Here is a 54,809-nt window from a genome sequence, read left to right as displayed (position 1 = left end):
AAGGTACAAAAAGGTCTAAATCTAAACACTACAGCATATTTTGGCAAAAGGGCAGCATTACTAAAAAAAGTATAAAGATTTATATCAATTGGGTAATAGGTTAAAACTTTAAAAAAACAACAACACTGGTACGGTCCTTGGAGATAAGGCCGGTCCTCTCTTCTATTTTAAACTATTTTTGTCTCTGTTTTCCAATTTTCCATCTCTCCATGACGTGATGATGATGTCTGTTTTGTTTTGTGGGGAGGTTACTTTCCACACACACACACACACACACACACACACACACACACACACACACACACACTCCTAGTACACAATGAGGACGAGGCAGTTAATCGGTAAGACTGTTTGTTATTCTCCAACGCAGGTTCTCCATGTTGCACAGTTTTTGTCTAAATAAGTAACTTTTTTAAATCATCACAGTGGTCCTTTCATGTTTAACACCAACATCTTTCCACCTAGGACTTTGGCAGTGTGTTGTGCTTTCTGGTAAGATCACCACTCCTTAATTACAAGAGCCAGTGGTCACAGGTCAGGTTTTTCATCTGCCCTCTGTGAACCCAAATCGCAAAGCAGGAAATGAGAATAGGGTAATTGGAAGGTATTTTCAATATTTTTACAGTTTCCTTTAAGCTTTTATTTTATTTTGGAGGTTTGTTTGTTATTTTGCATACCCTAAAACTGTTAGGTTGTGCTCCTTTTTAGGGGTTTTGTCTCCAGATCTCAGTAATTAACTTTTTGATGTTATTTTTGCCGAAAGGAACGATGAGCAAAACTACGAAAATAGGACTCCGTTATAATAAAAGGGGAAAGTCTGCTTATATGCTAAAAGAATTTTGGTGGAATTAAGTGATTGGATGATGTAGGTGACAGCACTCTCACTGGGAGATGTAATGACTCTCTGGATCTCTGGAGAATGAGGAGGAGAAGTGAAAACTCAAAGTGAGGCTTGCGGCTGTTTTCTGTTTCTCGGTCCGCGAGTGGAGGAGGGAGCTTGGAGGGGCTGGGAGAGAGAGAGAGAGAGAGAGTGGGGGAGTGTGTTCGGTGGACAGCTATTCATCCTGAGCTGAGGGAAGGTTTCCAAATCTCCCCCTGGCATTCTTCTGGGCTCAAAGAAGCCCCGGGACAGAAGTGGCCCAAAACTGGCACAGACCGCCTCAGCGTTGCCAGGGACAGCCACTCTGGTGAGGCGTTGCTGGGGCCCAGCGCTGTTTTGTCTTCCGTTCTCACCTCACTTCCTGGTATGGAAAACTAGGCTGGAGGATCATTAACCACCAGAAGGACCCCATACCACACTGTATGTCCACACACAACCCGACCTCAGGACGGGCTCACACGTCTTCCTTCAGGGTTTCTGTCTCCACTGGTATTTATTTTTTACTCTAAAGCTAACGTCCATCCAGTTACACACTGTCCCATGTCCTGTCCCATGTCCTGTCTCTGACTCTACAGCTTACAGGAGGGGGTTAAACCCATCGGGGGTGCCCTCTAGCTCACCCAGTAACAGCGTTTGGCCCCATGTAGGCTGAGTCTTGCAGCAGCCCGGGTTTGAATCCGACCTTTGGCCCTTTGCTGCGTGTCATCCCCCATCTCTCTCCCCCTTTCCTGTCTATCTGCTGTCACTTATAAAGGGAAAAAACCTTTTAGTTCATGGGTCACACAGCCCTTATTTGATCTCAAGTGGGCCAGACCAGTAAACCACTCCAGAAAGATCAGAGACTTTCATCTGCCACGGAGTTTCTTGTCAGCTGGACGTTGGCAGACGCAACGACAGCGTTCGAAGGCCATTGCAGGACAAATAATAATGATGCAGACCCTAGAGGAAGGTCATATTCTGAGAAAAAACTCAGAATTTCAAAAAGATGTAATGATTAACCCTTGTGTTGTCTTCCCATTGACCATCTTTTGTTTTTCTGGCTATGAATTTAAAATTGATATTATTTGGTTGTCTTTTCTCGACACTTTTGTTGCTCTCCTGACGTTTTTGTCACATTGATTTTATCCATTTTTTATGAGCTTTTTGAGATTTTTGAAGCTTTTTCTGACATTTTTCTCCACTTTTTTTAGCGTTCTTTGAATTTTTTTTCCAATGCTCTAAAATTGATTTAAACCAAACATAATGAGAGTAGTGTACTGATCGTTTATTTTATTGATATGAGCGTTGTAGGGAACCATCCTCGTTATTTTTTTTATTTTTGACAATTTGGTTAAAAAAAAAAACCTTTTGAAAACAGGCCAAATTTAAAAAAAAACCACCATTACACTTTTGTTGAGTTGAGTTGTGTTATTAGTCTATTTAGTTAAAGAAACTACTTTTTGACTAATGAATCTGTGTGTGACCTCCCTTTTCTTGCCAAACAACATGAAATCAAGGAGAGGGTTATCTATGACTCTAGTGTTGGTCCTCGCTCCAAAGCTAATCCCCGTCACTCTCTCCCTTCTCCCTCGCTCTATCACCCACTCCCCACACACATGCCGGCTCGACGCACACACCAGCACCCAAGTATAAACACCAGGCCACTTATGTAGCCTATGGCGAAATGAATGATGAATTAAATTGAATATATAAATATATGGACCAGAATGCACATATCATAGTAGGGGAGGGGTCTAGGTGTCCTCCCCCCATAGAGATTGTGAGACTTAATTTCCTGTATTTGGATACACTTTAATGCACCAATTTGTAATGTAAATACCTTTATTTAGCCTATGCGATGACTATTCAAGACATATAAAAATTAAAATGTTGTTAGATGTCATTGCAGATTTGTAAGTGGGCATATGGCAATCCTGGAGCGTTCTTAGTGGGTATACTGCGTGCACCTGCATATCTGCCTCTATCCTTAGACCCTCAATGTGAACCAACCACTCAGTAAATTATCCAAATGACTAAACTTGCTTCTTGGAAAACGCCACTGATGTAGACGTCCAGAGCAAATAAGTTAACAGTCAGACTTTACTGTCTTACGTCTGGAAATCGGGACAATAGTAAATATCCACTTATGTAAACAAGTGGGGCATAAAAAAACAAATGAATAACAAGCTTCCGTTCAGCCACAAGTCTGTAAAGGTTGATGATTTATCACAGGGCTTATCCTCCGTGCCATACAGCTTGGAAATGAACGTTACTTTAAGTTCAACGTTTTGGGAAATAGAGTTATTCGCTTTCTTGCCACAGAGTGAGATGAATAAATTGATACCACTCTCTTCCGTCATGATTCCCAGATATCGCCACTGTCATGTACACGCTGAGTATGACACTACAGCCCGCGGCTGGCTAACTTAGCTTAGCATAAAGACTGGAAACAGAGAAAAAGCTAGCTTTGGCTCTGCCCAAAAGAAAAATCTGCCAACCTCTGTTCCCTGCTGGTTTCCTGTCTTTGTGCTAGGCTGCTAAGTGTTAGCTGACTGCTGGTGGTACTTTAATATTTGAGTGAGTGAAGCACACCAACTTGCTTGGTCTCCTTTGTGGTGCAGGGAATTACTTCCCCCAAAGATCCACATAGATAAGAATGAAAATTCCTGTGCACATTTGGTTGACTCTGATGCTGGACCATCAAGAACAAAGAGAAAAAGCACATTAAATGACAAAAAAACAATGTGTTTGAGTGATGAGTGATCATGAAAACCATCAACTCCACAATGTTCAGACATGCATCCATGGGTGGTAGAATCACACGCATCCTGGAAAATTCAAACAACCCCATCTACAATATAATCAGAGCTACATTTGTAGACAACTTAGACGTTCTAGCGCATGACACAAATATATCACCGGCGATGTCCTACTGAACCGGAGAGGAAGTGCTTCACCAGACATTTGTACTTCTTCCGTTGTTAAAGTGATGACTGACATAGATATCATGAATGTTAGGAAGTTTTCTATTGATCAAAGCCAGATTATCTCTATGAATGATATGAATGAAGAGTCCAAGGCAATTTTACAGGAAAATAATGCAAAGGTTTTGTCATAGAAACTATAAGAAACACCTAACCACCCTGACTACTATGGAAATACCAGATCATCTTTGGGCCTTACCATGCCAATGAAAGGAATCTAGTTTCGTGCGAGTGAAGCTTTAAATGAGCGTGTTCATAAAGATTTAGATGACTCTAAAAAGGTGTATTAATGAGGTAACCACTTCAGTGCTTTATTTCATTAGTTTCCTTTTGTTTGGTATTATGAGTCTTTTTGATTTTTGGCGCCTCCTAGCAGAACTGGAATCTTCCACTGTACAGTATATAAAAGGGGGACTAGTTTGTGAGGTGCACGCATGGTAGTAAGGAGGGAAAACACATGTCACTCTGTAACCATATACAGCTCTAAAGGAGGATAACAAGGTATTTTAACGTTTATGTTTGAATGTTTGCTAATTTTATGTTGTTTATCTGTCCTGTAGCTAGTTTCACGAAGAAAAGGTGTTATATAAGGTAATGTAGGTGCTATATAAAAGCATCCAAGAAGCTGAAGAAGATGTCATAGGACCTAAAGGAATGCACCACCATAATCTGTGATTGGTGAAAAAATGAAGTGTTTCTATGACAATGAATTTCAGCACCATCTAGAAGAATCAAATGCTCTTGACTTGCTGTGGACCGTGTATTATGTCTCACATCTACAAGTGCAACCGTGGCCTATGGCAACAGATGACAGTCATTCAGAACCCTTGAAAACGTGAATCATCTGCCCTTCCTCTCTCTTGGGCAGGGTTCAGTGCAACTTTCTTAGGTAAAAATAGTCGAACAAACAGTTGTTGCTTCAATCGTAAACTATCCACCTACCAGTCCTACAGCCCCATACACAGCAGTGAAATTAGCCATGGATATCAATGCTATCATTGTTGTATAAGCCAAGCGGTAGTACTATTACAGTAGTAACTTTGGATTTGGATTTGTACAAACGAGCAGTTAAGTTAAAGGTGCCCTGCAACACAAAACTGTTTTTTCTTGCATTTTTTAAAAATATGTTCGATCCATATGTGTTTGTGTTATGTTGTGAATGTGAAAATGAACGTCTACCTTCTCTGTCAGCTCTAGTCACTGAAAAGAAATAAGAGGAGAAATCAGTCTGACGTCACGTTGCCTGAGCTCATTACTATTCACCCAGTTGCGCTGTGTAGAGGATGCTGATAGCCAGGCTCTCATTGGGTAGCTGTTAGCCAATCAGAGTCAAGCAGCTTAGCTCATTGAATATCAATGAAAACTGGCCCAAATCGAGCTGAGTCTTCCTGCAGGCTTTCTATGCCACTCTAGAATTGGTTAAAACAAGGTAACCAAGGTAACCAAGGCATTTTTCCCACAAAAAAAATGTTACAGAGTCCATGGTAGAACTTCAGACATTACCACAAAGTAATGAAATACATGTGGCAGGGCACCTTTGAGGGAAGCTGCAAATTGTCATGATAAATTCACACTGCGCATGGGTGAACACACTATATTAGCAGCATTGAAAAGCCTAGGGAGATTCATTGAAGGGTCTGGCTTGAAGGATATGGATTGAAAGAGGACCGTATGGACCTGCCACAGTTCAACAGGTGCTCAGCGGGAAACACTGTAAACAGGGCCATCGTCACATATCTAGCTTTGAAAACTTGGCTTATCCAGTCCCTGGCAGACACTGTTGAGAATGTGTCTTCCCTGATGCAATCAGTCTGGCAGGAGATAAACTTAATGTGATCAACTGATCCGTCAGACAAATCCCCAAGACCTCTTACCCATTCATCAGAGGATAGCTCCTTGTGAGGTTATCAGTTATCTGCAATCGAGGAAAAGGTTCACATGAACTGAGGGTCTTGTTTGCCCGTAACTTGATAAGTCACTGAAGGCTCTGAACCAGGTCTCTTCCATATCTCAGATGCCATGGATGTGCAAAACATATTTGAAGCAGCTCCTCTCTCATAAAGAAACAGAATAAACATAATTTAAGGGAAGTTGCTACAACACATGGCATCAAGTTGTCAATTGTAATATATAAGACGATCCTGGGCAAGACACCTCCCTATTTGTTATCTCTTCTTCATGCCGTTCATAACACCTATCATACAAGATCGAGCAATTTGATTAAATTTAGTACCCCTCCTACTTCTACTACCTTTGGACGTAATGCCTTCCGCTTTGCAGCAGTACATGACTGGAATACACTACAAAATACCCTGAAACTTACATCTCTTATCCCAATCTCCACCTTTAAGCAAAACCTCCAAAATTACGTTGCTGACTCTTGTTCCTGCTGACAATCATGAATCATATTTATACACACATATTTAAGCTCTTATTCTTTATCTTTTTTCGTTGACTGTCTTTTTTAATTCGGTTGCTTGTTCTATGTGTCATGTGTTTGACTATGTAAAGTTGTACAGTATGTTCCTATTTATTTCTGTAGCCTCTTGGCCAGGTCATGTTTATAAATGAGAATTGGTTCTCAAACAGTTTACCTGGATAAATAAAGGTTAAGAAAAAAAAAATTGCTTGTTTGTGCAACTGGCACAGAGGTAAAGTCAAATTTGGCAGATGCAAGAACCAGAGGCAGCTACATTGATTCCATTACACTGTCTTTATGCTGCCTCATCACACCCTGGTTGCACCACTCATGTGGACAGTGACGTCTATGTGCTGCTTGTCTTCATCTGCAGCTCGTATTCATCAAGATGGTGAAAGTGCTAAGACCTTGGATCCAATCATGCCAAAGCTTTCCCTGCCTTCCATGCATTTAATGGTACAGATTGGGGTGGGAAGCTTGATGGAATTAGCAAAAAGAAATAAACACAGCTGCTACTACTCCATGAGGGAGACCCCATTCTTGAGAGTTCTGCAGGCTTTGGGGTCCTCTTTAGATCCAGTGTCAGCAGAACTAGTGAATTGTTTGGAGAAGTTTGTGTGCGTAGCATATGGGACATCACCAAAGAACGCCGCTACTTTGAAAGACCTCTGGTGGGAGCTGTTTCGGAAAGGAAAAGGAGGGGAAAAGCTTCCAAAAGCTTCCGGAAATCTGCCTTTCTTCCTCATGTATCCTGGACAAATTATTTGACCCACGTATGGAAGTCCTAAAGTCGTAAGTGCGGCTGCCTAAAGAGCGAGTGTGAAAAAAAACATGTATTCCTGTACTCGAAATGGACTGCAAAAACCAGGAGGAGGTCAAAAATAATGGGAGTGATGTTGATGAAAGTGAGGAAGATGAACGAGGATCATCTCAGTTTTATTAAGGAGAAATTGTCAAGAATACTGAGAGTGACTCAGTCGTGTTTCTTGTTCTGAAAGATTTAGCAGTTCACTTGTATATTTGTATTTAGTTCGGATGATGTTCTGTTATTTAAAGTTAAGTATATATGTACAGATTACAAACCAGTGTACTCATGTATTCAGTAAAAGTTCTTTGTAATCACTGTTCACCAAAAGTGGTGTTAGCGTTTATACATGAGATCCTCGTGTCTCTGGTCTTGTGAATTAGACTAAGATAGACATGAGAGAAGCCAAAGTTCTGAATGCAAACCTGAACTATCCAATGTTCAGATGTCTGTAAATGTATGCAAATCAGTGCATAAGTAATGGGATATTATTAAATTACATCCATACATTTTTCAGAAAATGTGTAATGCAAAGAAATATTGTCTCAACATAAATAATCAGCGAGTGAAGTTTCCTAAGAGTATCAAGCAGTTACATTTTTTACCCTATTCCCCTGTTCTGTGTTGCCTATGGAGGCCAGCTTTAAGCCACATGTGCTAATTAGCAGGTTTAAAAGTAAAAGAATCAGCTAAGTAAATATAATATTCAGAATTAGGCAACAAAATACACTCTTTGCCAGCATTTTCTCACATTTGACCCCTGAGTGATAGCAGTCCCAGTCTTAATGATGCATTGAGTAAAGGATGAAGTCATCTAAGTGTGAAAATGCATCATGAAAATTTGAAGACAAAAAAAAGAAAATCCTCTGGGGAGATTGTTAGAGCTGCTGCTCTCCCAGGAACAGCACTGGGCTGCTGAGGCAGCGTGAAACTCATCAGTTAGATAACACACAACACACAATAATCCACTGATGAAAAAAAGCACACAATGTTATGCAAATTTTTGCAGCCAATTACACACCACAATGTTGTTTTAAAAAATAATGTTATAGTTCTATAGTTCTGTTATATAGGGAAGCCTTCATGGTTGTAATGAGTATGCAGTCTCTTGGATGAACTTAATGCTAAACATAGTAACATTGAGGTGATTTTCAAGGTGTTTATTCCTTTCTTTGTATATTAAAAAATCTATTCGAGAACCCTCTTTCTCTCTCTCTTCGTGGTTTATCGGCTAACCTTAGTGTAAACTTTGACTTATGTAAGACTTGCATTTGTGTATTCTCTGTGTTGATCATTGACTCAAGTCCACCCCAGCTCCGTTTAGACTGACATGCGTGTGCGCCCATTCATTCATCCAGGGATCCAGGCCCATTGTTAAATTTAAACTTCTATCTCACCCCCCCCCCCCCCGGTAGTAAATTAGTAGGCTTGTGGAGGAGACGGGCAACGCACAGGCACACATTTCCACACACATGGGGGGGGGGGGGAGAAGGGGGCCGATGTGCGCAATGGAGACGAGGAGTGGTTATGAGGGGCAGGGGAGGGGAGGGGAGGGGAGGTCTATATCGTCAGCTCAGAGTGTGGAGGGAGGGCCCGCCTTGTGGCTTCCTGGCCCCCTGCACCGGACGGGTGTATTATAGATGCTCATCCAAGCAGCCGGGCGGCGGGGGCCACTGGACGGGTGCAATGTGACGAAGCTCTGGGGAGAGACTGGGACACACAGCCTTATCCGCGCGGGAGGGAGGGTTCGTTTAACCATTAACCACCATTAACCATTAGGGCAGCTGTGCAGAGCCGGTACCGTAGGCTACATAAGGCGTGCGCACCGGCGCCCACGCCTCAGCCTGAGCGCGTTACCAAGAGGCGGAGGATACATCCAGCCACGCGAAGGAGTGCTCGTGCCGTTACTGACCGTCACTCCGGTTCGACCGCACTACTCTCCGGACCGCTGCCACTGAAAGGTAACCACCGCCGAGGAGCTTCGCACATGACTACCTGCTGGACATTTTCAATTCCATAGGACAGAATAAGCGACCGGCTGTTAGAGTAAAGTTTTTTATTTATTTATTTATTTATTTTTAGTAATCTGGAATGTGTCACTTAGCCACTCAAACTGTAACCTATGTGTAGCCTATCGTGATGATACAGAATGGAAAATGATGGTGTGTTTGCATTCATTTCCACGAGTTCTATACTCGTGGTGATAGTGGCAGTGACATAAGCTCCAGCCCGGCGTTGGGACAGAGAGCCCTCTGCCCTTGTTGAAATGGCAGCAGAATAGAACAGGAGGGCTCGTCTATTCAGCCCGGACCAGGGGAGCACTAATTTACGCCTTTGCCATGTTGGGTTCGGGTGGTGTTGGTCCTGACTACTAAACAGAGGATTGTTTCAGCGGGGAAAAGCTAAACTCTCTGTGCGGATGTCGCAACACGCAGGCGGATGAGAGCCGCGCCAAGTCAGCGGCAGTAAGACCGGAAGCAAATAGATTGGCCTTCAAAATAAAAGTGTCTATTTAGTTAGTCGTACTACTTTGTAGTAACCTAGTTTTTTTTAAATTCAGTCCTTCATAGTGCAGTAACTTTCAAAGGCATACACGTGACTGAACATACACAGGCTGAAGCATTATATGCCTAATTCAATATATATATATATATATATATATATATATATATATATATATATATATATATTATATATATATAAAACTGTGCAATATTTATTTAGTACTTATCCATTTCATTACGTAACAGTATTTATTTATTTGTTATTAAAACTTAACTACTTTTTGCATAATGTGTATACAAAGCGATTTTATATATGTATATAGTTGCTCTCAGGACTGTGCACCGGTCCCCCCCCCCTCTTTTTTTTCTCTGCACTACCTATACTTTATATTTTTGTGTTCTTATATTCTGTGTCGACACTGTAAAGGGGTTGCTTCAATATCGTTGCACAGGTACCGCACTTCCGTTTAATGACAATAAAGGCTTTCTATTCTATTCTGTGTAAGGTACAGTGAAAGACATGTGCTAGATCAGGGTTGTCAAACTCATTTTAGTTCATGGGCCACATACCCCTTATACGATCTCAAGTGGGCCAGACCAGTAAACCACTCCAGAAAGAGACTCCACTCCACTCCAGAGACTTTATCTGACACAGAGTTTCTTGTCAGCTGGATGTTGGCAAGTTTCTCTGCTGCGACAGTCATTGAATGCAACGTTACAGACCTCGGAGAAAGGAGTAATAATCAGAGAAAAAGAATTCTAAGATTAAAGTGGTAAATTTACGGAAAAAGAACTCCGGGATTCTCTGAGATTTAAGCGGTACATTTGGAATTGGAAACTTCTCTGCAATTTTCACCCTTTGCAAAGTCATCCAGTGGGCCTGATTGGACCTTTTGGCAGGCCGGTTCTGGCCCACGGGCCGTATGGTTGACACCCCTGTGCTAGACCTACCATCACTCCGTAGGACTGTTAGCCTGACATGTAGCCTATAGCTTCAAACATGTGTTTCCATGGTCACTCTGGGTTGTGTGACACAACGGTGCAGAGGATGTACGCAGTACTTCTGTTAAAGGTAGAATGTTTTTAGCCTCTGAGGGGAAATTTGGGGCTGAATGTTAAACTCTCTGTTAGTCTCTCCCCACCTTTGCCATAATGTCAGGGGAGTTGTTTTTGTTTGGCTTAAATACTTTTAAGGTCTATTACAAGGTCTTATGGAGTATTTGTAGTAATCAAAGTGAAATTATGGTTTTTAAGGAGTTTTTACCACCCACTGTAATCATGATGATGATGATGATGAGGATGAAAAGGGCTCATATTTATTCTATATTACAGAGAAAAAAAGTATTCTTTCAAAGATGGAAGCTTAGATTACAGTGGACTTTACATGTTGCTGTCTTGTAAGCAATCAGACCTGAACTTCTTTTTTTTCTTCCTGTTTAATGGTTGATGTTCTTTATCAAACAGATGGGAATTACATTGGCAGGAAGCAGCCTTCATTGATAGCTTATGTTATGAATATTGCGATATCGATATTAATTTAGATATTTTTTTAAATAGATTTAAAATTCCAAAAGTTACGGTAAAATGCATCAAAATAGACTCATAACAAATCAGAAGAACAAATTTCTTACAGCACCAGGTTTATTTCAAATAAATAAGGACCATGTCTACAGAACAGGACAGGACATTTACTGGTTGGACAGTATAACATAAATAAATAAAAGAGAACAGGACATGTTTTACTGGTTGGACAGTATAAATATATATATATAAAAGAGAACAGGACACACCTTTTCTTTCTTGTCTCTGATTCGCTCCGTATGGTTGTCTCTTTCTATTTCTTCACTTGCACGGTCACTCTGTTAAAATATGTACACACGTCACATGGGACGCTCCATAGGGTAGTGGACCCGTGCAATGACGTGCACAAACATGTGCAAGTGCTACTGTAACTGGCCAATGAAACATGATCATTATAGCATTTCGAGTGGGCTCTAAATCAAACACAAGATAGCCACACAGCCAACGGACGGAAGGCAGATGACCAAAATATTGCATACTTACGATATATTGTGCTGTATTTTTGTTTGTATTGTAATCTGGTGTGCCGTCTTGGCCAGGTCTCCCTCGAAAAAGAGATTTCAATCTCAAGGGACTTCCTGGTTAAATAAAGGTTAAATAAAAAAATTTAATATTGCGATATTCAGTTAATAAATCTTGTACCCCTCAATATAATATTGCACGTTATATTGCGATAACGATATTGAGTCAAAATATCTTGCACCCCTAGCAGCAAAATTTAAAAATAAGCCTGGAATGGTTTGAAAAGTGTTTACATTTGAGTAATCAATGATTTTGTTTCTTTTCCCAGGTGACTGTCCACTCCGGTTGAAGAGGCGGGCTACTTTTTCGCCGGCAGTAATTCAATCTTCCTACTGCAGACCTTTAAATATCTCCCTTGAAAACCTCCCAGCAGCCACGTGGTGTAAGGTGAGACATAGCCAGCCCTGTACTCCCACCAGTCTGACATGATCAGTGAACTGAGAGCAGTACTAGTCTGCGCTGCAATCTGGACACTTTAGACCTCTGATTTTGATTTTTTTCTTTAGCTTACACCGAAGGACTGTTATAAGTGATTGGAAGGGATTTCTGTTGTGAGTCCCCGGGCCTTATTGCTTTCTCTTCTCTTCTGTTTTGAACCAGAATGCTTTCTTCTTTTTTTTGCCGGTCTACCTTGAGCACCTTGCAGTGAATGGAGAACATACTGGTTCTGCTCCCTAAGCACCGACAGGAACACGGGCTGTGCAAACGCCCGGCTGCATGTGCCTTGCTGCAGGTTTTTTCCCACAGAGCCGTTTTCTCCAGGTCTTTAGTAGCGACCCCCACTCCCTGTCAGCCTCTTTAATGGGATAAATCAATTGGACTGATCAGGTTCAAAACCAGATCAGAGGGCCAATTCCATTCGGACTTCCCCAAAACTGTTAGGCAACCTGACATTTTTCTTGTCACGTCCATTGTCTTCCAAAGGCTTCCGCATGGTACTTTGGTCGAAAGAACTAGACAAACTCACTGACATCAGCATGTCCTCTGGGGCCATTGAGGCGAAGAAGGAGGGCGCCCCTCCGAGCCCGGCTCTACTCAACTCTAACTGCTTCGTCCCCCCGGTGATCCTCACCAAGGCCCCTGAGGAGGGGAGCCCAGGGACCGGGGGCGAGTTCGAGCTCACAGAGGTCCCGTCTCTCACAGAGAGGGCCGGCGAGGCCGTAGAGGATGAGGAGAGGACAGAGATTGTGGTGGCGATGGACTGCCGGGCCAATGCCAAAGGTCAGCGCGAGGAGGACGCTCTTCTGGAGAATGCAAGCCAGAGCAACGAGAGCGACGACACCAGCACCAACCAGAGCCCAGAACCACCCGCACCCCTTAAGGAGACCTCCTTCTCCATTGGCCTGCAGGTGGTCTTCCCCTTCCTGCTGGCTGGGTTCGGGACAGTGGCAGCTGGAATGGTGCTAGACCAAGTCCAGGTGAGTGATCCCAACATATTATATACTCTACGTAGTAGGTTTAGGGAAAAACTGGATCCTTAAATGTCTTGTGATTGTTTTTTCTTGCGACAATTATTTAAATTCTTTTCTCCAGAATTGATATTTTGTATTTATTTATTTTTTTACCAATAATTCACCATCCTAACCCTTCCTAGCAAAACAGGGCAAAAGCAGAAAATACAAGAAATCCATGTTTTACAAATGAAATCACTGCAAGACTAAGACTTTTTTTAGAAAACAATTAGTTTTTAGAAATGTCTCTTGATATATGGTCTCTGGAAGTGTATTATTCAACTTTTGGTTTTGTTGAAGAAACAACAGAAAATCGCAATACTCGATACTACCGAAAAACCGTACTTCTAGAATCGCAATAAATGAAATTTGCAATACATATCCAATCCTGTATCGTGAAGGAATCAAATTGGGACAAAGAAGCATATCGTCCCAGCGCTAGTACATCATAGGGCATACATCTTTGAAAGATACGCTTGGTTCTGATTGTAATTAGAAACTGGTCAATCTAAATAAACGATCTGATCACAAGTAGACAGCTCTGAGGACAGGTGGGAATGCAACCAGGAAACGTTGAGATCTGATCACGCAGACCACATTCGGAGGTGGTTTAGGCAGCATGTGGCCACATTCTTATAGCAGTGTTCACATGGATGTGTCCCGGGCCGCACTGAGGACTGTCTGCTCAACTGTGTTCAAAGTATTTCTAATGTCACAGAAACTGACAGTGAATCATGTGTTTTGGATGTTATTAGTAAAAATGCGGCCTGTTCTTCCCCCAGCCTGGGAAGGGCAGCCGGCGGTATACAATAGTGGTCAAAGCAGGAGCTGTAAAATGGTTTAATTTCCTACAAACTCTTCCCAATCAAATTCCACCGTTAATTGGTTATTTGAAATCTTTTCACAAGTGGTCACTGTCATTGTGGTGCTGTTTCTAATGTTTCCATGCGTTTGGGGGTGGGTGGGGCAGTCATCACACACCATGGGGGTATTTAAATAACATTTCCCACCTCGGACCTGCGTGCCTGCCTGCCTGCCGGTTCTCAGAGCTGGCACATAGTAGTGTACACTTGGCTTCTAATATACTGTCACATATCCTTCTACTTTAAATCTGCCTTTTTAAAGAATAGAAACAGGAATAGATTGTGCTAATTGTAGTGCAGTGTGTTTAGCCATAGAGCTGCTGGATCAACTCTTCCTCCAAAAAAAGATATGACTGAATTTATAATTACTCTCTTTCCTTTTTTTTTCCTCCTGTCGACTCACTGGAGTTTCCGTCTCGCTCTGGGTACATCTAACAGTTTGCGTGCAGTGTAGAAATGCAAATGCCAAAGTCATGCTGACAGGTCATATTTTTTTTTTAAAGTCAGCTTGTGATGCAGATAAAGCTGGAGGTGTCCGGCTGCCAGGAGACCAATCCAGGCACATTGTGTACACGCATACTGATGCCAACATGGTGGACCCTAAGAACTCGGCACAGGGAGGAAGGGAAGAGGCCGGGGGAATGGGTGTGCTTTCTTTGAGCACCTGAAATGGCAGCACACTTCAGTCGAGCTGGAGTCTGAGCGAAAACAAAAATACAGTGCGGTGTCTAAGCCTCCATTACCGTGCGGTTAGGTATCCTCACTAAACCAGGAATGCAGAGGTTTGAGGTCAAAAAAGTTTTCATGCTGCCTCAACTTAGGCACCATGCTGCTGCAGTCGCTCCAGTTTCCAAAACACTCCGTGCACCATTCCTTAAGAGGTGAGGCTGGGAAAGAGGAGGCATAGTGAAGGTACATGTACAGGGCCTTATCGCTCACTTCTTGTCAGCCATGATTGTGCCTGTTGGCAAACCTTAACCCTCACGTTGTCCTCGGGTCAAATTGACCCGTTTTCCTATATCAATGTTATTTTTAATTACCCCAAATAACATGATTGATTCCACACAACGCTCTTTGGCAAGTTCAAATCTCTACTTTCATTAATTTTGGGGCGTCTTATTCAATTTTATAGCATTTAAAAAAAATTGTATTGAGTAAAAGTTGACACATTCCAGTCAGTGATTATCCATCAACATCCATTCCTTTAATTTTAGTCTAAATAATTCCTAATTTCTGCTTTTCTATCTCAAACATTAGGTAGAATTTCCTATAAATTACCATATGGTTTATTTATTGACCATAAATTCCAAAAATAAGTGTAAAACTAGTTCATAAGTTAGTGTTATGTAGTGTTGAAAACGTCAAAAAAGTGACAAACATTAAAAGAAAGTGTTGAAAAAGGGACAGAAACTTAAAAGAAAAAGTTCAAAACGTCAACAAAAGTGTTGATTTTCAATTTTGACGGGAAGACAACACAAGGGTTAAAGAAATGCTTTGCTGTGAGATGCAAGATGAGGCTTGACGGTCAGCCTAAAAAACAACTGTTCCAGTGAGTTGGGCTAAGCATCTAGCAGGTTGTCTCACTGTCTAATTCCCCCTCCACGACACCGTGAAACGCCAACTCAGCTAATCCGCCCCTGTCCTTGCAGGAAGGTAACTGTATTAACTCTCTCTCTCTTTCTCCCTCTCTCTCTGTCTCTCGGTCAGACTGTCCAAGTTCTCTAAGCTAAGAGTGAGCTTGAAAACTGTAACATGTCGGAGCCTTTATTTGTCGTGTCTGCCTGGCCTGAGTTAGGGCTGTGCGATTAAATCCTATTTTAATCGCGATTTTTGATTTTGGCTCCTATCGATCACGACCACAGAGTAATGGAGAAAAACAATTATTTAGCATGTTTCGTTTTGCAAGTCAACTTCTTTGTCTAGTGATTTTAATGAAAAAAAAAAAAAAGTATTAAGGGAAATTTCCCAGCTCAATGTGTTCACTGTTGATTAGAATAATTGTGATAATCGAGCAACCCTTGCCTAAGTGTAGAAGTTGCGGCTTTTCACTTTCTGTAGGCCTCTTTGCAGTGTGACCTCTTTAACACACACACACACACACACACACACACACACACACACACACACACACACACACACACACACACACACTCTCACACACACACACACACTCACACATAGAAAGGACTGTCCAGGCTGGTACAGAGGAGTGAGACGTCTGCATAGTTGTGCTTAGTGATTTGGCAGCAGAATGACCTAAAACCATCAGTCTCTTACAGCCAGGACTAGAAACCGGCTCACTTGGGTTACTCACTAAAGGTTGCACGTGGTTTTTAAAGTTCATGTAGTGCTAGTGTTCCTGGGAATGCCAGTGTCAAAGGCCAACTGGGTGACTTGCTATCAGTCACAGGACACCGTTTCAGATTGTCTCTTCCCCTGTGCAAACAACAAAACAATGACACAACAAAAAAAAACTTAAATGTTCAGTAAATGTCCATTATCATCTCTGTGTCGGCCTCAGTGTCTAGTGGCCTGCCCTGCATGTCAGTAGACTTACAGACAAAAATAAAGCGGTGGGACACAGCTTCAGCCTAAAAATAAAGGCACCAGAAAACAGGAAATCATAGTCGAAACAATGGTTTAACACCAGCCAAACCCCCACTGCCCACCAGAGACCATGTTGGTCCAACCACATCCACTTACCTGGTTTTCACACAGGCGCCGCCCCTAAACCAGGGTGTGGGCTTATTCCCTTAAAGGTGCAGTAGGTTAGACTTATAAAACTAACTTCCTGTTATATTTGCTGAAACTGACCCTATGTTAGAGTAGAACTGCATTAAGCAGGTAATTTAAAAATAAAACAAATGTTCAGATGCACCAGTCAGGGCCAAGGGGGGGGGGGTGTCTAACTGCGTGTCCGTCACTGCTCATGCACACACATTCATTTCCCTAGTGGGGGGAGGGGCTTAGGAGACTGTTTGGGCTTTAGCGGAAACGGGGGGGGGGGAGTCCTGGATCTTTGCAATCCTACCTATGGCACTTTTAAACTGAGGCAACATTGACACTGCTATGTTTTGGTTTAAAAAGGAATATATTTTTCTACGTTTACGCCTCACTTTCCCACTACTCTGGCGTTTCAGAAATATACAAACATGTCTGACCCCGTTTTGGTTTTGAATCTCTGGGTTTGTGTTGCAGGCCGCAAACGGAGACCTTTGGCAACACTGACAGTGATGCCAATGTTTCGCCGCCTGATTGGGTCTTATCGGTCATGACGTTGCGTTCTCTCAGGCTAAGCTATTAATGTTACTATGGCAACGGGGGGAGTATACATGCTGCCTCCTGTTCATGCCCAGTATACGAGAATGTTGATGAGATGTCAGTTTAAACGGAGATTACTTCTTCTCCTGAAGCTAAAAAACCCTGTGTTTTTGGCTTAAAAACTAAAATGTAGCAATGTAAATGTAGCTTGAATTAGAGCGCGACCGATACTATCGGCCGATATTAGGCATTTCCCGAACTATCGGTATCGGCATATATAATGGCTGTTGAAAAAAAATATTATTATTATATTCTGATAATTTAATTATTATTAATAAATTATCAGAATAATTTCTTATGACAAATAAATAATTCAGATAAATGAATATTTTCAAAATAAAATAAAAACGGACGGCAACCATGTTGTGAGCGTTGCATAGTTTGTCCACCAGAAGGCGCTCTACAGTGTTTTTTTTTGTTCAAAGGACTTTAAGTTTCCTATCTTAAATTTGTATTTTATACATTTTATTTATCAGAACTTTAATATATTTTGATGTTCCTCTGTTCTGTTGTGACAAGGAAACAATTATTATCATATTATTTTAGTGAGAACTCATAAATAACTACAAATAACTAATATCAGGGAAATATTGTATGTTTATGTTTTGTTACGCGTTTCTGGATTTAAATATATATATATATATATATATATATCGGATTTTCAAATAACCAAATATTTCTATTGTATTGACCTTAAAAATTCTTTATCGGTCGGGCTCTAGCATAAATCATCATTCTGTCTTCCAACTCTGGCTCTATTCACTGGACAAAGTTGATGCTCAAATGAATGCATCCTTAATATTCCATTCATTCACGATTTCCCTAAACAATGCCACCAAAATATGAAATATAGGACCCAGTGCATTTTTTCTCAACTTTCAACCTGTATATGTATATTGCTTGCTTTAGACCTATTCATATGGGCCAGTCTTTTCCATCAGGCAAAGATGTTATGTCTGACAATCACTGACAACGTATCAGCTCACAGCTATTAACACTTGTCAGTTTCCCAGACATGGTTGGGATACTGAGACTTGGTTAGGATGTGAATGATGCAAATTGCAAGGATTAGTAACTTAAAATGTGTTTGTGTTGCCCAGAACCGTGGCTTATTGTTCACTCTGTCCAGAATATTCACGAGTCATTGGATTGGTGGCTTACTTGTACTTGCCCTAGTCAGATATTTCATGTTTTACCCCTCAATCTACTTTCTTCTTGTCCCTAGGTACAAACAGTCCACATCTCCAGCTTCTTTAAGACTTAGCTCAAATCTTGATCATGCTTTTTGTGCACATGTGTGGGAACTTGTGTGGTGTATGCCCAATGCCTTTGGCCACAGCTATGTTCATTAAAGATATTTTTAGGGCATTTTTAGGCCTTTATTTTCACAGGACAGTCATGAAAGGGGAGCGAGAGGGGGAATGACATGCAGCAAAGGGACACATGTCGGAACCTCTAAATATGAGCGCCACCTCTACCAAATGAGCTAACCCGGCCACACATAACGTGCCATCTTGTCTTGCAGTGCCTAACCCATAACCACAGCGTTGTGACAGCGTTGAAATAAGGTGTGCCTACACCATACGTACATTCTGGGATAGGAGGAAACACTGGCCCAATCCTAAAGTCTGGACTCACAGACTCACAGACTTTGGTGCAAGTTCTAGCGAAATTCATAAGGGCTTAGGTTTGTCCCAATGTCGAATTTCAAAGGGCGTGAGGGTTTGAGTACACTACACACTTACTGAACCCGCTGCCGACTTCACCAAAGGGAATTACTCACAGTTCAAAGAGTTTTTTTTCAATGCAGAGACCATAGGGAAATTACAAAGGTAAACAACTGCCCGCCAAACAAACCACAGAACGCAACGGACCTGTTGTAAAGCTTGTAAAACAAGAGTTTGAATAAGTGTGGAATCAGCCAGCCGTCTCCTGTGCCTTGGCCGTGTGGAAAGCAACACACTTAAAATGAAAATACCCAAACTGGCAAGTGTCAGCGACATCTTTGTTATTAAACGTTGCCAAGGTGACATGTGATCTTGTGAAGTGCTGTCCCAATCCCATTTATACCTATCTGAGCCCATGTGGCCTTACATACTTTGCACTTGAGATCAATTAAGTCTGTGAGTCTTTAGGTCTTAGTCCTCAGGGCTTACTTTGGGATTGGGCCATATCACCTTTAAGATAGTAAATGCCCTAAACATACAGTATGTTTGTAAATCTTTACAATCATTCCCCTTGCTCAAAGGGAATTGTGTGGTTTCCCCGAAGCGAGGGGATTTTGAGAACGGTAATACACAGATAGCAGAATTGGACAGGCACATCTTGACATGCGCCGGATGTCAGCCTTTATCCTGGAAATGTACTTCCGTTGCGCCAGACTACTTGCCATCAGGTTCAGCTTCCCACTCAGTACAGAAAGTACAGTGATCATAAATGAAATTGTTCCATGTTACTCAACTGGGCAACCCAACTCTGTGGGGCTTGCATTCCAAAGCTCCTATAGGTCTGTACACAGAGGTACTGGGGTTGTCCAGTAGAGTTCCTGGAACCGAGGAGGTGGCCATGAGGAGGGAGGGCTTGCTTGGCTCAGAGCCAGTGTTCCAAGGAGACAACAACATATATCACCACAGGGGAGGCAAAGAGGGAGATAGGGGAGTGAAACAGACGTAGAGAGAGAGAGAGAGAGAGAGGGGGAGAAAGCTTGAAAACAAGCGGCTGTGAAATAAGAGAGGAGTGCTCACAAGGCTGCTGGGTTGGCAGAAGGCAGTGGGCCAAGCTGAAGGACTGCTGTTGGAAAGGAGCTCTGCTTGGCCTGATGACAACAAGGGGATAGACAGAGGGAGTTTAACCCACACTGGAGTTTTGGTGCCACACCTACTGATACAACTCAAACTAAGCTGTAGACAGGACGGATAAGGGGTGTCTTTTATGTTACAGTACAACATAGCAACATATTCAGTGGGACAACATAGCGAAACAGAAATGCAAGCTTGCTAGCGTGAGAAATGTAGGACAACAGTGTTTGTATGTAGCTTCAACGTCTGCTACTCCTCTATTTTCCTCTCCTCGTCTATTTTCTCCTTCTCTTTTCTTTTCTGTGTCAGCTGCAGTGCATATTGATTCAGCCTTGGGCAGACTGGACTGTAAGTGCTGGGGGCCTGTGGGACCGGTCCGAAGATAAGCACTTTTACTGGGGATAGATGGATGGCCTCAGCCTCAGCAACAGCTTTGTGTTTGGCACATAGTACACTCCAATCCTGCTATCACTGCATGAACTTTGAGGGAGGCACTTCACTACAGTGACAAGTCTAGAGACTCACAGGTCACCTCTCAAGAGCTGGCCAGCAGCCATGGAGGAGGTTATCTAGTGGCAGGTTTTATAACCACCAACTATAAATTTCATGAAAGGCTATCTACTTGGATCAGGATGTGTAGCTGAGCAGACATGTTATCTTGCCAGTGCTGAATATGATTTGGGATTCTCTCAAGCAAGCCCACCATCTGCCTAAGATGTCCTTTTAGATTAAGCTGGCATAACTCCTGGCTGGCTAGCTCCTTAGGAAAATGATGTTCCCATGTTCCTAAAGCTACATTTGGTTGACTCGGATTGGTTGAGGAAACAGCCATCAGTGTGTGTAACAGCAGACGTTTGAATTGCTAAACAAATCAAATGTGTGCAATACAGAGGTCTGGAACCAGGCTATAAACTCCACATAACGCTAAAACAATCCATGAAATTAACTCTACAGTTTGTGTTAGGAGGGTTACTGTTAAAATCCACTACAGATTACTGAATACAAGCCCTAAAATGTAATTTCTAACACATTCCTTTTGATGACTCAAATTAAGTGACATATTTTAAATACTTTGGATTACTTTTAGAACACTTTAAAAGTGTCTTGCTGAGCTCAGTTGACTGGGTCTTCTATTTCCGTGACAAAAACACATTCCTGACCGTGTCCTAGCTGTGTGTCTCATCTGCCATTGTCATGTGACAGATGCACATCCCTTTAAAAAAAAAAAAAAAGATAATAGATAGATAATGCTTGCCTCATATGAATTTTAGAGCAAATAAATAAAAAACAAACTAGAAGGGCACTTGGAGAGCGCAGACCATTGCCAAAAGCATGCCCCTGTCTGCCCCTGTGTGTATCAGCGCTGTGATTCCATCTGCTCCAAAATTGAATGGCTTCTTCCTTGGCCCATGCTACACCCTTCCACCAAGTTTTGTGAACACTGGGCCAGTAGTTTTTCTGTAATCCTGCTTTCACACAAACAAACCAACCGAAATGAAAACCTAACAAAGTAAATATATGTTTAAAGACAGTAACATTTTTATGAAAACCACCAATTTGAACTGTGATGGATTAGTTACACGTGTTTTGTATTTTAAATACTTTATCCCGTTGCTTGTATTCTGTTACTCCCCAACCCTGTTTAATTAATTACTGAGATGCCACATTTCATACATGTGTGTATATATACATATATATATATATATAATATATATATATATATATATATATATATATATACACACAGTATATATATATATATAAACATTATATATGAGTCTATGTATATGTATGAAATGTGGCATCTCCTTTTTGAGAGGGTCCTCTGTAGGACCGGACAATACAAAAGACAAGACATTGCAGCACAACGTACACATTCACTCACATACAAACTCCCCCTAAACCCCCCCGACCCCCATGCCCAGATGTTACAAAGATGGTATAAAAATGCTCTAAACATTGCAGAAGTAAATGTGATGGTACAGAGTTTTGCATTAGTTTGAACCACCCATGTGTATACAGAAATATTAATATTTGTTTAAAGTAGGATTTTTATAATTTGTGATGAACCATTGTAGTGAAAGGGAGATATGAGGCAGGCTGGTGTCCTTGTGTGAAAGCTGCAGTAGATGAGGATTGGTGGGTAAAGGTGAAAGAGGGGAATCACAAGGAAAGGGGACAATGGGAGCAGAGGACGATGATTAATCATTTCTACACAAAGTCCCAGTGACCCTGATCTTGTTAGAGGAGAGAGTTGACATGATACATAGTGTTAAATGTCTGTAGGGACACACTGTTCTTGAGTACTGATTCAGCAGTGAACCCAGACAAAGTCACAGATCCAACTAAGGACACACTCTTTACATGTACTGTAGGGGACAGTGTACTGTGTCTCTGTGATATGTCCCGTTTCAATACAGCAGTGTGTTCATTACGTTGATGTGTTACTGATATTACATGGTGGTCGTTGCAGCACTGGACGGTGTTTACGGAGGTGTCGGAGGTGTTCATCCTGGTTCCAGCACTGCTGGGGCTCAAAGGCAACCTGGAGATGACGCTGGCCTCCAGACTTTCAACAGCGGTAAGAAATGCGTGTGTTTGTGTGAGAGTGTGAGTCTGTGTGCTGGGGAGGTCGTCCCTTTAAGACAGGGACTAGTTATCCCAAAGGACCAAAGGTACAGGATGTCCTACCCAAAGTGCCATTGGTTGTATTGTAACTGAAAAAAACTCATCTCTAAAGTAGCCAATTTGTTTTGTATTTGTCTAATTGTAGCATGGAGAATTGTTTCAACTGGTTGTGGTTGTGTTTAGTGTAAAGTTATCTATCTCTCTTTGCGTGGCAACCCCTGTCAGAACCATTAAAGCTGAGTGTGTTTTTGGGGTCAGAGGTCGTATTGCCAAATGTGACTTGTGTTTCAGACAAACTGATAGCAACATTCCTGTCCCGTTCTTATTTTTTTTTTTTACATTTTCACTGGCCGCAGCCAGCTTGAGCACAAAGGTTGGTTGTGTCTTTTTTTGTTTTAACCTTTATTTATTTATCCAGGTAAGTCGATTGAGAACAAATTCCCATTTGCAACGATGACCTGTCACATTCACACAGTTCCACATTCACACCTGGAATCTGCCCAGTATAACCACAGTCTGATCTGCTGGCCACTGAGCAGCTCCATGGAGCGGTTGGAGGTTAGGGCCTTGCAGTTTCACTTTCCACACCATAAATTATGTATATATCACTGGTAATTGAGCTAAAGTAAACAACTGCTAAGTACTTTTACATAAATTGCTATGGCTACATTGATTTAAAAGCCTAATAATGTGGTGGGTCCACCAGACCCCGGAACATGGCTGTGTGATAAAATATGAACACCAAACAAGGGTTAACACAGTCATACATGTTGTTTTGGGAGTCTTTCACAATCAACCTACCCACATTCCAGTGGCGGCTGCTGGTCTTTCAAAGAGGGGAAGCTTATTTTTGGCCTACATCATAAAAACTGTCCATTTATTTATAATATTAAAATGCCTGTTACTTTTCCCTGTTCTTTTGCACTAAATCAATCTTAAGTGTTGATGTGCCCTGCTGTTTAATTTGAAGTTTCTCCCCGTAATGAAGACTTTCAAATGGCTGTGCCAAAATCTGGTCCACAATATTAGCAATGTCTGCCATATTGTGTAGTTTGCTAGCTAGCTAGTTCACCGCTACAACACTAGCCTAGCCTCCTGTATGAATTCATGAATGAACAAACAATCTAACAAAACAATATTAAACTCGAAGGAGGAAATGTGGGAATTAGGTCAAACTGAAACAAGGACTGTGGTGTATAATTGCTTGAAACGTATGATGAAAATTGGCAAATACCAAGAAATAGATTGCAGCAGTTTGTCTTACAACAACACTTGCAAAATCCACGATGGGACTGAGCTTGTGGCTTCGGCGGCTTTTTATAGTACAAAATCGCTGTCGATCAAAAGGAGATTCGACAGAACCTCCAATCATCACGCAGAAGCCCAGCGTCCAATAAAATATTAATAATGTAATATAATAATATAATAATAATAAAATGTTAACACAATAGTACATATTTGTCCATTAATGTTTTGTCATTGTAGGGAAAGCTGAGCTTCCCGTGCAGTCTCAAAGAAATCGCCACTGCCACATTCATGTTATGGTATCTGTTTTTGTGACTAGCTTACGCTATTTGATTTAACCAGATATTGAAGGTCTTAGTAGGCCTAGAAGCTTCTGTTAGCCAGAAGAAAAATAGCTAGCTTATGTCCGCTGGCTAAACATATTCACATTTTAGACAATTACATGCCACTTTGGTCAAGCTGCAGGGTTTCCACAAGTAGAATGTGATGCTATTGGTACTATTGTCTGTGGTTCATGCGATTAATGCCGCTCTCGGAGCTTAAATGGTCCATTGTAAAGTCTGAGTGTTCAATGACCTAGCAGCTATGGTGACCAAAGGTTAGCAGCACACCCTACAGTTATGAAGACATAAGAAATTAGTCAAGTATTGCTCTTCAGCGCACCAATTCTCACATTCTTTCCACTGGCCCGTAGAAAACGAAGCTGATTGTCATTGCTAACAGTGACCCACCCAGCATGAAGAGCTCACCGCAGTCACAAAAATAATCTATTCTAACAAGACATTTAGAATTAGTCTGACAGTTTTCATGCCCTGTAACAGGTGAATATCACATACACAGCGGTAGAAGATGTATTCAGATGTTTTGTAGAAATACTCTTACAAGTAAAAGTCATGCATTCAAAACTTTACTGTAGTAAAATTAAAAATGTATTGGCACCACAAGAAAGTAGTCAAAGTAAAAGCACTAATGATGCAGAATGACCCATTTCAGTATTAATATAATCACTTTAATATTGCAGCTGGTAAATGTGGCGCTCATCTATTTATAGGCCTACATCTTTTGCACTGCTGGGCAGTTGAATTTATTTCTGGGGATAAATTCTAATTGTCTGAAATTTGAATATTTGATGAGACACAATCTTTGCCCAACTTCCCCTGATGTTTCCATATTATTTCCGAGTGGAAAACGCACTGAATTGCCATTCCTTTAACCTTTTTCTTTGAACATAGAGCGACATCTAGTGAGCTCCAAAAATAAAGACAGTGGTCCGCCAAGCTTCATTTGACCATCACTAGTTGTCACCAATGCTTCAACGGTCATTTAACAAATTGTCAATGGTTGTCGGAATCTGGCTACTGGATTAAATCTAGAAAAAAGTAAAGGCAATGTCTTGAAAGAACTTACTGTAGTAGACTACATATACATTATGATATAAGTATCATTGTTTAACATGGAAGCAGGGACATGAAGAGGATGCTACAGTAGAGGGGCAGGGGCCCAAATTTTAGAAATAACTAAATAAATATAGCCCTGGAATGACAACAATGACAACAAGAAACCCATGACCATGGGCGTAGGTTCCATGGCAACACTGTATTGCTTTCACTTTAGTTATTTAAAGTCATGTTTTAAGACTTTAGCAGAATTAATTATGACTGAATTAGTTGAAAATTCTTTCTTTTTCTTTTGTGAGGCTGCATAGTTTAGGGTTCAGCATAAAAGGATTCTCACATCCATCATCACAAAGTAGGCCAGAGTGTGGTGCTTGTCCTGAGACATTACTGTTAGCTCTCTGCTGGCTGGCCCCAGCAGGACCACGTTTCTTTCCATGCCACCGCTAATTATGTGCAGATTAAGACCACTGAACGTTTCCTAATGTGCTTATTAGTGATACAAAAAAATAATGTAATCCCTGGGACTGGCTGGCTGTAGGAGTTTTCAGTTCACATGACCGTGTTTCCTTTGATATTTTTTTTTTCTTTGAATATTTCACTCAAACGAGTCTTGTCTTTCTACTTTTTTATCATCAACATGCAGTTGTTAAATGGAGCCTTTTAAAAGATCAATCTCGTGAATTTTCTAAGTCATTAAGATCAGATCAATCACACTGAATTGGAAAATCAAGTTTTTTAAACCCAGCCCTAATAAGCAGTGCCAATTTACTATAATGAAAAAATACATCTAGTCAGGCCCGTTTGCATTGTAATGTAATGTTACTTCTTGACTTTCCTGTATAATAAATATGAAATGAAAAGAATGAAATTACTCACCTCTGTCTTATCCCATCTCATGTTACTGATTGAACATATTTGGATAATAATATTTTGTGGATTACTTTGATTAGGAGTGGAGAACTTGGATTACTTGGCAGCACCTGCACTACAACTGTCTCTGAGTTGCAAAAACAATACAACATTGACCGCACTATGATCAGCGATTACATCCAATACAAAAGCCAACTTTATCCTCATCCTATGTCAGCCCAGTCTCATGGTAGTTTGTGAAATGGTCACTTTATTTAATCTATTGATTCATGTACAGGTCACGTTAATGTTTTTGTGTGTTGATTACGAATTTTGAAGTGATGTATTTCAATGGGAAGCCTATTTTGTGATCACAGAATGATTACGGTAGCGAGTAGTTTTGAAAATGGATGAGTCAAACAACACGGGACTTGCACCCCGGAGACCGGGGATCACGTCCCGCGTGTTGCAGCTCCTTCAGCCTCATATCCCCCGTTGTTGCGTCCCCCAGAGCAGCCCAGTGTCATGGCAGTTCGAAATAAACGAGAAAACTGTGACCTGTACACAAATCAATAAATCTAAATAACGTGTCCATTTCACGAACTGGCGTGAGACCGGGTTGCCTATGTGTATTAGATGTTTCAACATACACTGCATTAACATATGTGGCTCTAACCACGTAATCAACAGATTTGCTCCAAAGGAAACAAGTTGCAAATGATTGGTGTTTTTAAATTTGCTGTGATGCTTTTGAATCATAGGATGTTTCATCCTCTCTCATCCTTCTTACGTCCTCTGTGAGTCACTTTCACTGATGATCCAATCAACGCTAATCCAGACGCCCGCGCACACACGCACACACACACACACTCAGCTACACACTCAGCTGAGGACTCTGCATCATCATCACATAACACCAGGCGATGCTTTTGCAAATTTCTGAGATTACAGTGTACTGAATCGGTTGCACATTGTTGTTCTAAAAGGGAATTTTTCCATGAGTTGCAAAACGCTTGTTCTGTCTGAAAGCAACTATTTGCATCTCTTTGCATGTGGAGTTGATCGGGAGTCTTTGATTCCTCCAGTGCTCGGCACAGACGTCTGGCGTTCTCCTATCTCTCCTATCTAGCGTCCATGGCAGTCTGCCCACTCTGAATGACAGAATCAGAAGAGATTTGTTTGGGTTAGGATTAGCATGGCTCTGGTAGCAGGAGGCGTCCATGCACAAATTTACATGGTGTAAATGGGTGAAGAGTATGTTTGTGTGGCTACGTAGCAGATACACAAATCCAAATGACGCACAGTTCTAAACACGTGAGCGTCGAGCTCCCTGTCCCGTTGCCAGAAACAGTTGGTGATGGGGATGGTGCTATATTGTGAGACTTTTGAGAGGGAGATGCACATAAAAAAAACAATATTAACACCCAGTCATCAATCTCACTGTGGCTTTTCATTATTAACCAGTTATTAAATATTGAAATACTTAACATTGGTTTTTCTTTATGTATAGTCATAATGGAGTTTCAGCATTTAAAAAAAAAATCCCATTCCCAACTCAATTTAGCTCATTTCACTCATCATAAAAGCATGTCTTTTTATGTTTTGCACTACTTTAGTGTCTCTAATCCTCTGAATATTTGTTTTACAGTAAGTCAGTTAAGGCAAGGCAAGTTTATTTATATAGCACATATTTCATATCCGTGGCAAGACAATGTGCTTCACACAAAACAAAAACAGTACATGATCATAAAAACAGTAAAAATTGAAAGCATGAGAACATTAAGGAATGAAAACAGTAAAAAATAAAAGCATTAAAAAAAATAAAGAAAAAGGGGAAATCATCGGTCTACCACAATAATTAACAATGCTTCAGTGAAGCATTAGCAGAAGTCATCTGAATATTTTGTTTGTCTTAAGTCGGGATTTATAGCTGTAAGTAGTTGGGGCATTTTTGAAAGTTGGTTCCTATGGCTGAGCACCGCTTCACCCCGTTTGGCACACACACTGGGCTTTTCTAAAAAGTGTTAGTGCTCTGTTCTGAGAAACCTGAGTGGTACATACTGTGTTAAGAGGATGTATGTAACGTTTTACTGTATAAAAGTCAAAATCTTTATGCAAGACTCATTAAAGCGCCATTACAGTAATCAACACAAACCAACAGATGTGCAGCAATTGTATGTTCTTTGGAGACATGTGTCTAGCGGCCTGCTCAATATAAGGCCAATTTTCTCTCTCTCCTTACCTTATTCACTTTCTTTTGTTCTCCAACAACTCCTAACAAAAGTCTGTAGCTGCTGGATAGTTGTGAGGAACAATTGTTAAAACAGAAGTTAATCTGTAGTTATCCTCCAAACTTATTACTTAAATATATATTTATTCTTAGAAACTTTGTTCACCGCTTTATTACATAAACCCAAGCATGAAGCAGATATCCCTCCCAGCAGGTGTGTGTGTGTGTGTGTGTGTGTGTGTGTGTGTGTGTGTGTGTGTGTGTGTGTGTGTGTGTGTGTGTGTGGTGTGTGTGTTGTGTGTGTGTGTGTGTGGTGTGTGTGTGTGTGGTGGGTGTGTGTGTGTGTGTGTGTGTGTGTGTGGTGTGGTGTGTGTGTGTGTGTTAGGGCTGAAAGGATTCCTCGAGTAACGACTTGTTGACTATCCTTTGGAAAAACAGCTGATTGTTGTGCACCATTTTCTCTCACTCTCTCTCTTCACGGAGAAACAGCTGAGCAACAATCTACTAGCATGAAATTGTAATCAAATATATAAATGAAAATAGCTTTAGTATGACTTATATATACTTATAGGCCTATATACAGATCAGTCTCAGGTTGAAACTTGTAGTTCTGAGAGTGAAGTGGCACAACTTAAGGAAATGTTTATGTTTAGTGTAGTTTGAGGTTGTTATTGCTTTTCAGCAAATGTTTTTTGTAACATGGCCCCTAAATGCACTTAATGTTTAGTTTTTTGAGGATATTAAGCAATGTAGGCAATACAAATGTTGCTTTACCAAAAATTAAACCAAACTATATTGTAATATAGTAATAACTTGTTATGTTTAACTTGTACTTGTTCATGTATGTATGTATAATGTATCCTAGTATTTTATTTATATTTATATTCTGTGCTGTGTGACTGATTTTGCTGCTGCAACTCTGTAATTTCCCATTTTATTTGGATAAATAAATATCTATCTATCCAACTTGTATAGTATTGTTTTTCAATTAAACAAAACTATTTCTTATCCGATTACTCGATTAATCGATGGAATAATCGGTAGAATACTCGATAACTGAAACAATCGATAGCTGCAGCCCTAGTGTGTTTTCATTTGTCCAGAAGTTTCCTTCCCTTTACATATGGAAATGTTAGAGGACGGGAAGGAAGAGGAGAACCTCTGTCTGTGTCTTCTCACTGTGGATGAGCATCAGGATCATTGCTCTGGACACACAGTAGCCCACTGTAGCCACTTGACACTTGAGAGTGTGTTTTTGTGTGTGTGTGGTGTGTGTTGTGTGTGTGTGTGTGTGGTGTGTGTGTGTGTGTGTGTGTGTGTGTGTGTGTGTGTGGTGTGTGTGTGTGCGGTGTGTGTAAGTGTAAGATGGAGATGAGATAAGTGGAGTCTGCCACAGGGTGGGGGATCAGATCAGAGTGTCTTTGTCCAGAGAACTGACATCTGATTGTTCTGATGGGACCAAGAGGCAACAACATGGAAACACGCTGTACACACACAAACACACACACACACACGCTATAATATGTCAAACTTGTGTTCTTGTCTCTCTTTCAGGCTAATATTGGGCAGATGGACACCGCTAAGAACATGTGGAAGATGATCATGGGGAACTTGGCCCTCATCCAGGTAACTGAAGCACATCTGACCACGCTTACATCCACGTAACATACCAGGGTACAGGGAGGAAGAAGTCAGATTATGAGTTTATGGGCTGTGCAATGCTCTAAAAAGCCATTTATATGCAAACATTTTAAGTGTGACTTTGCATTGAATTATTTGGTATACCACAATGTGCTTCAATACCTCATTTTTTGTGGTCTTAATGTGCACATTAACCCGATGCATTATGAACACATATATATATTTGATTGTTGCTTTTTGCTTGTACAGTATACAGCAAAAGTTCTCTGAGAATTTATTTTTATATCCAAGCAAAGTTGGTATTGTAATTGAAATTTCCCTAAGTGATATTAAATCAAATTGGAAATATATTCAAATCGGGACCTTGTAAATCAGAATCCAATCAATTTGGGAAATCATTGGCGATACCCAGCCCTAGCAACAAGTAATGAGGCTTTTTCTTTTTCCCTGTCACACTTTTGTCACAGCTACATGATCCTTGTTCAGGATTTTTATCACGCACAAAACAAACTTTTAAAAACTGATTACAGCTTAACATGGCCAAATAATTAGGGTTATTCTTGTCTTCTCTTTCTCGTTCCTTAACCTGTTTTAAGAAAACCCTGTTTTTGCTTTACATAACATTTCAGGAATCAAATTGCTGCCAAACCTGAGAACAATCTGGTTTCATAAGTGCACTGTGTGTACAGTAAACAGAGTGACTGATCATTACTGGGCACAGACTAACACCAGTGTACTGTGTGACTTCAAGCTTCTGAACTCTAGCTCTGAACAGAAATAAAAAGTGACACATAATTTGATTGAAAGCACATACTTACAGCCACTACAGACACACACAAACTACACACACACACAGACACACACACAAACCCGCTACACCAGCACAGTGTGTTTCCACATATTGTCTGATCTGACTGCATCTTCAGAACAATAAGGGTTAGGGGTGTCACAGTTTTTCTCTCTCCAACCCTGCCTACAACCCTGCGCACGTCTGAAGAACAACAGGCTCACCTGCCTAAAGCATGCAGCTAAAGAAACAGGGTAACGCTAGCTTACCAGTAGCCTGCAGGTGAACTTTTTTCCAGACACCATGGCCACTGCGGGAGTTGGCGATGACACAACAGAACTGGAATATTCCCCTGCTTCCCTGAAGTCACGGTTTGGCAATGTTTCGCTTTCCCCTGAGTTATGTAAACACACTACAAACTGTAAAGCCCGTGGGCTCTGATCAGACCCCGTCTACGGAGAGCCTATTAAGCCTCATCGGTTGCAGTTCCACCAGAGTTCCACTGGGGGTGATCGCAGGCGAGTGCAAAATGACCGGGAGTCTATGGAGCTAGACGGCTTAATTAGTCTCTTTCACCTGATTGCTGTTGAGAAATCTCAGATTTGATGGTAGATTTTGCAAATTCAATGTGGATTATAGCTCACAAGTTGAATTAACGAGTGCTTATGTCATTTCAACTTCTTACATTTTGAGTCGTTGTTGCCCATAACACGCTAGCATTCTGCTAATGAATGCTGATTGGTCAGTGAAGGACTGATTACGACCAGAGATCCTGCTTGGTGGCATCTGAAGCGGAACCTGAATGTCTGAGTGAATGTTACATTGTGGTCTTTAAAACCTTAGCAAACCGAAACTCTTTCTAGCACGTTTTCTAGCTCGCTATAAAGCAGTATCTCCGGCCGTTTGATGTGTATGACATCATTGAGATTTTTAAAGGCTTTTTAGTACAAAAAGGCCCAGCAGGGTGGATTTTCTAAGCCTCCCCTTTTGAATTCAACAAATTAATAGACAAATAATTGTATCCTGAGAAAAGTGGATTTTGAGGGTTATAGCTCCATAGACCTCCATTCATTCTGCCCTTGCCTGTGAGCGCCCCCACATGGAACCAGATTAGAACTGCAACCAGTTCAGAAGCTGGAATTTTCCAGAGAGAGGAAGTTCTCCCGTTATTAGAAAGTCTCTGACTGTGATGTTACTAAATGGGGGGGTTTAGGTGCACCTTGTTAACCTCATGGTGCATTTAAATTGCACCTTGTAAACTTTGAGAAAGTCAAATTATTGTTGTGCCCTTCTGCCATCTAGTGTCTCCTACTGTCACTGCTACGAAAGAACATTGTATTGAAAATTGAATCAAATCGTGACCTTAAAAACAAGGGTGAAATTGATTTTTGGAGATTTTCGTGATACCCCTAATAAGGACTTAAGTTGAAAGTCACTGAGATGTCAGTCAGGCACAGTTTGAAAATAGCTTGTGTCCTGAGACAAAGAGCAGGTGGGACAGGAAATAGCATGGGCAGGAGACTGCAAGAGCTTTTTCCTCAAACACTATTGTCATTACTCTCAATTAATGTCCTTGCACTCACTGCAGCCTCTCATTTCCTGCTACTTCTCTGAGCAGTTACTGTACATAAACAAGGATACAAACAACCAATATTTCCAGAATGAGAGGTCAGTCTCTGTCAATCCAGCTTGACATATTGATATATGTAAATATCCTATTTTGAACATACCAATAATATTTCATTTCCCAAAATGAACTCTTCATTTGGCCATTTCTGAGGGTCTGTTGTTTGAAGTGGTCTTGTGGTTGTGTAATGATTGGTGAGTCCATAGTTCCTGGAAGTGGACCAGGGCTAGCCGGCTGCTGACATACCCTCCTATAAAGAGGCAGGGTGCACTCACACTGGGTCACACTCCATTAATATACAGTACTTAAATTGGAGATATAAATTATTTGTCTATTACTTATTTGGGTAGTTGTGACACTGGTTGTTTAGATAGATAGATAGATAGATAGATAGATACTTTATTCATCACGAAGGAAATATAAGGCATCCAGTAGCTTAGAAAACCATAACACAACAAACACATATACACACACATATATAAGAATAAAAAAATAAAAATCACTCACAGAAATGCATTGACCATGATAAGGTAAGGTACTGTGGTAGACTGTGTGCAATGGTGATGGTGCAAAAGTGAACAGTGCAGTACATCACAATTAAATAGGAACTATGCCTATAAAATCTAAACATAATAACCTATAAACTGACTGATTGAATAAGAATAAGAACAATATACAGGGAATAAGTTATAAGATGTAAGATGTAGATGTTATGACCACAGTCCAGTGTTCCCCTCAGATAAAAAACTGTGTGTAAAAAATAAATTAACGTTGTTTTGAAGTTGTGTTCTGGGGTCTGTGATATTGAAGAAATCCAACTGTAAATCATACTGTATGTATGAATGCTATGTAAGCTTCGACAGTGTGTAGATTCTGAAAGCTGCTCAGATGTAACACGATACTCACATACAGTACATCTGAAGTGTACATGTTGACTGATAGCTAGGCTACATCCACCATTTTATTGTGTGTGTGTGTTCAGGTCCAGGCCACAGTGGTGGGGTTCCTGGCCTCTATAGCTGCTGTGATCTTCGGCTGGATCCCAGAGGGACACTTCAGGCTGGGCCACGCTGTGCTGCTGTGTGCCTCCAGTGTGGCTACTGCCTTCATCGCCTCTCTGCTGCTAGGTATGTCTGGCCACCACACAGGGTGTGAGGGATATTCACAGTGTTGACAGCTACTCATCAGGCACAGGGGCGATTCCAGGATTTTTTAAGTGGGGGGGACCAGAATACAGAGGGAAACATTAGATAGGACAAAACAACACAATTCTACAATTCTACTAAATAAAACATATTCCATTCATTGATAATTTCCCTTATTTTCATTTTGAACAAATTGTTCATCCGAGTACAATACACATTTTCTATAGGCTCAGTCTGCCACTAAAAAAATATACAAAAATTCCAGGTTCCATTATATCAGAATTTCAGATAGTCATCATGGGAGGGGGGGGGGGGGGGTGCCCTTTATGCGTCAAGCTGATCAGATATCAGTCACATGACTTACATCTGACTCTCTGTGCCAGTGCTTGAGTTCTATTCTAAGCAACTTAAAGCGCCCTCAACCAGGGGTTGATGCACAGACTGTGAGTGAAGCCTAGCCTAGCTAAGTATATAGATCATAAGTCCCGCCTCCTCCATGTTAGTGGATGGGTAGTCTATATCCTTCCACTTCCTGGATTCCAGAATTTTGCCGAATGCATTTATTTTCCATTTCCTTCCTCGTGCTTTGTGTTGGAATTTTAATTTCAAGGATTTACGAGGACTATTTTTGACTTTTTGTCTTGCACGACAAATACAAATCTCAAATTTGCCGGAAGTTCGTTAGGGTTTTCCCAGGCAAATTTTTAATGTCTTTTATTAACTTATAAACATCTCTTCTACTGCTTTTTCTCCTTATTGCGCTTCTATGAGCGAAGGCTTTTTCTTAACTGTTGACATGAGAGGACCCTGTTTGTGGTAAACTGCAGCGAATACTTTCCTGTTTCTGTAAGAAACAGAACATTTCCCATTTCTGATCTGAGGGAACATAAAATCCCGTATAACTGGTGTAGTCCTTTTTAAATATTGTGAAGCCTATAGCCTCTCTGGCCAGCAGCTCTTTATTGCTTCAGGTCTTCTTACTTTATGTTTTTAACCCAACCTTCGGGTTTTGTTTTTGCCAGCATCAATTTTTCCTGGTGGAAAACAACAGAATCTCAATCCATTCTCCTGGGGGAAAATACTCTGGCTACACCCTTAAAGACAACATGTTCTACTCTGTGTTTTTGCTCCTCACACTTGTTTGAAGTTCACAGTCAATAAGACCCCGGAACCCTGATGATAGATGCTTACACTGAACATCACATGGTACATTTTACAGAGCATGTGTGTGACAGTGTCCTCAGATGTCTTCCACGTTGTGACACCTCTGACCCGAAATCCCACAGGGCTCATCATGATCGGTGTGATCATCGCGTCCAGGAAAGTCGGCATCAACCCTGACAATGTGGCCACGCCCATTGCTGCTAGCCTGGGAGACCTGATCACCCTGTCCCTGCTGGCGGGCATTTCAACTGGACTGTACAAGGAACTAGGTAATGAAAACACACACACACACACACATACACACATACACACACAGCTCACAAAGTAAATGTGATTCATTTAGTGTATAATGCTCGGTTAATGTTGTTTGTCAGGGCTCTAGCATCAAAGTGTATTAATATATTTGGCCTTCACAGATCATTCAGCTGTTTTTATGTAAAAGGAGAACATTCTTGTTGTTTTCACTCATTTGCTTTTTTTTATGAGTGTGGTCAAGAAATGTACGGAAAAATATTATTTCATAAGTTTAAAGCAAATTAGTCCAAAAGTTGTTCTTACAGCCGTATTCAGATGGCAGATACAAATTAGTCTGTTCTGTCATGGCAGGAAAAAGAAAAAATTAAGTGTGACATATTATAGTTTAGTGGCGGCGTAATCACAGTTGATACGTCTGTGATACACTCAGAAAAGCCTCTCATTACTCTTATTGGAAGATGTTTTCATACTAGGGAGCAGCATGTGTAGAAATGTGTGAAATGTGACTATGTCTGCGTGCGGTTAATAGGGATGAAGGCCACACACGCCTAACCTCACCGTGTTTTAGGGCTAGGGTTGTTAGCGCGGCGATAGTATCTTTACCGCAGACAATTCCAGCTTCATTAAACCAGCACTGACACACTCAGAAGCAGTGAAACCAGTGTGGAGTAATCCCATAACTCCCCCCTTCGTCTAAGAGTCTGCAACCTCAACAGTCTTTCTAACTTTAAAAGCCAGTCAGGTCCTATATTGAGCTTATTTGTTGTTTTTTTTGGCTGTTGTGTTTGTGGTAGTTATAGTCTCCTGGAGTGTCAATTTAGAAGTACCACTGCCCTCTATAGACAACACCAGGGACTTCCAGTCAATCCTACTATAATCCCCTTGCATGGCGGCAGGATTTTCATGAAATCACATGAAAACTGTCTCAGGTCATACACCCAGTAAGAACGTGCGCCCCGTGTTGGCTAAGTCCTGCAGCGGCCCGGGTTTGAGTCCGACCTCTTGCCCTTTGCTGCGTGTCACCCCCCATCTCTCTCCCCCTTTCCTGTCTATCCACTGTCACTATTGAATAAAGGGAAAAGCCCCCAATAAAATCTAAAAAAGAGAGAAATTGTCAAACTCTGTTGTTTTTTTATTAGTGTTAAGTTAATGTTAAGATAACAAGTTTCACCTGGTGCTTCAATATTTGACCTTTGAAATGGAATATATGCCATTCAAAGCACCCTTACAAAAACTGTTCCTTTTTTGTTTGTTTCTTGTTATTTTCTTCTGCAATTGGGGTGTACATTTTGATTTAAATATAAGTTACTTTTCAAAATCCACACTCTTCACATCCGCAATAATTGGATCCCCTGCACAGCCCTTATATACAAAGAAAATACCTCCCTTTTCCAGCTGGTTTGCCTGTAACTGATGTTATTCTCCTTACAAGGAATGCAGCATTTAAAATAATCATTATTTGAAACAGTGCTCACTCCACATAAAACGCTATATTACATCACTTCCTGCAAACTTCACAGAGAATAATGAGGGTCAAACAGCATCATTGATCTGTTTTAACCAAAATATTCCTCTATACAATAAAAAGCATTTTCCATCAACACGTGCTTGGTGTGTGAATCCACTTTCTTTTTCCCTGTACAGATTACAATGACTATGCCAACCCGCTGGTGTGTGCGGTGTTTGTGGCGTTGTGCCCCCTATGGGTGCTGATAGCCAGGAGGATCCCATCCACCAGAGAACTCCTCTACTCCGGCTGGGAGCCGGTCATCATCGCCATGGCGATCAGCAGGTAGAGAGCAAAGGGTGATCAAGTCACGTCACTTCACCTTTATCAAATCACAAATTGCAGATACTGTGGGTATTTTAAGGTTTTTACAATGTATTCCACAGCTTATCGCTATATCTAACATTATTTATGCAAAACAATTTTTGTTTTTCTCCATTTTCTTAATATTAATATTACAGAGACTACGTCCATACTCATGCAGTCTATATTCACAACCTACAATCCACTGTCCATGTGGGATGGATCTTCATGTATTTTCTATGTAATAATGACAATAAAAAACAGTGATTTTACTTACTGTGATCACTCTTGTCTTTTAGTGTCGGTGGTTTGATCCTCGACAAGACTGTCACCAACCCAAACTTTGCCGGCATGGCTGTCTTCACTCCGGTCATTAACGGTGAGGAGTTGTAAAAACTCAAAGATGAAAGTTTAAGGACTCCTACAGGGGTAAAGTGGGTGGAAAGAAAGAAATTGATAAGTGAGTGCATGGTGATATAAGATAAGATAACACAACCCAGTCTCAAGGCAGTTTGTGAAATGATTCAATCTATTGGATTTGTGTACACAAACACGTTTATGTTGGTTTTTTCACGATGGTCAGCACGTTTTTGAAACTAATGTATTAAATAGGAAGCATCTTTCGTGAGTCCTTAACCCAACTGTTGCTTTCTTCTTTTACTAAACCCAACCGTGTTGTTGTTGTCCCGCGTCCCGTTGTTGTTTACCTAAACCCAACCCGTCCCGTTGTATACGGCTATGCAGTTGTTGGCATTGTAAAAACGCGCTGACCATCACGAAAATCCATGTGGACATGAATCAAATAGATTAAATTACGTGACCATTTCACGAATTGCCGTAGTTCTCCATTAGATAACAACAACCAATGTGCAAGTGAGTCAAGCGTCAAACAATCAACAACAATAATAAAAATAGCGGTTGATGTGAGAGCTCCATCCCTCCATCTGGAAGTGGAGAACAAATATAGAAAAATATGTTATAGCATTGTAAGGTGCATTTAAAGCCGTTCATGTTCGTCACCTTCGTCTGGTTTGATAACAGACAGAGGTGCCGAAGATGCTGAAGTATTTGTCCAGGTGAATAGATTTCGATAATTGATAATGATAATCGCTATGATAAATGCTGTTTTCATCTTCTTAAATATGGAGGTTTCCTGCTCCTTCTGTTTTATATCCCATTAAATTGAATAGTTTTGGTTTTTGGACAAAACAAGACATTTAAAGATCTCACCTTGGGCATTGAGAAACTGGGCTGGACATTTTTTTGCTATTTTCTAACATTTTATAGACAAAGAGATTAATGGATAATTAATTGAATCATAAGTTGCAGCCCTGCATCACAACAATACATTGAGGCTGTAATGTAATGATGAAGTTACCAGCTTGTACCTTTATTTTGAAAATCAGAAATGACTCTGTGTGTGTGTGTGTGTGTGTGTGTGTGTGTGTCTCAGGTGTGGGAGGTAACCTGGTCGCGGTTCAGTCCAGTCGAATCTCCACCTATCTGCACATGAACGGTCTACCCTTGGGGGATCCCAACCCCACCCCCAGGAAGTGCCCCACACCCTGCAACTCCTTCTTTGGCTCCTGTAAGTTGACGGGCGGCGGTGAAATGTCCCACATTTCCCTCTTTGTTTCCTCCCAAGATCTCCGTGATGATAAATGCAGAATTAACCAAGTTACACGTCATCATATTGTTAATTTTAGTAAGTATTTGACAGGTTTAAAGGTCTGCCCTTTTTTTCTCTTCCAGCTGTGAACTCTCGTTCAGCCCGTGTGCTCTTCTTCCTGGTCGCCCCGGGTCACCTCGTCTTCCTCTACACCATCAACTCGCTGAGGGGGGGACACACCACCCTGACACCTGTGTTCATTACGTTTTACCTGGTTGCGGCACTACTACAGGTACACACCAACACGCATACAAAACACACTCTTTACCTGCGGCTGAGGAGAGTATCTAGAATATGTATGTATGCAGAATTCACAAATTATTTTTTCCTAGGAGTTTTATAACATGCATCAAACTGAAAACCTAATCATTTATTATTATTAATTGTTAGAGAAGCATTAGCAAATAGCTTTTGTGCTTCCTGCAGAGTGAAGATCTTAATGAACCTAAGCGGAGGATGTTATGGGTAACACTAGGTCTCAGAGTGGATTGGCCAATCCATAGTTTCCTGTCAAGAAGTTTTCTAATGTTTTTATTTGAGAGCGTTTACATAGTACTGTGTGAGTGATGTGAAAGCACATAACCTCTTTAAGAGTTGTTTTCTCCTGGATACGTATGTTATACCCCCGTACTAACATGAAAGACGTGGCTGGTCTTGTAACTGTGCCTGAGGCCGTGTAAAATGATAGAAATGAAATTAAATTCAGCTCTACAGGAAGATCTCAGAAATGCTGCCGGCCTTTTGGGGATTGGTTGAATCGTCATGATTTCTTATGATCACAAAATTGTGAATTCCACGGAAGGAATATCAAATTGGCTTTCCCCGTCATTTAGTTAATCTCCAAACTGCATTCAGAGTAGAGATGTAACAATTCCAAATTTTGTTGTACAATTGATCGTCTTAGTAATAATTGTGATTAACAATACTAATTGTCTCTTTCAGTGAAATTCTAAAATATTAATTTTTCTATTAGTTTTTTAAACAAATTAAAGTTTTAAATGAATTTCGGGAAACATCTGTTCTTTATCACGGTTATGTGACCCAGATCATGTTATAACACACAGCCGATGAAGTAAACTACATCTCTTTGTTATCATAAACCATTTCTTTTGTAATTGTATCCCCCGTCCGTCCGTCATTTGTGTTGCTATGAACGTGTCAACATACCAATAACTCATTGAATTTGGCATATCTAAATAAAATCAAAAATTACAAGTCATACGTTTTAAGACCTTCGCTACTGCGATTATGTAAAAGAAATGGACAATTACACAAACATGACATAGGTGGAATATTAAGTCTGCATGCTTTTAAAGACGTTGTGGGTTATTATGTGTGTGAACCTCACGCGCCAACTGATGACATGTTGATAGTCATGGGAACCATCTGTCAATGACACCATGACAAGATCAGAGGACAGGACAACTAATATTCTCCAGGTGCTGTTTCTCCCACTCGAGTGTGTACGTTATAGATCTGAATAAAGCTGCATCTAATCTGAAGACGTCTGAATCGCTCATCTGTGAAGTCTCCTGAATCCCTTTCCAGATATCATTGTGTAATAATTGTTAAAAGCCTAATTTAAGAGATTTAGAATATGCGACAGGTAATCCCAATAGTGACCTGTCTGCACAGTAGAGCCAACACCGCCTTCCTTTACTTCCTTCGTTTTAAAGGAACAACTGTGGTTCCTGTAACAAACAGTGTGCTTCTGCTTGGTCTTCCTCCAGGTGTTAATCCTTCTCTACCTGGCAGACTGGCTCGTGCACTGGATGTGGGGTCGAGGCATGGACCCCGACAACTTCTGCATCCCCTACCTGACTGCTCTGGGTGACCTGCTGGGGACCGGCTTCCTCGCCCTCTGCTTCCACATGCGCTGGTTCATCGGGGACAGGGACTCTAATTCGGGCAACTGAATGCATGCAACGACACACACACATGCACACACACATAAAAGAAAAAGAGAGAATAAAACGGCACACGCTCTTTGCTTGCACGCACGACCGTGTCAAACACCCGTACATGCGTGAACATTATCTGAAAGTGGACATTGTCTACTTTAAAAGAGCTAATCTCCTCTAGGGCTCGGATTGATGGTTTAGCATTTGTAGCGTTTCATCTTCAGGATGTCAGGACACTGACGCAGCAGCAGCAGCAGCAGCCTGTGTTTCGCTTTCGAAACCATGGAAACACACCTCAATAACTCCACCTCAACCAGTGAACAAAACTCCACCTGAGGAACCCAGCCCCGCACACTACACATCTCTTCCTATATTTTACTAAATAACTGAGTCCTACTACTTTTGTTGTTATTATACTTTTGACAATGACTATTATTGTTGTTAAATGATGCATTTGGTAGGAATCGACATGTGCAGGGCCGGTCCTCATTATTTTCAATGGGGACGTTAGCCCTTCCCGTTTTTTAAAGATCAAGTTTTAATGCTTGAAACAAAGACGACAGAAGACAGCAAAACATATATCCAAACCAGCCTAGAATGCTTAATCACCAAGTGCTATGTCATGTATACAGAATGAATATTATATGTGTCTCATTTGTGATTTAGTAGAGTGCATAGGGCTAGCTATTCTCTCTGTTTTACCCTGGCCTTGTGCCTGTAGGAAAAAGGACCAAGGGGTTTTACTGCAGGGGACTGGACCACAAATGTAACAAGCTAAATCCCTTTTTGGCATCGCTCCCATCAGTGAATGGCTTAATTCAAGTCAAACGGGAACAGAAAATCTTGGCCTCGAGAGTTAGGAATATCAGATCTGAGGTCAGATCACAGTCCAACAAACGCTTATGTCAGCCACTGCGAGAAGGGGATTTACCTCTGATTTTGTTAGCAGTTGAGAATTGCCTAATTAATGCCGATTTAAAAGTTTCTCACTCCCAAAATAGCCTGTATTTTATTCCACAAACGTCTTCTGGAGTCCCCAGAGGGTTACGCTGTTTCCTTTTTTTGGCCAACTACTAAAAACTGCCATTACGAAATGCTCTGAGTAAGATTCTTCTTTGTTTGAGCAAACGCACAGAAACAGTGGAAAATAGTATGTGGAAAATGGCCAGACAAGTGTCAGTTAGGAATGTGTTGGTACACCTGACACACACACACCACACACACACACACACACTTCACTGTTGGCTGCAGCTCACTATGTTTTTGTATTAGATTTTTTTGTGGATGCCAAGAGGTTAGAAAGGCTTATTTTGACATCTGACAACTCTCTACTGGAGCAGGGCAGTTGTTGTTGTGTTGCCCTAACTAGGCGTATAGTAACTGAAAAGACGCTCAATATACTACAACGCACTGAAAGCAACCTGCAGAGCTCAACCGGCTGAACACCATTGTGTTCACACATGGTGCAGATTGTGAAGGTGTGTGAAGTTGCCGTAGCCAGGATGTGCTTGCTGATATATTGCGAGGATATTTGATGTCATTTCATTTCAATCAAACTTGGAGCACTAAACCTTTCCAATGAAAGGCAGACCAATGAAGTTGTTTGAGGTTGGTTGTGGCAAACCTTTTTGGAATTTTATTGTTGTTGTTGGTTTTCATTCTATAGCCTTTAGATTCAAATCCACCAAAAGATAGTTTTTAAAGCTGTCCTAAGGTCCAGTCAAACCAGCGACAGAGTCCCGGTCACACCAGCAAAAAAAACACACAACTGTTTAAATAAATTAACTTCAATGGAATCAACACAATCAGTGGATTCTCTCGCGGGGTGGAATAAATATGAACAGCATTTTTGCATTAAGTTTCAATCAAGTGAAATTGACCAACAGCAACGCGTTGTGGCAGTTCTGGCGATTGAGGGAACAGGAGGAGCAGTAGCTATCCGCTTTTATCTATCCCTCCTCTGTCGGAGTGTAGACCAAAGATAACTAAGATAACAGGCTTCCTGTCAGTTAGTAAGAAACATTTATTCCTGTTATAGTGCGTTCCATATGTACTCAGAAGTCCGATTTTCCGAGGTCAAAGTCGGAAACACGTAGCCTGGAAACCCAGACCCAAATCTGAAAGATTAAGGGTCTGGCAATGAATAATGAAAGTCGCCCATCTCGAGGGGCGGCACCGAGCGTACACTAGCTAACACTACGACCAATCACAACAACACACGGGCGACGTATCCAGAGCGCTAAGCCCTATATGCTTGCCTACCAGCGGAGCTAACTGGTAGATTAAATTTGCCATATCCAGTCGGAAAAATAGCAAAAACGTCCTTCTTTTTTAAATAAAAACAAACAAGTCTAACTTGTTCATTGTTGCGGCCAAAGACGTTTAAAACAACTGGTGTTTATCCATAGCTACACAAGATAACATCTTGCAATGTTTACTAATGACTTAGACATCACAGTGCCGTCGTCATCTTTGGCCCCGCCTATATCAGCTACACCGATGTGATTGGTGCAGCTCGCCTCTGGCCCGCCTATATCAGATGCACCGATGTGATTGGTGCAGCTCGCCTCTGGCCCGCCTATATCAGATACACCGATGTGATTGGTGCAGCTCGGCTACAGGGGCATAGTTAATGAGCAGCATTACTCAGTGCCTGAGTGACTTGCTGAGCATATTCAAATTGTGCTCCCTGACCTTGTATTTCTGAGTTTGAAACTCGGACAACCACCGAGTACCAAAAGCTCAAAATCCAACATGGCTGCTCCGTGCATCAACAGTTGTGACAGCTGTAGTAACATACGGTTATTAGCACACCTTTCATATTTGTGTCTCACTAAATCAGTCGTACACACAGTTCTGTCCATCTTCTAGCTGTGAACAAGTGGTTACGTTGTTTGTATGCACAAAAAACAGCGTAATGCGTTGTTACTACTGGTATTGCTAACAATGGCGAACCTGGCTAAAGCTAATGAAAACAATGAAAATACGACATAAATGGATCCCACTGATATACACGTAAAATTTCGAACGCTTGTTTTTGCCCACATTTTTCATGAACTTAACTCAAAGATCTAAGACTTTTTCTATGTCCACAAAAGGCCTATTTCTCTCAATATTGTTCACAAATCTGTCTGAATCTGTGTTAGTGAGCACTTCTCCTTTGCCGAGATAATCCATCCACTTCACATGTTTGTCATATCAAGATTATTATTCTGATTAGACAGAATGATTATTGCACATGTGTGCCTTAGGCTGGCCACAATAAAAGGCCACTCTAAAATATGCAGTTTTGCTGTATTGGTGGTGGGGGGGGGGGGTGTTAGGGTTAGGGTTGGTGTTGGTGTTAGGGTTCATGCCAGCTAAAAAAGATCTAGAAAGAAACTCAGAGAGCTAATGTGACTGACTGATGTTTGCGGCTTGCTATTTTCCCTTATTATTTAGGACGCACACATTAATACTGCTGTGCTATTTTGTGGTGTGACTGGGCACCGAGGAAGATTTCATTTAGCTTTTTTTTTCATATTCTGTAGAGTGAATTCAAGTCAAATTCTTAAGAAATGTTTGTTTTTTTCTCTTGTCACACGTGTAATTAAAAAAAATTAATAATAATCACTCTTGTCATGGAGGAGCCTGACATTTGTAAGCGGATGACTAACTGGAGAATGTTGAACAATGGCAAAATCTGTTTAAACCTTAGTGTGCCCCGTTAAAACAAATGCACAATCACACGTACACACACAGACACACACACACACACACACACACAATCGGACAGCAGAGACTCAGCTGTCTAGAGCTAACTCTTTCTTTAAGGGCTAACAGGTGTGGAGGAGAATGAAATAGGAAGTGACCCGTTTTGACAGACTGGGCCGAGAACAGAAACCTGCATGTGATGCTTGACATATTTGGCGCTTGTCAGACTTCTGTGCTGCATCAAAGGGGCCAGTAGAACAACCTGTGCAGGGCACATCATGTAAATGTGCAAAACACGATTATTTTATCTGTTCAAAATCTTTGGTTTTGCTCTGAGTGTTTTTTTCAACAACAAAAAATGTGTAATTGATGCTAAAATTTCTTTTTGTATTCCTATTTCCTCCTTTCCCTAATCTTTTTAACTCGTTGTGATTTTTAGTTTTGTGTCATGAATTGCATCAGGCAAACAACCACTGTAAAGATGAAGCAACTTCTCCACGCTGGTCAAAGGCACAGAGTACTGTAAATCTGCTAAACGGACACCAGAGGGCACCGCAGGGATTCTCTAAACTGTACAACTCTTCAGTGCATCTCTGGTTCAAACCCACACATCTCCACCCGAAAGGAACGTTTATTTTGTCTTCTTTTCTACAGCGTTTGACTTGTCGTGAAAGTCCTTCCATCTGTTTACTGTCCGTCTGTATCCTCCACTCTCTTACTGACCAGGTGCCAGCGTTCTGCCTCTGTGTCAATGGAAAGTTGTGAATACTTCTATAAGGGGGCAAGGAATGCTTTGTCTATTTATTTTCAGATGCACACAAAGCAAACTGTACATATATTTATTCTATATATAAGGTTGTTTATTTTGTCATTTCATTTTGGCTCCGATTCTTTGTCACAATGTTGTTGTCATTTTTCCCCTCTTCTCTCTGATGTTTTTTTTTTTCTTTGCAAAAAGGCCAGTAGAGCTTCTTGGTGCTCGCCGCAGTAGCACCGGCGGCGAGGCTAATGACTAGCACAGTGCCTTATACAGTACCGCTCTTTATACACTTCACACATTTGCACACACACCCTGCCACATGCAGGGAATTCTTAATACGACATAGAATGGCCTTAACCTATCAGAGCCAAGCTCAACCCAGAGTAACCAATCAGGAGCTAGGTTAGCCACAGAGTAGCGTCTCTATTTTATTAGCTTTGATTAATAAAATATGTACAGTAAGTTGATTATGATGTAATGTAATAATGACTTTATATGATGATGATGATGATGATGATGATGATGATGATGAGCAGTGGACAGGAGGGCTGGGAGAATCAGTTACAAGTTTTTGTTCATTGACTCTGAAAAAACGAGGGCTTGAAAGCTGTAAAAACCTCAGTAGGCTGGTTTTACAGGGCGTCTGGAGTCAAGTTAAGTTACGCAATTAAGATTTGAACCCCCAGACTCACCCCAAAAACCCCAAAACAACAAGTGTGACATGATGTTCCCTCCTGTATATGAAATCCAACCTAAACTTCCACCTGTCCAGGTCAGCTCCGCTGAAAAAAAGACACTTCACAGTTGCCTTCTCTGTGTGTTCTTCTTTTAAAAGCCCTCCATTTGAGAGGCTGGAAGAAGGCTCTCTCCCTGCAGGACTTTGTAAATTGCTGGAAATAAAGGACTATATTATTTCATACCATTCCTCCATTTTGTTGTCTGTTTTTGTCACTTTTTCAGCGCAATCTAGTGAGCCCAGAAATGAAAGACAGTGTTTCGCGAAGCTTCATTTGACCATCACTACTGTTTGGTCTGGTAGTTAAACTCCAACAACGGGGCTGAACACACTTACTTACACTGTGTTACTTACACTGGGAACAAAGGGGTTGGATAAAAATATTTAATAACTGAAATTAAATAGTTACAAAATAGAATATGCAGAGAGCAAAAAAAAAGTGTACCTTTAAATACATTGAACGAGTGTGAAAACCTGGGAAACTTACACGGGTGCAAAACACGCCAAAGATAAAAGAGAGGAAAAATATAAGTGCCACAGAAGAAACGTATTCAACATGAGATGAGCAGAGGGTTGATGCTGCTGGTTTGATGGAACCAGTTTCTCTCTGCTCTCTCCTCCTTCATCCTCCCCTCCGTTTCCAAGGAGACCCCTGGAGGACAGCCGGACACAGAGGGCGTCAGCTAACTGCAAGACCTGAGATGGACCTGGATGGGGATAAAAGTACCAGGGATCATTTCACCATTGATACCTGTTTTTTGTGCATACAAACACTATAGCAACACATCATAACAGATGTTGAACAGGACTGTGTGTGCGACTGATTTCATGAGACATGAATACGACAGAAGTGCTAATAACTGTATGTTACTCAGTGGTATACTTATAATTTATGAATTTGCTGTGCGGCGTCCTTGAGTGCCAAGAAAGGCGTCTTTAAATAAAAGGTATTCTTATTATTATACTTTATTTTTTGTCTATTTCAGTATTGATTGCATTTTTTTACGCCTCCTGTTGTCCTCGGGGTGAAATTTGACCCATTTTCAAAAAGTTTTCTGTAAGTCATTTTCTGCCTGTGGCCATCCAACTTTATAACTCCTCCCTCTAAGTGTCTGACACACACTTTGTGAGTTTGAAACTCTGTTTTGTGCAATAACACCAGCTTAACATTTGTGCAATACTCTGCTGTGCAATACTATGTATTCCTTATTACTGTTGAACATTACAACTCCTTAATTATGTAAATACTGTATCATAAAAATTCCATTAGCTATGTAAATACCATACATATTTACACTCATTATATTTATTTATTTATATTTCTACTCTGATATTTATATACTCTTGCAACGGCAACATATTTTGTATCTTTGGGGATCAATGAAGTATTTCTGATTCTTATTCGATTAACATGAAAACATATCCCAGAAAACTCTGTACATTATTAGAGAGACTGGATTACTGTAACGGGATCCCTAACAAGAGTCTGCAGAGACTGCAATATGTTCAGAACACTGCTGCAAGGATCTCGATGAGAGCGCAAAAGTACGACCGCATCACACCCATTCTCCACTCACTTCACTGGCTTCCCGTTTCTGCTAGGATTGAATATAAGGTCTCAATTCTCACCCACCAGTGCTTCTATGGAAATGCCCCCCCCCACCTGAAAGAACTAATCATCCCTCACACTACAACACGATCCCTCCGCTCAAACAACTCCAACCGCCTCCTACTCCCCAGAACTAAGCTCAGCACCATGGGTGATTGTGCATTCTGCTCCGCCGCTCCTCGGACGTGGAATGCCCCCCCCCCCGACCATCTAAGGGCCGCCCCCCCGACCGTCTAAGGGAACCAAAGACTTTTGCGATTTTTAAAAAGGACTAAAAACATTTCTTTTTAGCAGAACTTATGAGTTTTAACCTTGCACAAAAATGTCGTCGCACTATTTACAGATATTTTACACTGATGTTTTTTACCTTGCTTTTATGATCTTACCTGTAGCACTTTGAGATATGTTTAAATGTAAAGTGCATTACAAACAAAATGTATTATTATTATTATTATTATTATTATTATTATTATTACTAACCCCTAGTTTCATTTTGCGCCGGAATTGTCCTTTAAGGCTCCAGAGCTTTAAAAACTGTTCAATTCAGTCTGCACTTTACGCCATTCCACTACGCCTCTTAACCAAGTTTCTCTCTCCCACCTTTTCTTTTTCAAAGCCTCTGCTTCCCTCAGGCTGCTCCTGGGTTTGGCCCTTCCAGCTGCAGCGCCCCCTGCTGTCCTTAACAGTGCTGATGAGGGTTTTATCATGCAGGTGACTCGGAGAGATGAATTGGTGGACCTCATTGCTCTGACATCTGGAGGAAGAAGAAAAAGTGACATCTGACACTGGTAATGGAAACACGTGTCCCCATAGTCGGTGAGTTAGCTGTTAGCTGACCCTTTGCCACAGCCGTGCAGTCGGTGCTTCTTCCCATCCGACAGGCAGCCCTGTCCTTCCTCCCTCATCCCTCTGTCCTCCTCCTCTTCATCCGAAGCAGCTCTTCCTTCCACCGCTCTCTGCAGACGCTCTGCCTCTGCAAGCAGTAGAAGAAGTTACTTTACTTGCTGAAGGACATTTCAGTGGTTAAGACTTCACAAATGTGGACCTGAGTGGATTGTTTTTTTTTTTGTAAAGCATTAGCTAATGAATATTTTTCTGGGTGCCCTGTTGACCTTTTTCCACAACAGACATGTGTTGTAACTAATTAAAAACAATTGTATTCCATTTGGTGCGTCTGATCAGGGTTGCACATGCTGGCTCGCTGACATGACTTACTGGGACACTTGAAGGAACAACGTCGTTGACAAAATTAGTTTCACACATGCTCGTCCTGCTATGACGAGTAAAATGGCATTCAATTTTCACTTTATGAGGTTTTTTAATGTTAATATGAGTTCCCCCAGCCTGCCTATGGTCGCCCAGAGATTAGAAATGGTGATAGGTGTAAACCGAGCTCTGGGTATCCTTGCTCCTTATGAGGTCATAAGGAGCAAGGTTACCTCCTCTTTCTCTGCTTTGATCGCCCAGAGAATTTGGCCCGCCCATGAGAAAGAGAGAGGCGTCACAGCTTTCAAACAAGCAAAGTGGCAGTTGGTCAAGACCACACCCCCACCCCCACTGGCTCTAGTGCAGTAATTCCGCACCAAGGCTGAATTTTGGGAAAGACAATTCAAAGTATTAGGGGGACCACTAAGGTCTATATAAAAGAGGCTTCAGATAACGTATTAGGGGACCACTAAGGTCTAAATAAAAGAGACTTCAGATACAGTTTTAGGGACCACTAAGGTCTGTATAAAAGAGACTTCAGATACAGTATTAGGGGACCACTAAGGTCTAAATAAAAGAGACTTCAGATACAGTTTTAGGGGACCACTAAGGCCTATATAAAAGAGACTTCAGATACAGTATTAGGGACCACTACGGTCTATATAAAAGAGACTTCAGATACAGTATTAGGGACCACTAAGGTCTATATAAAAGAGACTTCAGATACAGTATTAGGGACCACTAAAAAAAAGCCCCGTGTTGTGAGACCTTTAAATATATCAACAATCCTTGACAAGCATGCCCAATGGGTGAAAAGTCTGCTGTTCACCACTGGATAGAAATCTAGAGTTCAGTTAGAACACGCTCAAAGTCCTTTATGGCTCAGTGAGCCATCACTTTTCCCAACACTCACGTGGCTTGCTACAGGCGTCTTCTGCTCCGATTAGGTAAAGTTGTTGCTGGGCGTGATCAGAGATGCAGGTGCAGTGGGAGCTTGAGGATTACAAAGATACAGAACATATCTCAAATGTATTGCTATCAGCTAATACTGTAGGCAGAGTCACAGTATTATCATCATTTCATCATTTCAATGAGAGTTATTGAAACTGGTACATATTTTATTCACTGGCTTGGACCTGTCTAATGAAAGCTTTCCTTTTTCTGCTGGCTTTAGCGCTTTGAATTTCAATATCAAATCAGTTGAGGACAGAGGCAAATAATGTGAAAATAGATGCACAAACATGCCTGTGCGCACATAGTGTTTGTACCTGTACAGGTGTAGTTCAGTCTCCAGTTGGGTGATCCTGGACTGAAGCTGTGGCACAGACTGAGCCTGCTCCTGGATCATCCGAACCCTCTGAAGCCCCAAGCTCAGGGCCTCCCTGGCCTCCTCCGCCCGCCTCCTGATGGAGATCATCCAAGATCATCAAACTATTCCTCTAATATCTATCCATTCTTCCGTGCAAACATCACTCAGTTAACTTTACAAAACTCCAACCTGATCTGAGCGTTCTTCTTCCTCAATTCAGACTCCGCCCCGTGAAGCTTGCGCACCTCCTGGTACGCCCATCGCAGCTCCTCCTCCAGATGTTCATTGAATTTCATGGCCTCCTCCAGCTGTCCATCACGCGAGGAGCGAATCAGCTTCAGCTCCCTCACAAGGGGGTCCCTGATGTCCTGTCTCCTCGCCACCCTCCTCGCCGCATCACAGACGCACTGTCCTTTAATTCTGTGTGTTGGTACCAGTTTTCCCTGTATGAGGTTGATGGAAGTTTTGTGAGTTGAAACCATGGAACTGAAGCTGGACGGAGAAGGGGGGGGGCGGCTCCTCTCTTGTCGGAGGGCCACCTCCAGGGCCAGGCAGCGGGCGTCGCTTCCCTGCAGCGCAGAGCGGAGGTCCTCCACCAGCTCCCTCAGAGCTGCTACCTCATCTGGAGAAGAAAAACAACAACAGCAACAAGAGAATTAAATATGTTGATCCAGTTACAGGAACAGTATGTAAAGGGACATTTTGTATTTTTAAGCCAAGACTCTATATTTATTTGTATAAGTAGGCTTTATTGACAACGTTTCATTTCTGGGATTGTTCAGGTGCCACCAGATATTCCGCCGGATGTTCCGCATTTGGCCGGATGTTTGGCATTTCAAACTCCGGTGGATTCATGTGGACTTTGGTTAACTGCTCCTCAGATCTCTGCAGGGTAAATCCAGACAGCTAGCTAGACTATCTGTCCAAATTGAGTTTTCTGTTACACAACTAAAACAACTTTTGAACGTACTTGTGTTCCACCAAAACAAGTTCCTTCCCGAGGCTATTTTGCAGCGGCACCGTGGCTCCGTCCGGTGCTTAGCGCCACCAAAAACAATTGTAAATGGTTCAAAGAAATGCTGATAAATAATAAAGCATGTTTTTCTCCAATCCTGTAACACAGTGTGTGTGGACTAGCCAGACCCTCCTCTGTAGTTCCGTGGAGGAAGGTCTGGCAATATAGTGTCCAAGGGACTAATGTGAACAAATACCAAGGAATTTTGCTAGTTGAGTTTGGATTTGAATACATTCAGTGGGGATTCTGGGGGGAATCTAGCACTGCCTGCAGTATTGACTGTAGAGCAGCGGTTCTTAACCTGGGTTCGATCGAACCCCAGGGGTTCGGTGAGTCAGTCTCAGGGGTTCGGCGGAGGTCAAGACACACACTCGACTCATATGATTCGTGATGACACGCCCCGCTTGGCCATCATCAGAAGGGTTCGGTGAATGCGCATATGAAACTGGTGGGGGTCAGTACCTCCAACAAGGTTAAGAACCACTGCTGTGGAGGGATTAACAGAATGGTGGTGCAGGAGATGGAAAAGGTGAAGAATGAATCAAGTAGGAAATCACACTTACAGTGGGACAGGTTACATTTTAAGATAAAGTAAGTTCAAGTAATTGATGCTTAATTGTCTACTTCCTCTCCTACCACACATGTCTCTAACCTATTATTACTGCTCTGTGTCTCTCTGATCAGTAAACACTAATGTATACAATATTAATCCTGCAAGGGGAAATTACAATGTTTTCACTCTGTTGTTTTTACACACATTACACACAGGCCTGAAATACACACACATGCTCAGTACCTATACATGCACTAATAGAGAGATGTCAGAGTGGGGGGGGGGGGCTGTCCATTGAAAGGCAATGAGCATATTAGGTATCTAAATGATGGCTACAGTCAGTTGGAAGGTAACCACAGAGTCGTGCTTGAATTGTGCAGCAATTGAAGTTTGTATACATTCTTACTGATCACAGGAGGCATCTCAATGCAACGATGGTGTAACATGGACATCCTGTGGGCTACTGTACCTGACTCGCTGTGTTCTGCGGTTCGACCGTTAATCAATCTGTTGACGGGTCCATTCTGATCCCTCGTCAAATCAAAACTCACACATTTTCTCCGTCTGACACGCGGCCAGCGGAGCCGGATCTGTCTCTCAACCAGCTCCGTGTCCTCTGTGACCGGGAGGCGCCAGGCACACTTCGCAGCTCCTCCACGCGCACTGCGCACACGGAAATACCCACAGAGCCGCGAGTGGAAGTCTTTAAAGGAAAGCTGGCAGGGCAACATAGAGCAAATATCCATAAAATCTTCATCTTCTTCATCTTTTTGTCTATCTCCATCTCCAGTTCCTCCTTTCATCCTCTTCTTTCCTTTCTCCGCTCCGGTACCTAGTCCCAGTACGGCGCACAGCGCGGTGAAGTCCTCCGCCGACACCATATCGTTCCGGTTGGGGTAGGCCAGGTGGTGAAAGACCTCCTGCAGGTATTGGTCTATTCCAGTGGCCAGGACCACGATTTCGTTATCCACGCCGGGGTCGGGGCAGTGGTGATGGGCCAGGGCGCTCCGGAGCCACTCGCTTTTACGCGCTGCCCGTGGCGAGGGCTGGACGCGCGGCAGGTCCAGTGCGTTGCGGTCCATGACTGCACATAAACTGGTTTAGTTCAACTCCTCGATCTTATCACATATAAAACGGGTCACAATTAGAATCGGATATGATTTGAGACCAGATAAGGTTAAAAACACACCCCGGTGTGGTTTGACGTTGCTTAATTCACTGGAAATCTCGCTTTAGAGTCCTTCCCGGCGCATCAAGTCAAGATCTGATCCCCTCGGGGGAGAAAAAAGTCCCTCTGTGCCGACTCCACCCTTGTGTTTTCACACTCTGAACGCTTGTGTGTGTGTGTGTGTGTGTGTGTGTGTGCGTAAACTCACAGTATAGGCAAGAAAGTGCGGCCAATTCTGGTGCTGTGGTTTTTTGATCTATAACAAAAGTGGATCACACATCAATTATTGCCATAACAAATTGCAGACTCACAGTGTTCCTCCACAGGGAGCCCTGAGCAACAGTTTGTGGTTGCATTTGTCTGATAAATAATCAGATTCATACAGACATGTCATACAATAGATTATATGATTTGCAGAGGTCATTCTGTGGCGTCTTTCATCCAGTGACAAAAACAAACCACAACTATCCAGAGTGAGTCACGGTGGGTCTCAGTTTGCACTTTTGTCAGAATTAATTGTAAGTGGATCTGACTCACCCACTGCCCGTGTGTCAGCAGCAACAAAAAACAACAAAAAGTGCACCTTCTGTTACCTTGTAAATGAAGGTTTCCAGGAAATGGGAGCAACTGCCAGGGGAAATGCCTTTCCCCACCCTGACCACCCCCTGTCACACACCTGACAGCCGTAACAAAGAGAGCGTGTTGATTACACTCACCTGGGCATGACTAGACCATGCCACGCACATTACACACGAATCCACTGCAGCTCTACTGTAGCGTTACACATGGGCAATAATTGGTAACTCAGAAGTAGGGATGACACTGTGTCAATTGACAGGAAATGAATCAACTCAAATCATTTATCATGCCAAATGAATTTTGAATGATGGCTTCTAAATTGTGAATGTTTGCTCTTTAAGTGATTACACTGTAAATGCAATGTCTTTGCGTTTTGGATTGTAACTCAGACAGAATCCTGTAAAGATGTCCTCTTCTATTTGATATATAAACGTGGCATTTAACCAAATACAGAAAGAAAGAAAGAAAGAAAGAAAGAAAGAAAGAAAGAAAGAAAGAAAGAAAGAAAGGGAAATATGTAACTTTAGTCAAATCCCAGAAAATACAAAACGTTTCAAGTGCTCATATTATGCTCCTTTTCAGTTTCATAATTTTATTTAGAGGTTGTACCAGAATAGGTTAAGGTTTAATTTTCAAAAAACACCATATTTTTGTTGTACTTTCACTTTGCTTTGTGGGGGGGGGGGGACTTTGGGCTTTTCACTTTGTAAACCTATAACGTGCACAAATAATATATAATATATGACACAATAAAGGAAAGGGAAAAAAATCCCCAAAAGCATAATATGAGGCGAGCACTTTAACGTTTCAATCATCACCATTTATGATCAAATACAAAAAATACAGAAGCAGTTGTCGTCAATGAAAATCTCAGGTCTCAGTACATTAACTATGTACGAAAAGGAAATCTCACAAGTGAAAAATAAAAATGACAAAATGATAATGTAAGACACGAAAGGGTGCAAGTTCAAATTTGGGGCTACAATATAGCAACAATGTGAAATAAAAAGGATTTGAACACTTTGCACACAAAAAAACTTTTCAGCGATGCTCATTTAATTCCAGTCTGTGGGGTTGCAACACGGACGCTAATCAAATCATTTTTAAAATAATGAGTATTTGATAGAGTTGGGTGTGCAAATACATTTTGTCCTTGCCATTTTGTAGATCAAATAACATGTTGAAGAAAGTAAGATAAAGAGATAATGAAAATTATATTAAAATAATTAGTTTCAGCCGTATGTTATAACATTACACTTTTTGAAACCACAGTATGCTGCATTGGGCTGTAGCGTAAAAGCATATATTCCCATCTTTTTATAAACAAATGTTAGTAGTTAGTAGTTTTTGGTGGCTATTCAAAAATGTGTGTGTGTGTTTTATCTGTTTTTTATTTTTTAACTGTTTTTTAACTGATTTTGTGTAAAGCACTTTGAATTGCCCTGTTGCTGAAATGTGCTCTACAGATAAAGCTGCCTTGCCTTGCCCAGGGACGTAGGGGACATGCTAATCCGCCATCCAAGTACAAAATTGTGCAGACTGGCAAAGAAGAAAACTTACCTCTCTTAATAAACATGGAGAAATATGCAGAATAATTCAAAGAGAATTACGAATTCTACCGAAGAGTGTCACTTTTTCACTTTTGCATCCTACACGCTACTGAACTGATTAGCAAGTGAGTCATGTGAAGTCACATGCGCTCACAGAGGGAAACCTGAGATATTGT

General features: G+C 41.4%; 2 protein-coding genes across 4 annotated transcripts; one reads left to right on the top strand and one right to left on the bottom strand.

The window, feature by feature from the left end:
• Positions 1 to 8,705: 8,705 nt before the first annotated feature.
• On the top strand, positions 8,706 to 45,830 carry slc41a1 (solute carrier family 41 member 1). 3 transcript variants are annotated; one of them, XM_032514207.1, is made up of 12 exons: positions 8,706 to 9,028; positions 11,943 to 12,061; positions 12,321 to 13,092; positions 22,581 to 22,688; positions 30,011 to 30,082; positions 33,494 to 33,638; positions 34,943 to 35,089; positions 36,720 to 36,867; positions 37,185 to 37,264; positions 38,339 to 38,473; positions 38,638 to 38,786; positions 40,285 to 45,830. In XM_032514207.1, the coding sequence occupies exons 3-12, from the start codon at positions 12,607 to 12,609 to the stop codon at positions 40,468 to 40,470; spliced, it is 1,656 nt and encodes a 551-aa protein (XP_032370098.1). In that variant the 5' UTR covers positions 8,706 to 9,028; positions 11,943 to 12,061; positions 12,321 to 12,606; the 3' UTR covers positions 40,471 to 45,830. The 3 variants fall into 3 exon arrangements, with proteins under 3 accessions (XP_032370098.1, XP_032370097.1, XP_032370096.1); XM_032514206.1 differs by having other exon boundaries at positions 12,275 to 13,092; XM_032514205.1 differs by having other exon boundaries at positions 11,943 to 13,092.
• A 174-nt stretch (positions 45,831 to 46,004) lies between these two features.
• On the bottom strand, positions 46,005 to 52,695 carry si:ch211-112f3.4 (EF-hand and coiled-coil domain-containing protein 1). The gene is made up of 7 exons (XM_032514208.1): positions 51,806 to 52,695; positions 49,958 to 50,390; positions 49,728 to 49,862; positions 49,373 to 49,452; positions 48,091 to 48,226; positions 47,854 to 48,007; positions 46,005 to 46,351 (listed from the first exon to the last, which is right to left on the bottom strand). Exons 1-7 carry the CDS (start codon positions 52,416 to 52,418, stop codon positions 46,328 to 46,330), a joined length of 1,575 nt encoding a protein of 524 aa, XP_032370099.1. The 5' UTR covers positions 52,419 to 52,695; the 3' UTR covers positions 46,005 to 46,327.
• Positions 52,696 to 54,809: the final 2,114 nt, after the last annotated feature.

The sequence above is a fragment of the Etheostoma spectabile genome, chromosome 4, assembly GCF_008692095.1.
Source record: "Etheostoma spectabile isolate EspeVRDwgs_2016 chromosome 4, UIUC_Espe_1.0, whole genome shotgun sequence".
NCBI classification, from domain to species: domain Eukaryota; kingdom Metazoa; phylum Chordata; class Actinopteri; order Perciformes; family Percidae; genus Etheostoma; species Etheostoma spectabile.
Note: the sequence above shows the minus strand (reverse complement) of the source record. Positions and strands in the feature narration are given on the sequence as shown.

Excerpts from the sequence above, each read along its gene's own strand:
- slc41a1 (XM_032514207.1), top strand. The coding sequence starts at position 12,607 with ATGGTACTTTGGTCGAAAGAACTAGACAAACTCACTGACATCAGCATG. Across the intron at positions 35,090-36,719 it reads TGGACTGTACAAGGAACTAG|ATTACAATGACTATGCCAAC; the intron begins GTAATGAAAACA and ends TTCCCTGTACAG. Across the intron at positions 36,868-37,184 it reads ATCGCCATGGCGATCAGCAG|TGTCGGTGGTTTGATCCTCG; the intron begins GTAGAGAGCAAA and ends CTTGTCTTTTAG.
- si:ch211-112f3.4 (XM_032514208.1), bottom strand. The coding sequence starts at position 52,418 with ATGGACCGCAACGCACTGGACCTGCCGCGCGTCCAGCCCTCGCCACGG. Across the intron at positions 50,391-51,805 it reads CGCAGAACACAGCGAGTCAG|ATGAGGTAGCAGCTCTGAGG; the intron begins GTACAGTAGCCC and ends TTTCTTCTCCAG. Across the intron at positions 49,863-49,957 it reads AAGAAGAACGCTCAGATCAG|GAGGCGGGCGGAGGAGGCCA; the intron begins GTTGGAGTTTTG and ends GATCTCCATCAG.